This window comes from Dendrobium catenatum, unplaced genomic scaffold (assembly GCF_001605985.2).
Source record: "Dendrobium catenatum unplaced genomic scaffold, ASM160598v2 fragScaff_scaffold_542, whole genome shotgun sequence".
NCBI classification, from domain to species: Eukaryota; Viridiplantae; Streptophyta; class Magnoliopsida; order Asparagales; family Orchidaceae; genus Dendrobium; species Dendrobium catenatum.
The window spans coordinates 3,248,543-3,318,362 of NW_021319004.1; the positions used below are offsets into that span (position 1 = coordinate 3,248,543).

The 69,820-nt window shown below is 33.7% G+C and overlaps 4 protein-coding genes across 4 annotated transcripts in view; 2 read left to right on the forward strand and 2 right to left on the reverse strand.

Moving 5' to 3' along the window:
- The window catches only part of LOC110108249 (calcium-dependent protein kinase 11-like), a 12,987-nt gene extending 4,279 nt beyond the window's left edge, over nucleotides 1–8,708 (reverse strand). The window contains exons 1-4 of the mRNA XM_020838814.2: nucleotides 7,550–8,708; nucleotides 4,465–4,608; nucleotides 4,186–4,338; nucleotides 3,346–3,461 (exon numbers count right to left, since the gene is read on the reverse strand). Of these exons, the coding sequence (XP_020694473.1) occupies nucleotides 3,346–3,461; nucleotides 4,186–4,338; nucleotides 4,465–4,608; nucleotides 7,550–8,411 (1,275 nt within the window). The 5' untranslated portion in view covers nucleotides 8,412–8,708. The remainder of the gene's footprint in view (nucleotides 1–3,345; nucleotides 3,462–4,185; nucleotides 4,339–4,464; nucleotides 4,609–7,549) is intronic.
- A 4,972-nt stretch (nucleotides 8,709–13,680) lies between these two features.
- On the forward strand, nucleotides 13,681–14,527 carry LOC110108524. Its single transcript, XM_020839204.2, has one exon. The coding sequence runs from the start codon at nucleotides 13,776–13,778 to the stop codon at nucleotides 14,280–14,282; it is 507 nt and encodes a 168-aa protein (XP_020694863.1). The 5' UTR covers nucleotides 13,681–13,775; the 3' UTR covers nucleotides 14,283–14,527.
- A 26,759-nt stretch (nucleotides 14,528–41,286) lies between these two features.
- Nucleotides 41,287–60,511, forward strand: LOC110108256 (PHD finger protein ING2). Its single transcript, XM_020838820.2, has 8 exons — nucleotides 41,287–41,415; nucleotides 41,509–41,580; nucleotides 49,126–49,319; nucleotides 55,339–55,402; nucleotides 55,679–55,929; nucleotides 56,023–56,061; nucleotides 57,240–57,376; nucleotides 60,226–60,511. Exons 1-7 carry the CDS (start codon nucleotides 41,370–41,372, stop codon nucleotides 57,339–57,341), a joined length of 768 nt encoding a protein of 255 aa, XP_020694479.1. The 5' UTR covers nucleotides 41,287–41,369; the 3' UTR covers nucleotides 57,342–57,376; nucleotides 60,226–60,511.
- A 1,872-nt stretch (nucleotides 60,512–62,383) lies between these two features.
- LOC110108429 (glucan endo-1,3-beta-glucosidase 8-like) lies at nucleotides 62,384–64,130 on the reverse strand. Its single transcript, XM_020839061.2, has one exon. The coding sequence runs from the start codon at nucleotides 64,128–64,130 to the stop codon at nucleotides 62,550–62,552; it is 1,581 nt and encodes a 526-aa protein (XP_020694720.1). The 3' UTR covers nucleotides 62,384–62,549.
- Between the last annotated feature and the right edge of the window lie 5,690 nt (nucleotides 64,131–69,820).

Genomic DNA, 69,820 nt, shown 5'->3' on the forward strand with positions numbered 1-69,820 from the left:
CAATCTCAACTGGTACATGACTTGATTAGAGATAAAGTTATGAGTAGCCTCGCTATCCACCAAGATCAACACTGGTCGCTCTCTAATCCATCCTCTCACCTTCATGGTGTGATTTAGAGTAAATCTCACTACTGAGTTAAGAGACACTTCTGACACATCAAGATGTAGGTGCTCTCTTCCTGCTTCTGCTTTCTCCTCCAACTCCTCGTTGTCAGTCTCCTCCTCCTCACAAATTATAAGGAACTAGAGTGTGCGGTCCTTGCACCGATGGTCTGGTGCATACTTCTTATCACATCGGAAGCACAAACCCTTCGCTCTCTTGTCCTGCACCTCTGCCTCTGTGAGGCACTTAAAATTGGCCACGGAGTGAACTCCCCCACTCTTCTCCCTAGGTGCCTCCCACTGAAATGACATCGTCTGGATCATCGGTGACTGGGAACTTGGTCCTCTTTAGCTATCTCTGATCATCCGCTATCTAGGCTAGCTCCATCATCTGCCTCAACCCCTTCGGCCTCAACAATTAAAGGTCTAACTATATGTCGAGCTTTAGGCCCTTCATGAAATTTCCCTCCAATACCGCCTCCGAAATTCCCCTTGACTGCCCCAAATGCAACTCAAATCTCTCCCTATAGTCCATGATGGTCCCCTCTTGATTGAAGGCAAATAATTGCTAGTGTAGGTCCCCTTCTTGAATGGCTCAGAAACGCTCTAATAAGCAATCCTTAAACTTTTCCTAAAAGTGGTTTGTATATCTAGCCTCCATCCATTGAAACCAAGCGATGGCTTTCCCCTCCATACATATCCTTACGGTCGTAAGTTTTTCCTCTTCAGTCAACCAATTCATCGCAAAATACCTCTCCACCTGATACACCAACCCATGGGCATCCTCCTCTTTAAATAGCGGCATCTTCAACTTCCTCAACCTAGCATCTCCACTCTAACTTCCTCTCCCTCCAAAGGTTCCCCCTGTACATCGAGGGTGTGAATCTCACCTCTCTTCCATCCTCCTTGCATGACCCAATCCCCATCTCTGATCGTCCACTCCCCTTGCATGAAATGCCTCCCATAGGGGTTGGCCACCATACCACCTCCATCACAAAATTCCCTCATTGTTATCCCCCATCTGAAAACCCTGATTCGCCCCTTATCGAAGCCCTAGGAGGTGGCTCTTGATGAAAGAAACTCTCCTTGTCGAACTCCTCCTGTATGATCTCCTTACCCTTAGATTCAACTAAGAAAATCCCGATCAAATGTTGGTTAGGGTTAGCAACCAGTAGAGTTCTGGATTGAATCTCCATGAGCTTCCTCATCATCTCCTCCAACCCTCCAAATCGGCTCTCCATCTGATTCTCCATGGCTGAAAACCTTTCTTCGATGGTTGAGAAATTGTCCTCCATCAATGCATCCACCTTTGCTTCCATCTCTCCAAAATATCGCTCTGATACCAATTTGAAGAGTCTTGGAAGTAAAAATAGCAAAAAATGCAGGAATATAAATATGGAGGCTGGTTTTTTATTACTTCTTCAATAATAATGAAAGATACAATTGAGTAACTATTCTAGAGGTAGATCAGTTCTCTCACAAACCCTAGCCACCGCTAAGAAACTCACACCAAACCCAAGAAAATAAACTCAGCACCTATCTCCACCTAACCCTAGACAAAAATCCCACTTAAATGTCCTCAAACACAATAAACACAATTAAAACCTTCCTAAATAACGTAAACATAATTAGGAAACATTCCTAAACAATTAAAACCTTCCTAAACAGTATAAAGACAATTATGAAACCTTTCTAAACAGCCCCCCTTGATTCCTCCTCCTTACCTAATGAATAATAGCTCCCCTGGGCCTCAAAAAGGGGGCCGAAATCTCCCCTTCAGTTGCACTTGGTTCCGCCCAACCAAAGGGCTGGTTCAGCTAGTGCTAGGTTGGTCTAGGCTGGCAAGGTGGCCCTCCCTTGGCGTATCATAGACTTGAGATGGAATCGTTTCAAACACGTTGGTATACGTTGGTATGCACTATTAACGCAAGTCTCAAAGTTATTATTTGATGAAAGTGCAAGATATGTATGTTGAGACATGCAAAATGACGTTTGAGTATTTTTCTTAAGTTGTTGATGCTATAGTAGTAGCTTTGATTTTATTTTCAAAAATCTCAATTTTAATTTAATTCCTTTAATCAAGCCTACAATGATGCATACGAGAAAGAAATAATTTCACTAATGATAAGAACCCCTTGTTCTGGTCCAGTTTACCTAGTTTGGTATAGTTTTTTCTAAATTTTCTTCGGTAGGTTGGTTCGGTGATTTGATGGATTGCATCGGTTAGATCACTGGTTTGATGCCTTGGGCCAAGAGCATGATCCTTCTGTTCTCACTATTCCAACTCCATGCTTGACTATATATTTCCGTTGCTCTGATGCGAATCGATTGTAAACCTTTATGCTCGTTGCTCTAGTGTGCAATCATGTAATCATGGTCCTTCAATTTGCGGCCTTATTGTAGGTACTTGCAGCAAAATTCCAGCACAATTTACAAGAAGGTTCCAGGGCAGGGTTATGATATTGGATTACTGAGGCAAGTAAATTTTAATTTTTACTAAATAAAATTCTCCATTTACTCCCAAAATTTGAGTATTAGTTGGATTTAAATTCTTAAAGCACGGTACATATTTTGATTGCCAATTTGCGGGGGAAGCATCTCTTTATGCTGGCAGGAAGGCCTAAATTTCTAAATTTGACAAATTCTTTCCATATTTTTTCTTCTGCAGTTTTTGTAATTCATGTCATTGACTTGCATGTATGATTGGATTTGATTAAAGTTTGGATTGCTAATTGCCTTGTATTTTTTATGACCACGTTGCTTTCATTGATCCTAAATTTCCTAGCTAAATTTCTATTTGACGATAATTAAATTATTGTTTGGGGAATTTTGCAAGTTTTCTGGTTTTCATCATATTTTGTTTAAATTAAAAGATGGTGAATTAAGAATTTTACCTCATGTGTGATTAGGAAACCCTAAATTTAAGAAATCATACATCAACTATGCTACTGTAGTGACTAATGGTGCCTTAGTATGTAGTAGTGTCTAACATTTGCATAGCATGAAAAAAATATTCATTCACTAAAAGAAAAATGCAGGACAGGAAAATTCTGCATGCTCATAGCAAAAAAGGTAAAAACATCCATTGAAATTTTTTTATTCATTAAGAATGTCATGATTATGTATTGGAATGCAAAGCATATAGGTTGTTGTGACCTGCCAAACCAAGATTCTATGGCTGTAGAGCCAAAATACAGTATTGATATTTGATAGTAACTTGTTAGTCTGGATAAGGTAGCTCACCCTAATTGCTATCTTCTTAAGCTTATTTGTTGTTGAAAATTGTTTTAAGCGAGTTAGAACAGCGGAATCAAGAGGCTTATCTGGGGCAACTCCATCAACTTGAGTCCAAGGGTGGCCTGCCAAAAACGAGAAGCAAAACATAAATAAAAATTTCACAATTGAAAATTAATTAGGTCCCTTCATCAATTTTATCTATCAAAAACATTTTTGGGTTGTTTGTTGATCTGAGATGATCTGAGAAATATAATCAAATCGGCAACTTGCCAAAGCTTCAATTAAAACTGGAAAATTCTCTATTATTCCTCTGTTGGACATGGAAACTGCACTTTATTCATGACAGGTAACTTGACAGCGAGGCTGAAAATTCCGAAATATCCAATATATATTAGAAATTTAGTTGTACGATCGTATAACTGTGAATAACATTTTGCTTTTTTCCTCTTACTATTTCAGAAAGCTTAAGAACATTTCTGCTTTTAGAGATAATGGCCTTAAACAACATAATAATGAAAAATGATATGCATGACAAAATCGTTAAACACAGCTACACGGGCTCATCCACCAACGTGAAAACGCACAGATCTTCACTATGAATGCTTCAGTTTGACAAAAAATGAAATGGAGCTTAGAATTTCATGTTTTTGAAGTCCTCACAAGCAATTGTACTATCCTTCAATTACCAATTAAAAAAGGTTTAAGGATTTCTACTATTAGAGTTGATTGCCTGTGACAACATAATTGTCTTAAAAAATGCAAATTCAATCTTAAGGAGCATCGTTAATTAATCAAAAGAGAGATCCACATGCCTTAATTATCTTAAGTATGAAATATAGGCCTTACATAGAACTTCATGGGCAGTTAGACGTTTTTTGACATCCCTCACCAGCATTCTCCTAATTAGATCCTTTGCACTTTCCGAAATTTCAGGCCATGGCTCTGATGAGAAGTCAAGATCGCCTTTCAAAACTTGCTCAAAGATTCCCTGTTCTGTTTCTGCATCGGCCAATAGAAAAAAATCCAAATGAGTTATTAATCTGGAGTGAAGTCATCATAAACAGAAGAATTATACTCAGGAAGAAAGCAATTATGAGGGTTTAGGAATTCAATAAGAACTAATACCATCCCAAAATGGAGGAACACCACTCAATAAAATATAAATCATAACTCCAGCACTCCAGACATCTGATTCTTGTCCATAATGCTTCTGCAACACTTCAGGTGCTACATAGTATGGGCTCCCAACAACATCAGTAAAGGCATCCCCTACAGAAAGAAGGCATCTCATGTTATAGACAATACAAGAAAAAAAGATTATATTCAAATCATTTGTATCAAGTGAAGTAACTGCAACGTGAAGTTAAATGTTAAGGGTACTTAAATATCAACAAGGTCATGAAGTAAACTAAGAGCATTATACCTGGTCATCATAGTATGGTACGCGCATTTTTCACGGCCACAAAACATGTAAGAAACGACATTTTAACACTATATGAATGGCATGTCTGAGATATCAAAGAAAAATAAAAAAACTAATGTAATTTGTAAAGCAGAAGATTGTTCTTTCTCGTCCCTAAGCTATGTCCCAAGGCAAATCTGAATTTTCTTGCTTCTGCTTTTGGAAATGTTGATACTCAAATCCAGACTAAGGATTACAAGAAATTATAATGCACCATTCTAATATATGAAAGAAAGCATATTGATGCTCAAATAAAAAACATATGAAATGGACACGATAGTTTTCATGGCATGTCCAACAAACGTATGGCATGACTTACCATCGCGCATACGTGACAAAATTACTGTTATGAATTAAAATCCAAGATCAACCAACAATGATGGCAAAGTTGTTTTGCATATTTTGAACTGGCCTGTAACGACTAGATGATGGGCACGCTAGAAAATCTATTCAGAGAACTTTAGTGTCATGTACACTAAAATGACAAGTTATACGGCGCCACAACACCTAATACAATTCAAGAAGATCAATAGGTGAAAATCAATGAGGCGTCATTTGTTTTGCTAGTGAGTCTGAGACGCGTGGGGGAATTCCTTTTTCTTCTTTCATCCATCAAATTGTTTGTGAAAGTGTAGGGAAAAAAAAAAATATATATATGAGAGAGAGAGAGAGAGAGAGACATCACCAAAAAATTTCCTTGATCAAATGCAAATCTTGATGAATATCCAAATTAAATTCAAGATCATCTGAACTCTAATTTGGCCAAAATTATAGTCAAATTGAACTTCTTAGTAAGACGAACCCAACAACTCCAAAATCGGTCCAATCCAAGCCCAAATTGGATCAAATATAGAGCTTAAAGAATAACGTGAAGCTTTAGAGCATTATTTGGATGACCAAATGATATCCAAATATAGCATACTCATAATTGAATCGAGCGGCTCGACAAGATGAATCTAACGAGCTCAAGATCATTTAATTCCAACATCATTAAGACAATTAAATGCTAAATGAATGCTCTATGATTGAGGGAATTAATATGAACCGTTTGATGGAGCACTCAAACAATACCATGAACATTCTTCCTATTTACGGAGCATACTACTATCAAAATCTATAAATAAACTCTCACTCTCTACATAAAGGGACTTTTGGGGGCTTGGACTTTGGAGACTTAGACCCTGGGCTAAAGACTCAAGAGTGCTCTGAGACTTAAAGCATCTCGAGCTCCACCTCGACGCCATCGCCGGCGAACCCTCTCCACTAGGCCGCCACTATTGGACCTCTACCCGACCATCACCATCGGACCTCTGCCCGATCATGGACTTCAGACCTTTGTCTAACAGCCATCGTCGAGCCTCCCTCCAACCACCGTCGCTCATAGACTATGGTCCCTTTGACCATTGTTCTCAGTCGAAAATGGTCCCTCCGATCACCATCGCCCATCGACTACAATCCCTCTGACCTCTGTCGCTTGCTAACTACAATCCCTCTGACCTCCGTCGCCCTCCCACTACAGTCCCTACAACTCCCGTCGCCCGACAAATACGGTCCCTCGACCACCATTGCCCGCCGACTACAGTCCTTATGATCTCCATCGCCTACTTACTATGGTCCCTCTTGCCACCATCACCTGGCAACTATGGTCCCTTCAACGCCGGTCTGCTATGATCCATCTGACCTCTATCGCCTGCTGACTATGCTCTCTCGAACCTTTATCACCTAATAATGGTGCTCAAACCTCCCTTGCCCACCAATTGCAGTCTCTTTGACCTTTGTCACCTGACTACTGTCCCTCCACCTTTGTCGCCCATCGATTACAGCCCTTTTGGCCTCCGACCTCTGTTTCCCGCCGACTACGGTCCTAGTGACCTTCTTCACCCTCTCCGACCTTCGTCGCCCTCCGACATCCGTCGCCCTCCGACCTCTATGGCCCACCAACTACGGTCACCCAGACCTTGGCCCTTCGACCTTCATCTTCTGTCAACTACAGTCCCTCCTACCTTCGCCATCCGTCGACTATACGATCCCTTCAACCTCAGTCACCCGATAATGGTCACCTCTCAGTCACCAGATTACGGCCCAACCTCCATCACCCGACTACGATCCTACCAACTAAACAAATAGGCTAACACACTCTTGAGAATATCTCTCATGTCATTGGATTCTCCCAACTCCAACTATGTAATGTGTTATGAGCCAACACCTTCCCCAAAGGAAGGATATCATTTGTAATCAACAACCAACATTAGTGGAATCATTTTAAGTGAATCAGGCCCAGTGGCTTTTCCCCTTTTTAGCAGTTTCTATGTAAAAATTTGTGTGACTTATGAATGTTGTACCCCTTTCTTTTATGTTCTTGTGTGTTAGATCATCGGACAAAGTTAGGACGCTAAACTTTATATCTTTACACCGCGAATATTTCAGCCCACAACATATATAATACCTGAACTCACTCAAACTTAGCTCATTTACACTAATGGATGTAAAAATCGAGTTAGCATAACAAATTAAATCCACATTAAACAACACTAAAAAGGGTTTTTGGGCTTAGTGCGCCATGAGTGCGCGCACGCGTGTGTGAAGTCGTAGGTTCAACTATTCGAATAGCAGCATGAGTGTGTGTGAGCTCATAAGTTCAAATACCTCATGTGTGTTAGTATTATGCTTCAGCATGCAACATCCCCCCCAAAAAATATGGGTTACCGCAGGAGAAGTTTGCCCAAATAAAAAGTCTTTAAAGCATACCAGGCTTAAAAAAGATTGATAGCCCAAAATCAATCATCTTCAGCGGTGACGACTCCATCATGTTGACAAAGAGAAAATTTTCAGGCTTGAGATCCCGGTGCATCACCCCTAACGAATGGCAGGCTTCCACGACCCCAACAATAACCCTAGCAAGCTCTGCCGCAGCTTTCTCCGTGTAATGTCCCTTCTGAATAATCCTATCAAAAAGCTCTCCGCCGGCACACAACTCCATGACAAGATGCACGGCCACAGCATCCTCAAAAGCATCAACAATTGAGATGATATTTGGGTGACCAGACAAGTGGTGCAGGATCTGGATCTCACGGCGGACATCTTCGACATCCTCTGGCGTCAGCAGCTTTCTCTTGGCAATAGACTTGCAAGCGAACTCCTTTCCCGTGGCTTTCTCAATGCAGAGGTAAGTGGTACCGAACTGCCCTTGGCCAAGCTTCCTTCCGATGCTGTATACGTCCTTGAGTTTCCCCGTGCTGCGCTTGAGAACGGAATCCGTCTGGAGACCCGCACTGCGCAATCGTTGAACCAAACTAGGTTTCTTCTTCTCCCTCGATTGTTCTGGGAGTTTGGTTTCCTCCTCCACCGTTGTTGTTGCCTGTGCTGCTTCTGCCCTGGACTTCGACGGCAATTGAGGCGGCGGCGGCGGCTTGATCTCCTCTTCAGGGATTTTGACTGGTTCAGGGGGCTTATGGGCGAATACATCTTTGGACGCCTCGTTGGAAGACGAAGAAGCGGGGACAGGGAGGGATTCGCGTGCTTCATTGAGGCGAGTACGAGAGAATGCGGAAGAGACAGATTGGAAAAAGCCGCGGACGTCGGTGTTCGGACCGACGCAGTTGTTACCCATGCAGAGCCCAAGGCGATCGGGCCCTCAGTTCTTCATCAGTGAACGAGATATTTCTCGGCCTGCGGCATTGCAATCGGAAACCTCAAGAAATGAGATAAACAATGGAGGCGGACAAATGCCGATGGAGCTCGGAAGTGGGAAGGAACTAGGGTTACGGAATTGCTGGCGATCGAGTCGATTGTGCAACGAGAAGCAACGGCAAAAGGGTTGAATCGAGCGAGAGCGGCGCAACAAACTTCTTGCAGCTGACGGAGAATATTCGGATGATGAGTCTGATCGGGACAGCTGATTCGTTTGATGGGGACGGTATAGATTCTTAGCGCGTGCGCGTCCATTTAAGGAAGTGTATAATGTATATATATCAGATATAAATAATCAAATGATGCTCAAGTAGATTTTATAATTTAATATTTTTTTTATAATATAAGTAATTAAAATATTACCCATTCACTTATCACCATTTTTTTAAATCGATTTTTTTTATATTTACAATAGAAAAAGTTCTTTTAAATTATATTGTATTTAATTATTTATCATAAAATAAATTCTAGAACTTTTAATTTATCATTTTTTATTATAATATCTTAACATAATTTTTTTTTGTCATATGAAAGTATAGGAGTATAAATTTTATTTATTTATTTACGCTTCTATTTCAAGGAAAATAAATATTAATAATATAAAAAGGCATAAATTTCCGGAGCACATAGATTTTATATTCCTAAATAGCTAATACTAATATGGTACTTCATTAAATGAAATCATTTGATCAAACATAAATTTCAATATAGTTTTAAAATTAAAATTTTTTTAAATTAAATTAATGGCCATGAATTTCAATTTCATCAAATTTATAGTTGAAGTAAACGCCTCAATGAGATGGTCCTAATTACATCAAAAGTGTTTTGATTAGAATTTAAATGTGTTCAAATCAGACACTTGGAATATAGTTGTAACATTAATTGAATGGACAAATAATCTTTAAATATCTTTGATGAGAGAAATCCAACAAATGTGAGAGCACTCAATTTTGTGATCATTAAGATACTTAAATGCTAACAATATAATTTATAATTGAGAAAATTAATATAGGTAACCTAACGGAGATTTGAATGATAAATTATCATTACACAAATACCATTGTCTAGCCATGATCTCTTGATTATGATTTATAACCACTATCGCCCAATCTTCTTCACCCAATGTTGCCTTCTGATCATCATCATCAATCTTGTTGAATCCATGAATATTCGCGGCGGTAGAGAAATATAAAGTTTAACGTCTTACCTTTGAACGAAGATCCAGCACGCAATAAGATAATAGAGAAGGTGTAACATTCTTAAGAGACCAAAATTTTTACGTGGAAAACTATAAAAAAGGAAAAAATCACGGGGTATGGCCCAGTTTAAATGAATCTATTAGTATTTGTAGTTAATTACAAATTAGGCCCTTCATTGGATGGAAGACATTGGCTTGATGTAAACAAATATACATCATATATAATGTATTACATGGTAGAAATTGGAAGAATCATTATTGATATAATCGTTTGGTCGGAAAGACCATAGTTGACAGACAACAGAGGTTAGAAAGACTGTACTAGGATGTCGGTGGTCAGAAGGATTGTAGTCGGGCGACGGAGGTCGGAAGGCCCGTAATCAACGGAGGAGGTCGAAAGGACCATAATGTGATGCCCCAAAATATAAATTGAAAGAATTATTCTGTTTACTGTTTATTGTTTATTGTTTATGATTTGGAGTTATAATGACTCTAGAAAAAATTTAGCAAAGTCAAAATATGGGCTATTAAAATCTACTCACCTTAAGAAAATATCGTCCCCGACATTTTCCTTAAGGATCTGAGCACAAAAATCAAGATAAATCAAATATTTATAATCAAAAACTCATTGATAAATCATATAGTCATGCAATTCATTATGTCACATATCATTCAATTATGCATGCAAACTAATGCACTTTAATATACCCAATCTACCAAACTCTTAATCAATTTATAAAGCTCTGGTAACAATCAATTCTTCCAACAACTATGCTCTGATACCAATTGTGATGCCCCAGAATCTAAATTGAAAGAATTATTCTATTAATCGTTTACGATTTAGAGTTATAATGACTCCAGGAAAAAATTAGCAAAGTCAAAATATGGACTGTTACATGTAGTCGGCAGGCTAAGGAGGTTGGAAGGACCTTGTTCGCACACGATAGAGGTCAAAAAGATAGTTATATGACGACAGAGGTCAGAATGCTCGTAATCAATGAAGGAGGTCGAAATGACCATAGTTGACAGACGACGGAGGTCAGAAAGACTGTTGTTGGCAGGCGATGAAGGTCGGAAAAATTGTTGTATGGAAGTGGAGGTTGGAAGGATAGTAGTTGATGAAGGAGGTCAGAAGGACCATGGTCAGTTGGCGATGGAGGTCGAAAGTTCGACGATGGGTTGAAGTTCACCTTCAGGCACAAGTTCAACGATGGACGAAAGTCCAGCGTCAGATAGAAGTTCGACGGAAGTCTAGCGATGGGCATAAGTTCAGTGATGGGCGGAAGTCCCACATTTGGTAGAAGTCCGACGAAAGTCCAACGACGGACATAAGTCCGGTGATGGGTGGAAGGTCCAGCATCAGACAAAAGTTCAACGACTCTTAAAAGTCTGATGTCAGTCATAAGTTCGGCGACACGTGAAAGTCCAATGTCAAGTAGAAGTCCGATGAAAGTTCGGGGACTGGCAAAAGTTTAGTGACTGGCGGAAGTCCAACATTTGGTAGAAGTCCGGCGACTGACTGAAGTTCGGCGTTGAGTAGAAGTACGACGAAAGTCCATCAATAGGCATAAATCCGATGTTGGGTAGAAATCCGACAATGGGTGGATGTCTGGTGACGAGTGAAAGTTTAATAAAATAAGACTTCAAATAATCCAAAATTAAATTATGGAAGTTTCAACTTTAAATATTACATCTAAATTTATGTTTGGTCAGATATAATTTTTGATGAGGACTCAATGTTGATATTGTATGCCATTTTTGTTGGTCTTTTATTTATTATGTCATAATTGCTCACTAAATAATAATAAGTGCATTCTTGAATGTTACCATATTATTTTCTTATGAAATGACTACTAATTAACTTCATTGACTCATATTCAGTCACAGATCTTATGAATTTCGGTTTTACATAATACCCACCATCCTTTTATTTATTTATTTATTTTTTTTGTTAAAACTTAGATTTGTTTAAACCCTAAATCATAATAGAAAATAACATCAAACACTTGAATTTTGCAAAAAATAAATAAATAAATAAAAAAAAATAAAAACCCTTGAATTTTGCAAATACATGTTAGATAATCTTCAATTTTTAGCACGCCTAAAATCTATCAAATTTATTTTACAAGATTACTAAGATTTTATTTGTGATAGTTTTTTTATCGCTTTTTAAAAGCAGCTTTTTAGTAAAAAAAAATTGAATTAAAATTTTTTGTACTAAAAAATTGTTTTAGAAAGCAATAAAAAACTATCTCAAACAAGATTAATTATTTTGTGTGGACGTCTAACATCATCCGAAGACTAACCAAAATGCATTATGTCACACTTGTGCTCGTTACCACGGCTCGTTATTGCTCGGTACCGTGGCTCGGTATCACTTACGTGCGCATCTCCGGACGGTGTTCTGCCTCCGATATCCGCACATAATAATTTCACCTCAAGCAAAGCTAAATCCTACCCTAAAAATTATAATTTAAATAAATAATAAGTGTTCTTTAGCTAATTTTCCCTTGCTTTGGGGAAAAAAACTTGTAATTTTTTGAGAATGTTATACTTTGACATGAATTTCTTTCCTCTACATAGAAAATACAAATTTACACTTTTGAGGTAATTGCATAAGAAATTTGTTATTTTTTACTATTATTTTTTAACTTATTTTTAATGAAGCATAAAATTACTGATAACACCCTTAAAAAAATATAGAAAATAAATTGAGACAATGCAATAGCAAAAATTTAATATGAATTAGAAACAAATATCAAATATACTTATTTATAGATGTTCTTTAAGGTAAGACAATTAGTTTGGTTCTAGTAAATGATCTATCAAAAATGGTTCTTAATTGCTTGCCCTTTTTTTTATTATTTTTCATGTTCAGCTCCTATTAATATTTATGTTATAGATATTATGATGGAGATTTTCAATTATTAAATTTAGAGTTTTTTATATTTAGGATTTAATAACTATATCAATATTTGAAGTGGAATTAACGCTGTAGTGGAGTCAAAAAATTTATTCAGTGAGGTCTAAATTCAAATAGTTATGTTTGACGTCTCATTATTGGAGCCAAAATGAGTTGTAAGATTAAATTAAAAATGCAAATAATATGGCCTTTAGAGCTTAAAAGATATAAATATCTGCCACAGGCGGTCTTCGTTTGCAGGCGAGAGAGGAGCGAAAGAGAAAAATGAAAGCGATGCTCGTGGTTGTGAGTCGTGGGCCGTGAAAGAGATGCAAAGGGAAAAACGAAGTAGACCGTTTGGATTGAGGGCTAAAATTACACAAGATTATTTAAATTATTTTTATTTCAACAAATTTAAGTGAATTTCAAATTTAATCATTTTAATATAATTTTAGCTAAAATTTATTCGAGATTCTTTAAAATAAAGTTTCAAATAAAAGTTAAGGATTTCAACTAAAACTTATGTTTTTTTTTTTAATGAGATTTTAATAAAAATATAGAAGAAAATAAAATGTATTGATTACAGAGGACAACACATTTTAAAAAATATATAAATAAATATATATAATGTAATTATATCTATAAAGTTTTACTCTAATAATATATGTATGCAACAAAAGAACAATGAAAAATTAATTACTTGCTTGGTAAGGAAGCCTCCCTTTCCACTTTGCTTGGTCGTGATTGGGTAAAGACCTACATAACGGATTTAGGGTTTAGGGGTCCACGTGTCATGTGTCCTCCCTTGCCGCCCCTCCCTCCGCCCATGAATGAACGGATACAGATTGATCGGATACAGATTTATAATGACAGTCTCCGTGCTTACACAAGTATTAGACCTTTGATTTAGAGAAAATCAAATTCAAATTTAAATACAATTTTGATTTATTCCTAATTTATTATACTTTATACCAAATATAAAAAAAATAAAATCCCTTTTTAATTTTACATCAGTAATAAATACAACTAAACACTCCTTAAATCCCAACAAATCATATTCGTTAAAATCTTGAAACTAAGCAGTCCCTACTAGTTTCTTGTTTTTAAAAGTCCGTGGCGCCTCATCCCGACACGATCCAGGGAGAAGAAAACCCTAATTTCTTCCACGATTCCGTCCGCGAGTCATGGCGGCTTCGTCAGCGGCGGCCACACTTCCTACTTCCTCCACCTCCGTTCCCCCGAATCCTGAAACCCTAAACCAAGCCAATGATCCGTTGCCGTCCACTGACTCCTCCCAACCATCAAACCTACCACAAACGGACGGAAACTCCTCGCATTCAGACTTCCCATCTAATGCCGAGGAAGACCTAGTTGTCATCGATGAAAGTGTATCGATGGAAGAAGACGAAGAAGTGGAGGGCGAGGAGCAGGAGGAGTGCGGGTTTTGCCTTTTCATGAAAGGAGGTGGCTGCAAGGAGCCATTTATCGCATGGGAGAAGTGCGTAGAGGAGGCGGAGAAGACTGGCGAAAATGTGGTGAATAAGTGCATGGATGTTACGTCTCTCCTAAAGAAATGTATGGACGAACACGCCGACTACTACGAGCCCATCCTTAGGGCCGAGAGAGAGATGGCGGATGCCATCTCCGAGGCTGAGACTGAAAAGGAGCTAATTAAGGGAGGAGATGCATAGTTCTTCTTCAAATACTCATACTTGATTTCTGATTCTTCCGAGGTGTACAGGGGATTCCTCCTGTTGTTCTTGTATCTTGTGGCTACCTTTAACACAGTTTTGGATTTCGGCAATAACATGATACTTATGAGGTATTGAATTCTGTAAAAGATATTTTTTGAATAGCATACACATTTTATTGCAGAGATAAATCAGTTCTTTGTTTGATCAAAGTCTTATTCTATAAATTTGTTTTTTAGATTTTATTTTTCACCTGTTTTGGTGCTAAATATTAATGTATTTGGAATCATACTGTCATTTGATTTTTAGCTTCTTGTTATTTATACAGCTGCTGTAATATTGATTTGGATTAGTGATCGGTGACAGCGAAAATAATTTTATGGCAGTCTACATTGGAACACTATGGAAGCTTTTGCTTGATGCGTTCATTCCGAACAATCAAGCAAAAAAAAAAAAGCTCAAAATTAGCTAGGTACTGGAACATGTAACGCTCTTCGTACCGTTGCCCTGTATGAAATTTAGAATTGCCTCAAACAGGGCATGATTTTTCAGTCAATGTTGTTGAATGGAGTTATTCACTTTATTAGTTGGGCCTTAAAATAAAAGTAAAATGCACGTTCAATAAGTGATCATAGCCAATAATTTATTCCAAAATTTAAGTGGATTCTACATTTTAATTTAGATGTAACGTAAATATTAGATTTTTCTTTAGCTTATGATTTTGTAATTGCTAATATCTTATTTAAGAAAAAAAATGAGCATCTCATCACTTATAAGAATGAATATAGTAAAATTCATATTGATTATTTTCTTATAAGAAAAATAGATTGTTTAGATTGCAAAAATTGTAAAGTTATTCCGAGTGAATGTTTATATATCCAACATCGTTTATTTGTTTTGAACTTTAAGATGAAGGAGCAGAACATTAAAAAAAATAAAGTAAAAAGTTGTTCTAGGATTAGATTGGGACATTTAAAGAATATTAACAAAAATATTTTTTTAAGTAAGATATTAAATCTTAAGATTTTGTTTATTCATGAAGAAGCTAATGTTAGGTGGAAAAAAGTAACTAGTGATATTAAAAATGTTGCGAAAGATATGCTTGGAGTATCAAAGGGAAAAGCTTCTAATAGTAAATATAGTTAGTGGTGGAATCAGAATGTGTAAGAAAAGATGAAAAATAGAAAGATTTGTTATAAAAATTGGTTTAGATGTAAATTTTTTTATTATTGAGAAAGATATAAAGAGGCTCGTAAGAAATCTAAGAAAACAATATGCGATACAATGATTTTAGCTTTTAATAATTTATATAGGAAATTAAATACTAAGGAGGGCGAAAGATATATGTATAAGTTAGCCAAACAAAGAGAAAAGTGTAGTAAGGATTTAGTTCAAGTGAAGTATATTAAGGATGAAGATAAAAAAATATTTTTATTAGAGGAGGATATTCAACAAAGGTGAATGAGATACTTTTATGAACTTTTCAATGAAGATTATGAGAATGCTTGTCTCATGGGAGATTATTTTGTGCGGACACTGGACGGGAAGAACCATCGGTTTTGTCTCTGTGAATAGTAAAAGCGTAGTCAAAGCACAGTATTGTTCATCACTGCGCTTTGATTGCACTTTGACTGCGCCTTTACTGTTCACAGAGACAAAACCGGATGGTTCTTCCCGTCCGGTGTCGGCACAAAATAAAAAATCGTTTTACACATGTCCCGGCATAGCATTTGCAGTGAGCAGTGTTAGGCAATTCATGCATTCAACAGGGAAAGAGCAATTCAATGCTGCATACAAAATCCTATAGTAGCCAGAAGGATCTCTTGATAAAGTTTACTGTTTAAAAAACAAGGGCTTCTTTAAGTGGAAGTTATATAGATGGTGATTGGGCTGGAAGCATCATTGACCTAGAATCCACCTTTTGCAACTGCTCTTTTGTTTGAGGAAATTTGGTTACCTTGCGGTGCGAAAAAGTAGAATGTAGTGGTTATTACTGGTGCGAAAACTTAGATCATTGACTCATGAATTTACGAAGCTTTATGGATTAAAATATTAATTAGAGTTAAAAATTTCGAGGACGCCACCACTAAAAGTATATTGTGCTAGCAAGGAAACAAATGAAATTGCTCATAACCTGTGTTCTCCATTGGGAAGCTTAACATGTTAAAGTAACAGTTTGACTATTTAGCAAGCAAGCTGGCCATGGAAGTTCTTCAACTAATTTGAGCAATTTGAGTGGGAGTGTTGGAAAAAAGGGAGAATTTCAGCGGAATCAATTCTCCCATAATCTGGCCTGTCCTTGTGGTGTTATTGCTTATTAGTTCTAACTGAAATTTTGGAGAAATCAATTCTCCTAGTCTGTCCTTGTGCAGCATTGTTATTTGCTAAATCAACCTTCTGTAACTCATATCTGGAAGGAAATAATAAATCAGCCATCTTGAGGCCGTTTCATGCTATTGGAAATTTTGCATATCTTCCTATTAAAGCTACGCTATCTAGAATTCGAAGGCTGAAAGACTCATATTTAGAATCAGAATTTCTACTCAAATATTTCCTTTCTTGTGTATTTCATTTCCCATCAAGTAAAGATGCTGTAAATATTGTTTGTGGTGCATAAAAAATAGCTTTGTTCACTCGTTTTCAGAATTATAGAGAGAAATTAATTTGATTGTAATCTCACGTCTAGAACGTTCCCTTTGGGATTTCCGCAACCATAGATCTAAATAGAAAATATTGAGCTTCCTGCAAATTCAGTGTTCAAAAGGTATTTCTTCAATGAGATGTGTGAAGGTTTCTTATAACTAGTTGTGTTTCCCAAGTGTTCAAATGGAAATGTTGGAGTCAAAATGACTGTGTTGCAGCTCATAACTAAATCTAGGTAACCGGCCTTTAGAATTTTCAAATGTAACGCTCAATTTTGAAGTTACAACCGTCAAACGCGATGGTTTCATATTTTCATTGCAGGCCATCTTTAGAAAGTAGATGCTTGTCCTTCAGAATTCTACTTAACATCCAATCCTAAGTTTGATACTAAACTTTAGAGCTGCTATTGTGTGCAGAATAAACGAAGAAAAAGTAACCCTAAAACTGTGTTTTATGCATGTTTTATGCATGTGATTCAATCTCTCAATAGCATCAAACCTAATTTCTTCTTAACAGGTCTATGACTAAATGCTTGTTCTAGTTTAATGGATATGGTGTTAATATTGACAAGCTAGTGACATGGAGGTTCAAGTGATACTTATGAAAAGTGTTGATTTTTGAGATTTATCAAAGATAAATTAATATATATGAGAATTGATATAAATTTGAAGTAGGGTGAGAGGAAATGATTGTGTTTGCATACAGAAGAAATGAATGGATGTGAGTAGTTTAATGAATTTGAAGTACAGTGGGAAGAAATGTTGTGTTGTAATTTTCTCCTCCTAAGAGTAGAATGGGCATTCTCCTCAGCATTTACCATTTCATAAATTATTAAAACTCAAGATCATATGATTCATATCATTGATTGTGATTATATGTGTGCAGGACTTTTGTCCACCTAGAAGGAAAATGACTAATTGTCCTCATAAGTTTTTTTTTTTTTTTCATCCATTGCCTTTTATATAATATTCAAACTCAAGATTAGATCATTCATTGTGATCTATAACATAAAAGTTATATATGGATCAAGTTTCATCAATTTTGCTGATGATTTCACCTATTAAAATCATTTAATATTTGTATGATATCATTAAGAACCCATGTATTTAACTTAAACCCTTTGAAAGTCTTTAATTTTATAACCATAATGTAATCACAGCCATACATTGTTAAATTTTTGTTGCATCCAATTGAATGATATGAGTTATTTCTTAAAAACAATTGACAATTACAAAAATATAATTTTGTTTCCTAGATATTCATGTAATCATATAACAAAGTCAATGTTCACACTTTTGTAAAATTTATATGGAATAGGTAACAATGTACGAATTCAAGTTTTATGTTTCTATCATTATGTGTCGTGTTTTATATTGTGACATTATTAGTGTAGCATCCTATTTTAAACTAGACCAATATCACTTACCTTCATTTATGGGCACAATCTTATATTGATTGAAATGCCTTATAGCTAAGATAAGGAAATCTTACAAAGTCAATTAAGGATGTAAAGTTGAGGCCCTCTAAAAATAAGTCATCTTTAATCGTGAAATTATATCAAGCACAAGCGAGACATCAATTATATATATATATATGGGTGCAATTCAACTTTTAACTTCACGCGTTCAATGGTTGATTTATTAACAAGTATACAACTTTAGTAGAATTCAAGTTGTATGGTTGAAGTGGAGGAATGCTTTGGATTTGTTGTGTGATGGAAAAGTGTACCACTCAATCTTAAGGGAATATTTTATAAGATGGTGGTGAGACCTGCAATATTTTATTGCGCGAAATGTTGGCCATTAAAAGATGAGCATAATATTAAGTTAAGTGTTGCTGAGATGTGGATGCTCAGGTGGATGAGTGGACTTACTCTTACAGATAGAATACAAAATGAGAATAACCGGGAAAAGGTTGGAGTAGTTCCAGTGACATATAAGATTAGAGAGAGTCTCCTTAGATGGTTTGATCATGTAAGACGTTGGCCTTCCGATGACCATGTTAGGAGAGTAGATGTATTAGATGTGGCTTATGTTAAAAAAAGTAGAGGTAAACCTAAAAAGACTTGGTTAAAAAATATTAGAAATGACATTTCTTTATTAGATTTAAATGATTATTTGACTCTTAATAAGACACAATGGAGAAAAAGGATTCATGTAGCCAACCATACGTAGTGGGATAAAAGATTGATGTTATTGTTGTATGCAACTTTCACTATCAATGATGCTTAGAGTTTTTCATCATGTTTATATTATATATATTGTTGAATGCGATGCATGTTGAAATTATATATATATTGTTGTATGCTTAGAGTTTTTCAAACATATATATATATATATTGAAGCAAGAATAAGGGTAAAAATTGACCACATGAATAACCATGCATCGCATTCATATAAAGAGACTCGCCCTTGCCCTTGGAAGTAACCATGCATCACATTCATATCAATAAACTTGCGCACAAGAATTGAGTAGAATTTTTGAAAACATAGGAGAGGATTTCTAAATTTTCTTATTCTATCTGGGACAGGAGAGTTATAATATTTATACGAGAGATATAATCCAGCTAGTAGGACTAGAATAGAAGGACAAAGCAGGAATGAATTAAATATAATCAATTACAATAACTATGAAATGAATGTAAAATTTAAATTTCACTCCACACTACGAATGGTGTGATTTCTGGGAGGCTGCGGAGTGGCTGTGGGCAGCTTGAGTGCAGGTTGGCATATGCATGGAGATTCACTTCATGGCCACGTGGCAGGGAATCACATGGATGCTAGTTGGCAACCGGTGGATGGCTGGTTTGAATTCTTGGATATGAGTTAAGAAGCTTAGTTTTGGATTTCCACAACAATTTTATGTCTGTATATAGTTTTTCATAATTTTTACATATTTTACGAGTCCTATTTATAACCCACAAAGATTTCAAAATAATAAACATCACAACATCTTTCAAAATCTATTCAAGCACAATAAATTTCAAAACATTATTAATGAATTCCTGTAGTATAATTCCTTATGTAGAAATCCCATCTCTTGATAATACCAGTTCTCGGGTGCATAACAGAACCAAGGCAAGTAACCAACGTAGGGGTAAGTGTTGTTGGAAAGCACACCGATTCCAGTTGGCTATTGTACAACTATTGGAGTACAGGGACGGTAGCGTAGGCAGCACATCATAAAGGCGAAAACATCTTAAGGATAACAACAACAACAACAATATCAAGCATTTATCTTACTTTGCGGGATCAGCTATATGAATCCTTTTTCTCCATGTGCTCTATTAAAAGTTAAATTATCATTTAAATCCAATAAATAAATATCATTTCTAATATTTTCTAACCAAGTCTTTTTAGGTCTATCTCTACCTTTGTTAACATAAGTCAAATTAATACATCTACTTTCTTAATCGGATCTTCAGAAGGCTGTTGTTTTATGTGACCAAACCATCTAAGGCAACTCACTCTAATCTTATCTTGGATTGGAGCTACTCCAATCTTTTCACATATTTGCTCAACACTTAATATTATGCTTCTCTTTTAATGGGCAACATTCTACACCATAAAGCATTACAGGTCTAACCACCATCTTATAGAATTTTTCCTTATTTTTGAGAGAAACTTTTCTATCACACAACAAGTCCAATGCATTCCTCCACTTCAAACATCCAACTTGAATTCTACTAATAATATCCCCATCTATTTCACCAACACTCTGAACAATAAACCCAAAATATATAAATTTGTACTCTTATTAATGACTTGATCACCCAAAGTCACAATCCCCCACAAGAACTATTATTACTAGAATTAAACTCCATATATTCAGTTTTAGATCTACATAAACGAAATACTTTAGACTCTAAATTGACCTCCATAATTCAAGTTTACCTTCAACTCCTTTTCTAGTCTTATCAACAAGAAGAATATCATTAGCAAAAAGCATACACCAAGGTACAACCTCTTGCAAATGTCTTGTGAGAACATCCATGACTAAAGCAAAAGGATATGACTTAATGTTGATCCTTGATGTAATCCAATTGAAATAGGAAAATACTTGGTCAAACCACCTTTTGTTTGAACACAAGTAACAACTCCTGCATACATATCCTTAATGACTTGAATATAAGCATTATTGACCCCTTTCTTATCTAGAACTCTCCACAGCACTTCTCTTGGAACTGTATCATATGCTTTCTCTAGAACTCTCCATAGCACTCCTTATTCTCTTTGTACTTCTCCATCAAACCTCTCCATAAATGTATAGATTCCATAGTTGAACTACCCGTCATGAATCCAAATTGATTTTGAGAAACATTAGTATCATGTTGCAAGCACCGTAGCAGTTCGGATATAGACCGAATTCGTAACTTATGCTCCATAACTCTCCCATAGCTTTAAAGTATGATACATTAACTTAATTCCTTTATAATTCGTACAATCTTGTGCATAACCTTTATTCTTAAAAATAGAAATCAACACACTCATTCTCCATTCATCTGACATCATTTTAGTCTTCAAAATAACATTAAAAAGTTTAATAAACTAAGAAATTCGTTCATCTCCTAAGCATTTTCATACCTCTACTAGAATATCATCAGGTCCAACAGCTTTTCCCCACTTCATTTTCTTTAAAGCCTCTCTAACTTCTTTTTTACTAATACACTGATAAATATAAAATCTTTATTTTCATTTAGGGTGCTAAGGTCACTGAAATCAATCGTATTCTCACAATCTTCATTGAAAAGTTTAGAAAAATATCTCATCTATCTTTGTTGAATGTTCTCGTCTAATAAAAGCACTTTTTGATCTTCATTCTTAATGCACTACACTTGAACTAAATTCTTACTACTATTATCTTTATGTTTGGCTATCTTTTATATATATATATATATATATATATATATATATGACCCGGAATCGACGCGGAAATGCTCTGCCCATTTCTGTTGCCCGGCATGCCCGCCCCTGCCCGTGAAATGACCCGCACGTGCCGCATGCGCGTCTAGTCGCAGTTGAGCCAGTCTGCCCGCGACCGCGCGGCCAGTCGCGTGCCTCGTGCGCGTCGAGTCTCAAGTTCGCCTCCTTCGAGGCTGTCGCCGTGCTTCCGCTGCGCTGTTGCTGCCGCACCACCGGTCCGCCGCGCTTTTGCTACCGCACCGCCGGTCCGCCGCATTGTTGTTGCCGCACCGCCATCGCTGCTGTTGCCGCACCGCCGCCGCCGCTGTTGCCGCACCGCCGCCGCTGCTGTTGCCAATCGGGCAATCGTTGTCTTGCCGCCACCGCTTCAGGCTTCAGCCAAACGCGCAAATCCGTGTCGGGTTGACCCGGACCCGAATCGGGTTGGGTTCGAGTCCAGAAACTTGACTCGTTTTTAAAACGGGTCGGGTTTGGGTTGACCCGAATAGTGCCGGGTCAGTTCCGGGTTCGACCCGAACCCGACCCGTTGACCCGAATTGACACCCCTACTAATTTTTATAACAAATATTTTTATTTTTTTAATCTTTTCTTGCACATTTTGATAACAACAGGAATAAAAGATAGGAACAATAATATCAAAACAGGGTAACAGTCACTTAAACAACAGGATCATTGGACTGAACAAGGACTAGGAGTAAGGGAAGTATCCTTCTTGCTCTTCCGATGATAACAAATGTAGAATTTATTGACTTAGAATTCAATGAGCTGAGTTGAAACCTTGTGATAAGAACTGCCTTAAAAAAATACTCGTAACACTAGAGAATAGATTTCATTCATGTTGTAGTAACATCATTGGAATGTTTTGCAAAAAATAAACCAAAATAAAATAAAATAGTAAAATACAATGATAAAACCCTTAGGCGTCAATAGGACACTTTTAGACTTTTATTGGAGAGAGCATGTGTAATAGGAAAGATTATTCTGTGCAGACTTCAAAAGTAGCTCTACATCTGGATACCAATCAGAATGAGCCCCGTCAGCGATACCGAGGGGCGGTACCGAGCCTTGGTACTGTGGTACCGAGCCGCGGGCTTAGATATCCAGATGGGATTCAACTTCCACACTTATATTCATCATTTTGTCTCTCTTATTACTCGATTAGTATGACACTTTTATCTGCACCAATAACACTCTCAAAAGCGTGTTCTCATAATATTTATTCCATCAACTGAGATAAGATAATCAAGTCTCTAAATTTTTTCTGCTCATGATACATGTTATTAGACCAACAAATGACCATGGTATCACTTCAAACTACTATTCTAAGCTCGTCCAGGCTTTGTAACCAAGCCAAACCCAAAAGGAAATAATGGGTCAGAATGCTTATCACCAGCGTTCATTGGCAAATGTTTCACAGACTTGAACAAGTTCTGGGAGCCACATCCTGCCCTTGCTCCCCGCAACCAAGTAGCCACAAGGACTTCCATAACTGGAACATATGGCGTGATGACTACAGGCTGATAGGAAATACTTGAGATCGCAAGTAACCCTAAGATAATACTTGAGTAAGCAAATCTAATCGAAATGGGTGGAAAAACAGTACACAAACTGCTGTTTTCAGCTGTTACAGCAGCCAACCACGGGAAAAATAGAGGACTTCTGAGGAAAACCGAGAATCTGGAGCAAACAGTGATCAAATCTGCTGTACACGGCAGGACAACAGCGGATTACAGCAGTAAACAGAGAATTCTTACGAGAAATCTGAAGGAAAAACCAAGAAAAGAACTTGTATTTCACTAGTAGACAATGAAACAACAAATGATACAATATTCTTCAATTTGAGAGGAAGAATAACTCTCCAAAATTTCTAGCCAAGAAGACTAGAGCCTACGCCTTCAAGAAGATCCCAAATTCTCATTTAAATTTAAGATGAAACCCTAATTCTAACAGTCACCATTAATTAAAGACAAAGGAGAATTATATATTTCCTAAATATCCTAATTCAAAAATTTCCCTCAAAACAAGCATTAATCAAGGTGTAGAGCCCAAAGGAGTGGCCGGCCCCCCTCTCTCCCCTTACTTGAGCTGGCAGTGGTAAACCCAAACCGGTCCACTAGGGACCGGTTAGCTGCCGACCCATCCTAGGCCAGCTGAACACAGGCCTGCTGGAGATGTTGATGGCAGCACACTTAATAGCTTCACAAACAGTCTGAATGGTGGTTGAACCAGGTTCTGGAATTGTGTGGCTGAGTTGCGCCAGCAATTTCACCAAAAGGGTCTCCTGCAAAAAGGCTAATCAAGTTGAAGAAACTGAGATGTTTATTTATGGTAAAGAAGTGAACGAGCAATCACAGAAAAAAAAAATGATCTGATTAAATTTCTTAGATCGACTCCATTGCAAATAAAAATTAACCAAGGATGATACTGTGATGGTGTTTAACAAAGGTATTTGGTATAAAGGTAAATGTGAAGAAAGGCATGTGCACATAATTTAATATATGAAAGTTAACGAAAATATTACTTCACACTTCAAAGTTTGTAGATAACAGTTGGCGAGTACTTTAAATGCAGCTTGTTCTCGTCAAGTGCACATCATGAGCTATGTTTGATTATTAGCTGTTTATCTTGAGAGATTATTACGTGCGGAGTCTGGATGGGAGAACCGTTCGTATTTTGTAAGTGTATGCAATAAAAGCACAGTTATTGTGCTCACTGTGTTTTTATTGCGCACACTCACAGAATTCGAACATAGCTCTAGTTCGGACTCCGCACGTAATAATCTCTCGTTCTTCAAAGGTTTAGGCATCATTATTTTGATCCGATTGAAGTGCAAACAAATCTTCTTATAAACCCTTCAATTTTGAACTATTCAAATCACTAGATTTTAGACACTTTATTATAGAAAAGATAGAATTAATGTGTTAATAGAATAATGAGAGAAATGACAAAATTTTGAGTATAAATAATGAGAAGAGGAATATAATTAAGTTTCTTTTAAAGAATTTCTTACAACATTGTACTTAAATGTTTATATTTTACTATTTTAAGTATGTTTTATATTAACATTTTAAATATATCTATATTAATATTTATATGTTTTATTTATAAGGTTCAACTCATGAGGTTTTTATGAAGTTAGGCCTGAGTGATTGAGTCAACTCTTAATATTCTTGTGATCAAATAAGAATTTTGACTTGATTTTTGGATAATAATCAGTCAAATATTTAGGCTATAATATTTGGAATTGTTTTTGGGATCAATTTGACACTGATTTTTCATGCTTAAAGTTGAAAGGAGCATGCCAATGAGATCCATCCAACAACATCAAGAGCATCTAAATTTGAACCAAAAGAGCTAGGGACATACACTCATAAGCATATTTGAAGTTTTTTTTAGAGCATTTGAAGCTTTAAGGAACTTCTATTTTGTTTGCTTTTAATCTAAGTGAGCGTCTCCACAAGACAATTCAATTAATTAGGGTCATACACTCATAAGCATATAGTCGAACATATTGGAGCTTTTAGTGGAAAGAATTTTTGGAGTTAGAGAATTCCATAACTTTGGCAATTATTTGGAACTCTAATCAGTCATCTTTAGGATTTTATCTATCTAGATTTCTTCTTTGCCTTCTTAGTCATTTGATAGTTCCTTTGGATTGAAGGAAAATCATATTATTAAACTTTTAGCACCAGGCTTTTGACCTCAACATCCATCCTTGTTGTCAACTAATGTCGACAACTATCATTCCTTGTCGCTGATTGATGACAATAACCATCATCACCTATCTTATTATGCATGTTATTAACCAATTTTGACAACCATCATATTCCTCAACTAGTATTAATGTTCTTCATTACTCATTCTCTTACACCAACATTGTCAATTAATGCCAAGGTCCATTATCCACCAATTGACACCACCATCTTCGTATTTTTGCCACAACCATAAAAAATGATAACCCATATAGTTTAGACCTTGCATATTTTTCTTCAACTATGGAGAGGGATAGATTATTGTAATCTTCAATTTATATAATCGAGATGATTCAATTTATATGTAAATTTTTTTATAATTGGGAAAGATATAAAGAGGCTCATAGGGAATCTAAGAAAGCAACATGCGATACAATGATTTTAGCTTTTAATAATTTATATAGTAAATTAAATACTAAGGAGGGCGAAAGATATGTGTATAAGTTAGCCAAATAAAGAGAAAAGTGTAGTAAGGATTTAGTTCAAAGTGAAGTGTATTGAGGATGAAAATAAAAAAAATATTTTTATTAGAGAAGGATATTCAACAAAGGTGAATGAGATATTTTTCTAAACTTTTCAATGAAGATTATGAGAATGCTCGTCTCATGGGAGATTATTTTGTGCAGACACCGGACGGGAAGTACCATCGGTTTTGTCTCTGTGAACAGTAAAAGCGTAGTCAAAGCGCAGCATTGTTCATCAATGTGCTTTGATTGCACTTTAACTGCGCTTTTACTATTCACAGAGACAAAACCAGATGGTTCTTCCCATCCGGTGTCCACACAAAATAAAATATCGTCTTACAAATGTCCCGACATAGCATTTGCAGTGAGCAGTGTTAGGTAATTCATGCATTCAGCAGGGCAAGAGCAATTGAAAGCTGCATAGAAATCCTATAGTAGCCAGAAGGATCTCTTGATAAAGTTTACTGTTTAAAAAACAAGGGCTTCTTTAAGTGGAAGTTATATAGACGGTGATTGGGCAGGAAGCATCATTTACCTAGAATCCACCTTTTGCAACTGCTCTTTTGTTTGAGGAAATTTGGTTACCTTGTGGTGCGAAAAAGTAGAATGTAGTGGTTATTACTAGTGCGAAAACTTAGATCATTGGCTCATGAATTTACGAAGCTTTGTGGATTAAAATATTAATTAGAGTTAAAAATTTCAAGGACGCCACCACTAAAAGTATATTGTGCTAGCAAGGAAACAAATGAAATTGCTCATAACCCTGTGTTCTCCATTGGGAAGCTTAACATGTGAAAGTCGGCAATAATTTTACTAAAGAGAAGGTTGAGAAGTGGGCTGGTTTATGTCTTATTTACCCACAAATGTTCTTACAAAGGAGCAACAGAAGTAACAGTTTGACTATTTAGCAAGCAAGCTGACCATGGAAGTCCTTCAACTAATTTGAGCAATTTGAGTGGGAGTGTTGGAACAAAGGGAGAATTTCAGTGGAATCAATTCTCCCATAATCTGGCCTGTCCTTGTGGTGTTATTGCTATATTAGCGCTAGCTGAAATATTGGGGGAATCAATTTACCTAGTCTGTCCTTGTGCAGCATTGCTATGTGCTAAATCAACCTGATGTAACCCGTATCTGGAAGGAAATAAATCAGCCATCTTGAGACCGTTTCATGCTATTGGAAATTGTGCACATCTTCTTATTAAAGCTATGCTATCTAGAATTCGAAGGCTGAAAGGCTCATATTTAGAATCAGAATTTCTACTCAAATATTTCCTTTCTTGTATATTTCATTTCCCATTCAAGTAAAGGTGCTGTAAATATTATTTATGGTGCACAAAAAATAGCTTTATTCTCTCGTTTTCAGAATTATAGAGAGAAATGAATTTGATTGTAATCTCACGTCTAGAACGTTCCCTTTGGGATATCAGCAACCATAGATCTAAATAGAAAATATTGAGCTTCCTGCTAATTCAGTGTTCAAAAGGTATTTCTTCAATGAGATATTTGAAGGTTTCTTATACCTAGTTGTGTTTCCCAAGTGTTCAAATGGAAATGTTGGAGTCAAAATGAATGTGTTGCAGCTTATAACTAAATCTATGTAATTGGCCTTTAGAATTTTCAAATGCAACGCTCAATTTTGAAGTTTAACTGTCAAACCTGATGGTTTCATTGCAGGCTGTCTTTAGAAACTAGATGCTTGTCCTTCAGAATTCTCAACTAAACATCCAATCCTAAGTTTGATACAAAACTTTAGAACTGCTATTGTGCGCAGAATAAACGAAGAAAAAGTAACCTTAAAACTGTGTTTTATGCATTTGATTCCATCTCTCAATAGCATCAAGCCTAATTTCTTCTTAACAGGTCTATGACTAAATGAATGTTCTAGTTTAATGGATATGGTGTTAATATTGACAAGCCAGTGACATGGAGGTTCAATTGATACTTATGATAAGTGTTGATTTTTTAGATTTATCAAACATAAATGAATATATATGAGAATTGATATAAATTTGAAGTAGGGTGAGAGGAAATGATTGTTTATGCATGCAGAAGAAATGAATGGATGTGAGAAGTTTATGAATTTGAAGTACAGTGGGAAGAAATGTTATGTTGTAATTTTCTCCTTCTAAGAGCAGCATGGATATTCTCCTCAGCATATACCATTTCATAAATTATTAAAACTCATGATCATATGATTCATATCATTGATTGTGATTATATGTGTGCAGGACTTTTCTCCACCTATAATGAAAATGGCTAATTGTCCTCATAAGTTTTTTTTTTCATCCATCGCCTTTTATATAATATTCAAACTCAATATATGATCATTCATTGTGATCTATAATATAAAAAAGTTATATATGGATCAAGTTTCATCAATTTTGCTAATGATTTCACCTATTAAAATCATCTAATATATGTATGATATCATTAAGAGCCCATGTAGTTTTATAACCATAATGTAATCAAAGCCATACATTGTTAAATTTTGTTGCATCCAATTGAATGATATGAGTCATTTCTAAAAAAACAATTGACAATTACAAAAATATAATTATGTTTCCTTAATATTCATGTAATCATATAACGAAGTCAATGTTCAAACCTTTGTAAGATTTATATGGAGTAGGTAACAATGTACAAATTCAAGTTTTATGTTTCTATCATTATTTGTCGTGTTTTATATTGTGACATTATTAGTGTAGCATCCTATTTTAAACTAGACCGATATCACTTGCCTTCATTTTTATGGGTACAATCTTATATTGATTGAAATGCTTTATAGCTAAGATAAGGAAATCTTACCAAGTGAATTAAGGATGTAAAGTTGAGGCCCTCTAAAAAGAAGTCATCTTTTATCGTGAAATTTTACCAAGCACAAGTGAGACATCAATTAAATATATACATGGGTGCAATTCAAATTTTAACTTAATGTGTTCAATGGCTGATTTATTAACAAGTATACAACTTTAACAGAATTTGAGTTGTATGGTTGAAGTGGAGGAATGCTTTGGGTTTGTTGTGTGATAGAAAGTACTACTCCATCTTAAGGGAAAATTTTATAAGATGGTGGTGAGACCTGTAATGCTTTATGGCGCAGAATGTTGGCCATTAAAAGATAAGCATAATATTTAGTTAAGTGTTGTTGAGGAATGGATGCTCAGGTGGATGGGTGGATTTACTCTTAGAGATAGGATACAAAACAAGTATATCCGGGAAAAGGTTGGAGTAGTTCTAGTGACATATAAGATTAGAGAGAGTTGCCTTAGATGGTTTGATCATGTAAGAACTAAGACGTTAGCCTTCCGATGACCTTGTTAGGAGAGTAGATGTATTAGATTTGGCCTATGTTAAGAAAAGTAGAGCTAGACCTAAAAAGACTTAGTTAGAAAATATTAGAAATGATCTTTATTTATTAGATTTAAATGAGAATTTGACTCTTAATAGGACACAATGGAGAAAAAGGATTCATGTAGCCGACCTCACGTAGTGGGATAAAAGGTTGAAAATGATATGTCACATGGCATTCAAAGAGTTCTCAAGTGGAGCATCTCGGGACAATTAAGTTTCTTACTGAAAGAACTTTGTGACTGAGTGACTGATGGTATTTGACAAAATTTCAGTCTATACAATTAAACAACGAAACAAATTGAAGCAAGAATAAGGGTAGAAATTGACCAAATGAACAACCATGCACCGCATTCATAGAAAGAGACTCGCTCTTGGAAGTAGCCATTCGTACTTGTGAAGCACTTGAAGAATACACATCAATAAACCGGCAAACAAGAATTGAGAAAAAAAATAGAATTTTTGAAAACATAGGAGAGGATTTCTAAATTTTCTTATTCTATCAGGGAGGAGAGGTATAATATTTATACGAGAGATATAATCCAGCTAGTAGGACTAGATTAGAAGGACAAAGCAGAACTGAATTAAATATAATCAATTACGATAACTAATGTAGAATTTAAATTTCACTCCACACTACGAAATAGAGGTTGTGGATGGTGTGATTGCTGGGAGGCTGCGGACTGGCTGTGGGCACCTTGAGTGCAGGTTGGCATATGCATGGAGATTCACGTCATGGCCACGTGGCAGGGAATCACATGGATGCTAGCTGGCAACCGGTGGATGGCTGGTTTGAATGCATGGATATGAATTAAGGAGCTTATTTTTGGATTTCCACAACAATTTTATGTCTGTATATAGTTTTTCATAATTTATAGCCCACAAAGATTTCAAAATAATAAACATCAGAAAATCTGTCAAAATCTATTCAAGCACAATAAATTTCAAAACATCATTAATGAATTCTTGTAGTAGAAATCCTTATGTTGAAATCCCATCTCTTGATTATACCAGTTCTTGGGTGCATAAGAGAGCCAAGGCAAGTTACCAACGTAGGGGTAAGTGTTGTTGGAAACCACACCGATTCCAGTTGGCTATTGTGCAACTTTGGAGTACATAGACGTTATCGTAGGCAGCACATCATAGGAAAGGCGAAAACACCTTAGCATGAAATAAAATCAGAACAAGGATAACAACAACAAAAATATCATCATCAAGTTTTTATCCTACTATGTGGGATAGTCCGCATAAATCTATTTTCTTCATTGTATCATAATAAAAGTTAAATTCTCATTTAAATCTAATATAGAAATGTCATTTCTAATATTTTCTAACCAAATCTTTTTAGATCTACCTTTACTTTTCTTAAAATAAGTCAAATATAATACATCTACTTTCCTAACCGGGTCATCGGAAGGCCGCCATTTAATGTGACCAAACCATCTAAGACAACTCTCTCTAATCTTATCTTGCATTGGAGCTACTCCAACCTTTTCACGTATATGGTCATTTTGTATCCAGTCTCTAAGAGTAAAACCACTCATCCGCCTGAGCATTCTCATCTCTGCAACATTTAACTTAGTATTATGCTTCTCTTTTAATTGCCGACATTCCACACCATAAATCATTACAGGTCTAACCACCATTATATAGAATTTTCTCTCAAGTTTGAGAGGGACTTTTCTATTATGCAACAAGCCTGATGCATTCATCCACTTCAACCATCCAACTTGAATTCTACTAATAATATCCCCATCTATTTCACCATCACTCTGGACAATAGACCAAAAATATCTAAAATGTGTACTATTATTAATGACTTGATCACCCAAAGTCACAATCCCCTACAAGAACTATTATTACTAAAATTACATTCCATATATTCAACTTTGGATCTACTCAAATGAATTCCTCTAGACTCAATGGTTGACCTCCATAATTCAAGTTTAACTTCAACTCCCATTCTAGTCTTATCAACACGAAGAATATCATCAACAAAAAGCATACACCAGGGTACAACTTCTTGCAAATGTCTAGTTAGAACTTCCATAACTAAAGGAAAATGATACGGGCTTAAGGTTGATCCTTGATGTAATCCAATTGAAATAGGAAAATACTTGGTCAAACCACCTTGTGTTTGAACACAAGTAACAACTCCTGCATTCATATCCTTAATGACTTGAATATAAGCATTATTGATCTCTTTCTTATCTTGAACGCTCCATAGCACTTCTCTTGGAATTGTATCATGTGCTTTCTCTAAATCAATAAATATCATATGTAAATCCTGCTTATTCTATCTATACTTCTCCATCAAACCTCTCTATAAATGTATAGATTCCATAGTTGACCTACCCGACATGAATCCAAATTGATTTTGAGAAACATTAGTATCACGTCGCAACCTATGATCCTTAACTCTCCCCCATAGTTTTAAAGTATGACACATTAACTTAATACCTTTTATAATTCACACAATCTTGTGCATCATCTTTATTCTTAAAAATAGAAATCAACAATCTCATTTTTCATTCATCTGACATCGTTTTAGTCTTCAAAATAACATTAAAAAGTTTAGTAAGCTAAGAAATTCCTTCATCTCCTAAGCATTTTCACACATCTACTGGATATCATCATGTCCAACAGCTTTTCCCCACTTTATTTTCTTTAAAGTCTCTCTAACTTCTGTTTTACTAATGCATATATAAAAAAAGTCTTTATTTTCATTTAGGGTGCTAAGGTCAATGGAGTCAATCATATTCTCATAATCTTCATTGAAATGTTTAGAATAATATCTCATCTACCTTTGTTGAATGCTCTCTTCCAATAAAAACACATTTTGATCTTCATTTTTAATGCACTTCGCTTGAACTAAATTCTTACTACTCTTATCTCTATGTTTGGCTACCTTATACATATATCTTTTGCGATTCTTGGTATCTAATCTATTATATAAATCATTAAAAACTAAAATCTTTGCATCGCATATTACTTTCTTAGACTCCTTACTGGCCTTTTTATATCTTTCCCAATCATCAAAATTTTTTCATCTAGATCAATTTTTATAATAAATATTCTTATTTTTTTATATTCTCTTGTACATTTTGATAACAACGGGATGCAAAAATAGGAACAATAATACCAAAACAGGGTAACAATCGCTTAAACAGCAGGATCATTGGACTGAACAAGGACTAGGAGGAAGGGAAGTATCCTTCTTGCTCTTCCGATGATAACAAATGTAGAATTTATTGATTTAGAATTCAATGTGCTGAGATAAAACCTTGTGATAAGAACTACCTTAAAAAAATACTCCTAATACTCGAGAATAGATTTCATTCATGTTGGAGTAACATCATTGGAATGTTTTACACAAAATAAACCAAAAGAAAATAAAATAGTAAAATACAATGATAAAATCCATAGGCGTCAAGAGGACACTTTTAGACTTTTATTGGAGAGATAGCATGTGTGTGATAGGGCAAATTATTCTGTGTGGACATCGAACGCCGTCCATAGTCCAATGAAAATGCGTCACGTCATCCCCTACTCGGTACCATGGTTCGGTATTGGATGACGTGGCTACACCCGATTCGCCTTTGGACAGTAAGTTGTATCGGGTGTCCGCACAGAATAATCTCTCATGTCATAGGAACATCCATCATTTTGTCTCCACAACTTTCTCACGCTTTTATTCATCTTCATGTATTTCTTATTGCTCGATTAGTAACACACTGTTTTCTGCACCGATAACACTCTCAACAGCGTGTTCTCATAAAATTTATTCCATCAACTGAGATAAGATAATCAAGTCTCTACATTCTTTCTGCTCATGATACATGATATTAGACCAACATATAACCATGGTATCACTTCAAACTACTATTCAACGCTCTTCCAGGCTTTGTAACCAAGCCAAGCCCAAATGGAAATAATGGGTCAGAATGCTTATCACCAGCTTTCAATGGCAACTGTCTCACAGACTTGAACAAGTTCTGGGAGCCACATCCTGCCCTTTGCTCCCCGCAACCAAGTGGCCACAAGGACATCCATAACTGGAACATATGGCTTGATGACTACAGGCCTGCTGGAGATGATGATGACAGCACACTTAACAACTTCACAAACAGTCTGAATGGCTTCGTTTGTGATAGCTTTCATATTGCTTTTTTAAACAGTTTTTAGTACAAAATTTTCAAATTTAAGAATTTTTTGTGTTAAAAAGCTGTTTTAGAAAGCAAGAAGAAAACCGTCCCAAACGAAGCCTGAGTTGTGCCATCAATTTCACCAAACAAAGTAAAAGTCTGGGTTTTCAGATTACGCAACCTTGACGGCAGATCAACTGTTGATTTAATGGCGTCAAGAGCTGTGGAGTTGACAAGGCTGGTGAGATGAACTGATTGTAGTCGAAAGGAACCATCACCAGCAAAAAGGCTTACACCGAGCAGGTTAAAGAAACTGAGATGTTTATGGTAAATAAGTGAAGGAGCAATCACAGAAAAAAAATTGATACGATTAAATTTCTTAGATTGCCTCCATTGCAAATAAAAATTAATCAAGGATGATACTGTGATGGTGTTTAAATGAGGTATTTGGTATAAAGGTAATTTGAAGAAAGGCATGTGTAAATAGAACAGCTAGTGAGAACTTTAAATGCAGCTTGCTCTTGTCAAGTGCACAGCATGAGCTATGTTTTATTATTAGCTGTTCTTCACGAGAGATTATAACGTGTTGGGTTCGGATAAGAGAATTGTTTGGATTCTGTGAGTGTGAGCAAAAAAAATATAGTTACTGTATACACTACATTTTTACTATGCACACTTACAGAATTCAGACATAGTTTCGATCCGGATTCTGCACGTAATAATCTCTCGTTCTTCACTGATTTAGGCATCATTATTTTGACCTGATTGAAGTGCAAACAAATCTTCTGATAAACCCTTTAATTTTGAACTATTATGATCAGAGTTATTTATTTTAGAAGAGATAGAATTGTGTTAATATTATTATGAGAAAAAAATTTGGAGTATAAATAACCGGAAGAGGAATATAATTAAGTTTTTTTTAAAGAATTTCTTACAACATTGTACTTAAATGTTTATATTTTACTATTTTAAGTATGTTTTATATTAACATTTTAAATATGTCTATATTAATATTTATATGTTTTATTTATAAGGTTCAACTCATGAGGTTTTTATGAAGTTAGGCCTGAGTGATTGAGTCAACTTTTAATATTCTTGTGATCAAATAAGAATTTTGACTTGATTTTTGGATAATAATCAGTCAAATATTTAGGCTATAATATTTGGAATTGTTTTTGGGATCAATTTGACACTGATTTTTCATGCTTATAGTTGAAAGGAGCATGCCAATGAGATCCATCTAACAACATCAAGAGCATCTAAATTTGAACCAAAAGAGCTAGGGACATACACTCATAAGCATATTTGAAGTTTTTTCGAGAGCATTTGAAGCTTTAAGGAACTTCTATTTTGTTTGCTTTTAATCTAAGTGAGCGTCTCCACAAGACATTTCAATTAATTAGGGTCATACACTCACAAGCATATAGTCGAACATATTGGGAGCTTTTAGTGGAAAGAATTTTTGGAGTTAGAGAATTCCATAACTTTGGCAATTATTTGGAACTCTAATCAGTCATCTTTGGGATTTTATCTATCTAGATTTCTTCTTTGCCTTCTTAGTCATCTGATAGTTCCTTTGGATTGAAGGAAAATCATATTATTAAACTTTTAGCACCAAACTTTTGACCTTAACATCCATCCTTGTTGTCAACTAATGTCGACAACTATCATTCCTTGTCGCTGATTGATGACAATAATCATCATCACCTATCTTATTATGCATGTTATTAACCAATTTTGACAACCATCATATTCCTCAACTGGTATTAATGTTCGTCATTACTCATTCTCTTACACCAACATTGTCAATTAATGCCAAGGTCCATTATCCACCAATTGACACCACCATCTTCGTATTTTTGCCACAACCATAAAAAATGATAACCCATATAGTTTAGACCTTGCATATTTTTCTTCAACTATGGAGAGGGATAGATTATTGTAATCTTCAATTTATATAATCGAGATGATTCAATTGAGTTAGACCTTGTAATTTTATCCTCCAAGGTTTCCAAATAGAAAAATTTTATGACTCAAATATGATAAACTCTCCTTATGTAATATTCAAAATTCACAAATGTCTCAAAAGAAATCTCAACCATACACATGGGCTAATTCATTTTGGCCAAGACAATTTTAGATGTGCGATAATACTCTCAAGAATATTTTTAGGTAGTCTCTCAAGAACTCTCTCATATAGAATTCCTCTATATAGTTCATTATTCATCTAGGCTCATATGTACTTAATGAGCACATTTCAAAGATATTTATTACTATTTTCAATAACCTCAGGCATTTAATCAAGGGTTTTATGTAGCATTCATTACATCATATCAGAAATTTGGCAGACATCAAGTAATTTAGCAATATTTAATGCATATGTCATGGAACATTAGCTCTTTGATGTTCCTCAATCCTTCATTCAATTTTATCATTTAATTCAAACAAGAATGTTGTCCTTTAGTATATTCATTACATCATTTTGGTCAACTAATCATAAGGATCCTTTATGTCACAACCCAAAATTATACAACCCTTTTATCATATGGGTCATATCATGCTAGATGCATGATAAATAATACCCAATATATAATTAGAAGGAATTATTTTCTCTTTTTTTTTTCTTATATACTAATAACATTCATAATACAGAGCCTCTAATAACATTAAAATACAATAGTTAAAATTATCTTCAATCAATTTAGTCCATATGACTATATAACTACATAATCAAAATATTCATTTACACTAGTCATGGTACACTGATCGATGTCCATCATTATACAATATCAATATGATTGCAAAAATGATAACTAATGAAATGCATACCTATAAATGAGAATCCATCAATTCCATCTCTACTCAACTTGTTTTTTTTTTTAATTCCTATCATAAAATTTACATATGTAGAATAAACATCAAATGCTTGTTAGGTTATCCAAAACCTACCAAAGTCTTTAATTTACCAAAAGATAGTAAATGATAGCTTATTTTATTACCAAGATAGAAATAATACATGTTATAATTATAGAACTTTAATAATCCTACTCACAATAGTAATACGAATACAATGTCTAAACATGTCATTTTTATTATTATATCATGCTTAATGTCAACATAGACATTTAATATAAATACATGTGTCAGATTAAAATCAACATATAACTGAAATAGAATACATTACATCAATTTTTCTCGGGCCTTTATACCACTTGAATATTTCACAAGTATCATATCAGTCCTAAAAATTTCACATATACAGTAACAAGTCTTTATACCTCCCAAATAATTCATGCAATAGCGCAAACTCTTAATATCGAGATATTGTCTGCTTTAGCCTAATGGACTCGCAATTTTGTCACGTTAGTGTAACTTTTTAGAAGTTCACTCATCTCAATATTGTTGTTTCCTAATGAAATTCCAACCATTATACCAAAACACGCTTTAATTTTTAAGAGTTTAACTTCTTTTCACTTAAGGGATTTCACAATTCACATGCACAATATCAAAACCTTATGCCTCATAAGTATTTTGCATGTGCAATATTAATCCCAAATGCTTCACCTATATGATATTAGGCCCTTATACCAGCCAAGTACTTAACATGTACAATAGGTCTTTATACCTACCAAGTATTTCATATGTACAATATTAGTCCCTTATACCTCCAAAGTATTTCACATGTACACATAATTAGAGGTGTAAATGAATCGAGCTGGCTCGTGAGCCGGCTCGAACTCAACTCGCTAACAAGCTCATGAGTCTAATTTTAATTTCAAGCCAAGAGCTCAAGCTCGATTATTAAATGAGCTCGAGTTCGAGATTGATTAAGCTCGGCTCGTAGGCTTTTAAGTCGGTTTAAATAAATTAAATATTATAAAAAATATTTTTTCAAGTGAAATATATATTAAAAGCAATTATTCAAATTTTATATGTTTAATAACAACATTTAAAATTATACAATAGATTTTAAAAGAAAGTTATTTCACCATGCATTAATTTATGATTCTGTTAAAAAAAAAGGTTTTGATAGTTTTTTCAGAAAAAAAGCTGAACAAGTTTCTTCTTCCCCGATATCCACTTCTTCTTTCCTGATATCCAACTATAAAACCGTACAACACTTGGGTTCGTGACTTCATTCGGCAAAGCAGAAATCCCACCGCGACTGTACATCAAGTCGAGCCTGAGAATGAATGCTGAGTTGAGTTCGAGCTCGTTCTCTAGGCCCGACTCGAGCTCGAGCTCAAGCTCGAGTTAGAGCTGTTTATTTGAGTGATGAGTCGAGCTCGAGTTTGTTGTGACTCGAGCTTGACTAGATTCATTTACACCCTTACATGTAATTCATAATAACATGTAAATCACATAATAATTCTTGCATAAATGCTTTATAAGACATCAATACCATTGAATTATCATTTTGTTGAACTATAGTAATTTACATTTGCATGTAATAATATATAAACAGTAAATCTTACAAGATTTATTAATATACTCAACTACACATGCATGAATTATAAACATGGCTACATATAGTATTTATAGCTTGGTAATGGTGCTCTCAATATTTTATTTGCATTCTTATCAAAATATCATCAAAATACTTTAAATATCTCACAAACAAAAATATCTAGCAAAAATAAAAAATAATTATATCCATATATATAGAATCACTAGAACAACAACATACTAAAATTTATGGGATTAAAACTTCTTGTACTTCGATATATTTTAATTTTTGTGAAGTTTTTCTAAATTAGATAAAAAAATTTACAAGTCACAAAAATATTAAAAAAGAAGGTAGGATAAATGTAACCTATCTCGAGCTAAACAATTTTTCCAACTTGCTCGATGAATTAAAACGATCCTAAGTCCAATGAAATTGAATTTCGCTCTTTAAAATTTATCTTTTCCTCTCTCATTCTCTCTTTCGTTGTTCTCTCATGATTTTTAGAAATGAGATAAAATGATATGCAATAGTGGATTTGGATATTCATAGAAAAATTATTTTTCTTAGGGCGATGATGTCCACTACTATGGTGGTGGCAGCATCCCTAAGGGACTATCACTATTCCAAAAAATATAGAACATTGCGCCATAGCTCCCTATATGATTGTGCTACAATGCTTCCAAGAGACACTTTCCACTTATGAATTCATGAAAACATAGAGAGGACCGTAGTGTCACATGACAATGTCACAACGCTACAAACAAGACAACGTCATAGCGCTCTCAAAGGTCCACTTCCACTTATCAAAAATTTCTCCCAATTCAAATCATGAATTCTATCTAGGCTAAACTAGACATAAAAATAGTCCTACTAATTTATAGAAATTAATAAATGCTAAATAAGCATGTTAATCTTATCAAGTCCAAATTAGGTCACTATGGGAAATTCAATTTATGTTGAAGCGGTTAATAACACGATCTTCTTTTGGGATATATCATATTGGCTATACATTTTCTCTTATCTAAATCTAGAAAAAAACATATGGAGGATCAACCTTAGTCCCTATCAATCTCACTATTTTAATCTCTCTCTCTCTCTCTCTCTAATAATGTTTTTCCCATCTTGTGAAGTTTGCTATGCAATTCTTATCCTCCCTTATTGTACTATAATCTTCTCATATATTGCATATTTCTCTCGTATATCTCAATAATTGATCTAAGCCACTCAACTAAACCACTATAAATCTTATATTCATCTCCCTTAGTGAGTTTTTTTTTCCTTTCTTAGCCCCCTAGTAGAGTAAACCATACATGATTCTTTCTAAATCCTCAAACTCTTAAGGTGTTTGCTCTTTTCGTATCATGAATAAATGAGCTTCCATCATTCACATCCTTGGAGTCATCTATGGGAATTCAATTATTAAATTAGAAGAAAAAGAGCTTTGATAAAAAAATAATATAGATGATTCTCAATCTGAATATCCTATGCAATCTAACATAACACATTTAGAACACCACTTGGGAGAAACCCTTTATTAGTGATGCCTTTTTCACTATGGAATAATTAGAGGTATGATCATAAGACATTCATTAGTAGTTGTTTGAAATCACATACCAAGCAAATGCCACTTATACATTTAAATCTACTCTGATTGCTCACTTACTAAACAAGTGCATGGTGATACAATCCATGATTCTCCTCATCATTCGAGAAGTTTTGTGCATAAATATTCTTTGAGCATGCTCAAAATAGTGGAAAAAGTTACTCAATTAAAATTTAAAGTTCCACAAATCAATGTACGTAAAGGTATTAATGAATCTTTTGATAATCTAGACATTTTTTTAGATTTATTTGTCCTCATAAAATTATTAGACACATCATGTCTTATTTCTTCCACCACTTTCAAAGATTTTCCCAAAGGTAGTTCAATTATTTATTAACTTTTAATATGAGTTCTTAAGGAATTCTCTTATTTATTTTTGTTCTAATTTCTTGCATCAAAGAGATCATTAAAGATCTCGTAATCCTTAAATTTGATCAAATAAAAGGAAGGTGAAAGACAATGAGAGTGAATTTAATAGAATTGATAAAGCTTCTTATGATCAATGTAGATAAGTTCCTAGCCAAATTCAATTCCATTCTAAGTCTACAACCCAAAAATATTCAAATTCAATTCCATTCTACTTTGATATATCCCCCCACCCTATAATCAATCAAAATTATCAATTATGACAATAATTCAAAATAGTGTACCAATAGCTAATGGTATACTAATTTTGCTATCAATTTTGGAGACACCTATTCTTACTAGCAATAGAAAGGTGACTTCAATAGCTTGATCCAAACTTTATGTCTTTAAAATCCTCTTTCACAAGCTTAAACAAACATGACCATTGCTTAATAATAAATGAACTATCATTGATAAACCATAGACCATCACATTTATCATTCTCAAAATCTTTATGTCTTAAGAATTAAATCAGAAGTCATTGATAAAAATATCAAAAGTACATTTGAGTTTTTACAATCTATTAACCATTGACATAAGACTACTATATAAAGGCGGCTTGCCAATATCACAATTCACCAGAGCTATAATCCAAGGCTTAGCTCTTTCATCCACTTAGTCGTCTTAGAATATAACCTTTTCATCCAAGTAACAAATATTTAAGAAAGTAAGCCTTTTAGATTTAGGCTTCGTTCAGGACGATTTTATTATTGCTTCCTTAAGCAGCTTTTTATTTCAAAAATTAAAATTTTGTACTAAAAATATGCTTTAAAAAACAGTGAGAAAGTATTCCCAAACGAAACATAAAAGAATAAGAAGTAACTAAGAGTAGGAGACTAGGACTAGCAAAGGGGCAAAAAATTGTATTGATTTTTTATTATTATTATTTTTAGACTTTTGAGTCGATCAAAGACAAATAGACATCACATACTTGAGCTTTAAACCCAATATATCTTTTTTACCTATGAAAAAATAAAGGAAAACATAAAAACAAATCTAATATTTTTTTTTGTTCTTCACGCAGAGACTTATGCCCCGGATCATTAGATAAGAGCAAAAAAAAAAAAAGAAACAAAAAAATATTACTATTGTGTAAATAAATAATTTTAAAAAAGCATTATAAATCTCCAACATAAGATCAATTTTTTTTAAAATAATATATCACCTATTTTACCACACACTGCATAGAATATACTATGACATAAAGCCAACGGATGAAGTTGTGCTATATAGTAATAAATAAAAGAAACATTTTTAATAATAAAGAATTATTTTTTATAATTACGGTTCTTAGCTTAACTAACAAAACGAGACTCTTCGTACTGGAGTAAAGCGAAGAAACCCTAAAGCGCGAAGATATGGCGATTGCGAGAACGGGCGTTTTCGTCGACGATTATTTGGAGTGTAAGGATTACTTCCTGTTAGTTAGAAGTTTACCGTTCATATGCTTTTAGCCTTGTTTGTGTTCATTTTTCTTTTGTGCTCTTGGTGTGGAAGATTCGAGCACGTTGGCGGCGGAGCTCCGAAGGCTTCTCTCCACCATGAGAGAACTCGACGAAAGAGCCCAAGGTATGTGAGCGTTTGCCATTTTTCACATTTCCTTGCAGTTCTTGGTTGTTTTTGTATGTTTAGGCTCTACATTTGTTGTTCTTTGCTACAATTTGCTGAGAAATGAGACGAGTCCAATTTAATTCTCTGGTCCAAATGTATATAGCATTCATTGCTTCATGTTATCTATGGATTCTCTTTTTTATTGTTAAATTGTTAATGTTTAATTTGGCATCTTTGAGGAAACTTAGTTTAACATTTTCTTAGTTTTCATCTGTTAATGCTTGCACAGTTACATGCGACTACATTTGTCCAATTGTTAAAGGAAATCTAGTTATTTGTGCGTGAATTTTTCGTTTTTGTAGCAGTAGTGCGTGTCTGTGGATTTTGTTTTTTCTTCTACACTATAGAAATGGTCTCATGCTAAGCTAGCAAAAATAAGGGGACAAAAATTGTAAGAAAGTAGCATTAAAGGTTTAATTATAGATCTTTTTAATTAAACTGGAATGAGTGGGTGTAGGTTGTCGACACTCCAATGGACACTCCAATTGATAAGAACATAAAGCTTATAGAAGACAAGAATGAAGAGCTTGATGATGTCAGTTGGTGCCAAAAGTTATTGGGATAGTTAATTTGTTTATCCCACACACGACCTAAAATAGCCTCTGTTGTAAGCCTAGTAATCCAATTTATGCATTCACTACAAAGGAATATCTAGATGCCATATGCATAATCTTGAGGTGTTTAAAAAGTTACTCTGAAAAATAGTGTATAGAAATTAAATAAGTTGAATATTAAGAATAATAAAGAAATGATAAGCCATTGAACTCTTAACTTTAATTTTATGAAATTGAATGATCCATAAATAGCTGTCTAGTTTATGATATTAAAAAAATAATAAACATAAACTGTCTAGTACAACATCAAGGTTTAAGATTCAATTATTAACTATTTACTAAAAAGAATAATATGATTAGCTTCTTCATTATATATTTATATTTGGCCTTCAATATCATAACCATTAAATAACATTGCTTTTCATTTTGGTTCATCATGAGAAAAATTTGCAATCTCCAAAATTTCCCATATTATCGAGGGACCAAAAGCTATCTCTTGCAACATCCCTCATCTTGTTATTACCTTATATATATATATATAAGACGAATATTTGTATGCATATAAACTAAATTTTCATCCTATTGTGAAGTAATTTTGTTTCTTTTTATTATTGGATGAATGAGTATGTGCTTTAATTTCTTTCACAAGAAGAGGAGGACATTTCGCCAAGTTTTATGATTATTGCTTGAAGTAGAGGTGCTGAAACTCCATGAATCAACCATCATGTCTTTGAATCCATCCTCCACTCATCACACAGATTCTTGATTTCTAAAATCCTTTAAATGTTAAAAGAATTTAGCTATCTCTACATTCAACATTTGTCTCTCCTCCTCATTAGGAAAATAATGTTTCAAGCATGCCTTTCTAATATTTGAACTTTCTAAAATTTTAAAATAAATTTTCAAGCGTGCCCTTCTAATATTTGAACTTTCTAAAATTTTTTATGGGAAAACATGTTGAGGATCCTCTTGAAGTTATTTTTTGTTTGAATATCTTTTTAAGAGTATAAATAAAATAAAATGAGATAATTATCATTTGACGAAATGAGATTTTATTATAAAGAATATATTAAAATTTACCTTAGATTTAATGAATGAGCCAAATAATATAAAGGCGCACTAGCGGAGGCATGTGGCCCCCTTGGCTTGGTGATTTTTTTTTTAACTTTTTTGGTAATTTTTTCTATTTATTTTTTGAGAAGGTTAAGAGCAGAGACTTCAGAGGAAGAAGGAATAGATTGCGGTACCTTAGGGATTTTTCGCAATTATTTGGTTTATTGGAATGGAGAAATAGGGGGTAGGGGAGGAGTTCGATTAATTAATATAGAACGGAGTGACAGGCAGAACATGAGGACCATTAAAGAGTCGGAGGATGCAGCTTGATGGATTCTTTAAGGTGTTTGGGTTGGTAATCTTATTAAAATACGGTGTTTCTATTCAACGGTTAGTATTTTTGAGAAAAAAAAATTAATTGTATATTGATTCTTGATTTAATTTGATAAGAGTAAAATTTATAATTATTAATTTATTTTATGATGAATTAAATATATAATTATTTCATTAAAATATGTATTATATTTATTTTCAAGTAATTTAAAAATTATAAAACTATGCTTAAATTTTACTTAGAATAATGTTATTCATTTCTTTTCTTTATATGCATATGCATTTTTTTATAAACTTAAAAAAAAAACAAAAATTATTTAATTAAAATATAAATTAGACATTTTTCATTAAAAGTTATTTTTGATATGTGTGTTTTACCAAAGAAAAAAATTGATTATATGGGCATTTTCTCTTATAGGAGATCTCGACAAAAAAGAAGAACACAAAAAGTCACTAAGTTAGAGTTACACTCTTGTCTGGATCAGAGTTGTAACTACTTGAGTGTTAATACAATCACTTAAATGTATTAATTAAAAACATGCTTATAAATAAAAGCTTAATCCTAAGGAACATAATGTGAAAAAAAAGTAAAAAAATGACAAAATAATGATACATATGACCATGTAGTCGTCAGATTTTTCAGATATAGATCTCATTATATTAAATAGCCAACTTGAGATTTATCATTGATATGAAATATAGTGATGCATTCAACAATTTAAGAGGAATTGGAGAATTTGCACAAAAAATGGTTGAGACAATGAAAAATGATATTTACCCTTTGCTGTTCTTACTTAGAAAGCTTGTTTTGATATTGTCAATTGCTACAACAACGGTCCAATGAGCATTCTTCGCTATGAAAATTGTAAATAATTGTTTGCACAATCTTATGAGAGACTCCTGGATGAATGATTGTTTGATTATTTATATTGAAAAATATTTTTAATAGTATTGATAATGAAGTGATTGTATAACGATTTCAAAATATGAAGACTCGGAGGGAGAAATTATAGGTGTTATGTAAGAAGAATATGAATAGCATGTGCTCTTGATTGCAAGTTTTTATTATGTAGTTTATCTTTTTTTTTTTATAGAAGTCTAACAAAAAAGTTTTTAAAACCACTGATGCCGGTCTCAAACTCGGTTAAAAAGGTTAGTAATATTTTTCGTATTCATAACTTGTGCCCCCACATGAAAAAAATCTTGGCTCCGCCACTGTAGAGGCATGTTACTTTTACTCTACTTATCCTCCAAAATAATGTAAATAACACTCCAAAAATATGAGTTTTCATCATTTGACTTTTTTATATGCTTAAATATTGCTTCTTTAACTTTAGACAACATTGTATCTCATATCTCATAAATTAAGTGCAACAAGACATTTCTATGATTGTAACTCTAAGCAACTCATAAATAGTTTGAGAAAAAGATAGAATATCAAAATTATCCCAACATAAATCATCAAGTATTTTTCTTTCATATATCTTGCCTTTTCAACATCATACACACGATAACATGATCATTTCTTACTAATTACTATTGATTGAAGTGCATTTTTAGTCTATTTGAATCTTCTCAATATCACGACAACTGAAGTGAAATGAGTTTCAGCTACAACAAGCATTTTCAAAGTTAAGGTATCATTGAAGATAAAAAGTCTTATCGAGCGATTCATTATGAAATTTCTAATCAAAATAGCATTTCCAGCAACCATTCTGATCTAATGATATTCATTGTAAGTGATTTCGTTTGCCTCAATTTTTTGAACTTGTATAATTATTCTTTAAAACAAGATTGAGGGTATGCATAACTTATGGCATTCAAAACATGTGAGGATATATTTGCTCAACAAATAATCTTGTTGCCCTACAAATTAGAGCATTATTAGTAATAACTTTAAGAATTTCTGAAGAGCTAACCATCATGATCACTCCTACAATCAAATTAAAAATAAATAACATATGTTTATATTGCCCTTCAGAATTTATAACTTTAATAAACATTAGGTAGTTCTCTGATAATGCTATAAAATTGATATGTAATATTTTTAATGATTAATTCAACTATCACACACCAAACTCACTCCTTTTTTCTTCTATACTCCTTTTGTAAGTTCAAGCAACTTAATCAATATTGGACCTTTCCCACTCCCTTTGTAATAATTTTAATCTCATTGCATTGTACCTTTATGGCACATAACCTACAAGACTGTTATTACAAGCAAAAGTAAATGTATACTTCTAATGAGGGATTATAGGGGAGGCCATTTGAGAAAAAACATCATTGCAATTTTACCATTTAAATGTCTTCCTCAAATGACTATCTGCAATACCTTTTTTTCTTAAACTTTTTTTCCATCCTAAATGAATATATACTGACATTGATATCATCAGTTCGAATAGAAGAAAAAGTAGAACGACAAACCATATGTATTAGGCAATTGTATTTCTTTTGGATGATTCATTTTAATCTTTTACTCAACTTTGTTGAGGTGCGTTTGCATTTTGTTCAACAGTAAAACACTTATTTTAGGGCAAATTCTAATTCCATGAGTAATTTCTTTGATAAATGTGTTTTCACTCTATAATATGAGCCTTTGTAAGTGACACTATAATAATTGCATTAAAATACAATATTTTCTCCACTTCAAAAGATTTTCCCAGTATAGTTACATGATTCCATACAGATTTATTGTCTTCAATATTAGGCTCTACTGAACAATCACCAATTTCAAATTAACCATTGCTAGAGTAGTAGAGCTTATTATGTTTTTATTGAACATTTCAAAATTAACATAAAATCCTAAATTTAAATTATTATACCATTGAAAATTTAAAAACCTAAATTTGTGTGTGAAGAAGAACATGTGAAATCCAAGAAGCAAGGATTGAAAACTACAATTACTTTTTGTCATTCTAATTTTCCTCTCACCTTTGTCTTGCCTCTCATTATTTTGTCTCTTTGGCGGAACTAAATTTTCAAGCAAAAGGATAAATATTTCTTATAATATTTTTAATATGAAAATAATAAAAAGAAGTTCTTAATTTGGGGAGAAATATATGTTACCATCAATGCACAGTGGACTATGAGAGAAATGCATCCTGGTTTTGAAACCTTAGTTGCAAGTTTTAGCACTGAGAGGAGAGATGATAATGTTGTCGAGAATCGAACTTTGATGTCATGTATTGGACGTCGAGCATGGATGTCAAGAGGGCATTGTTCATCAAAGTTGAGATGATTTTGGACATCTTCATCAAGATATGAAGATGTCAATACAATGCAGGGGCGTGATTGTGGGTTTAGAAATTACTGGTGTTGGGCATGGACTTCGAGGCACTGTTGGATGTTGCTGTCGAGCGTTGAAGTTAAACCTTAGTTTCAAGTCACAAAGGAAATATTCAAGGTGATGCTGGTGAGTGTTTCATTGCAGTTATGGAGAAATAGTTGAAATAGTTTTTATTTTTTAGTTAATAAAAAAAATTACGGAATAATCAATTATATTTAAAAATATTAAAAATATTTATTACATGAGTGTCCAAAATTTTATATTATTTTAACCGAACACATCTCGGTGTGTTTGACGCTTGTCAGACACGCATAGGACACTTGTTTGTGTCCAGCACATGTTAGAGATTGCATATCCTTTAAGAAAGCGTTTCAGTGCATCATAATTGAAAATGAAAAATCATTAAAGATTTGATTGCTGAAGTCCTCATAGCATGATAACAAGGGAATGAAGGTACTGGAGCTTAATAGGGGGTAGTGATCAACAAAAAAACCTATAGGGGGGGAGAATAGAAGTCTCATGATGACATTGTTAAAGAAAAGCTAGGGGAAGATGGATATCTCTTGGGAGGAAATCCTTGAAGGCCCAATAGCAAGGAGCTAGCATTAGTAGAAATCAAATTTGAGCTTTGTGTGTTTTATCATTGTCAGTAAAAGAATAGATGAAATTTTATGGGATTAGTAAATGTAGGGGCATGTTGTGTGATAAAAAAGTCTCCCTCAAATTTAAGGGAAAATTCTATAAGATGGTGGTTAGACCTGCAATGCTTTATGGTGCTGAATGTTGGCCATTAAAATAGAAGCATAATATTAAGTTAAGTGTTGTAGAGATGAGGATGCTCAGGTGGATGAGTGGCTTTACTCTTAGAGACAAGATATGAAATGAGCAAATACGTGAAAAGCTTGGAGTAGCTCCAGTGAAATATAAGATTAGAGAGAGTCTCCTTAGATGGTTTGGTCACATAAAATGACAGCCTTCTGATGACCATGTTAGGAAAGTAGATGTATTATATTTGACTTATGTTAAGAAAGTAATGGTAGACCTAAAAAGACTTGGTTAGAGAATATTAGAAATAATCTTTCGTTATTAGATTTAAATAAGAATTTAACTCTTAGCATGACACAATGGAGAAAAATGATTCATGTAGCCGACCTCACATAGTGGGATAAAGACTTGATGTTGTTGTTGGTGTTGTTGTTGTTGTAGTAGTAAATGTAGGGGCTATTTGGTTGCAAGTATTTAGAAATCCTGAGAGTTCTAAATACAATTTAAAAGAAATTCAATAGAACAGTTTTGTGTTTGGTTGGACTATAAATGGATTTAAATTTAAAAAAAAAACAAATCTTAACCATGACTTGTTTGTGTGCTAGCGACCATGGTGGTTGCGGTTTCGTTGGAGGTTATATAGTTTGATATCGTCCCTGTGAGGATAGCGGTCGTGGAGGACATGGAGGGAAGAGGTCGACGTCTTCGGTGGTCATGGAAGTTGGTGCCATTTTGGCGAGGATGGAGATCAAAATAGTCGTTGGTGGAGAGGATGTTGGTGTTGTTCGTGTTGTGGGTGCATGGTATCTCCATGGAGATGTTTACTTGCATCATTGCATGGTGTATTCAGAATTCGTCCAAATTAATTGAATTCTATATACACCAAAAATAAACTAATGGGAGAATTCCAAATCCCTTAATAACATACTTTGAATTTGCTTCTCTATTAACCAGATACCTGAAATTTTAAGATTTCATTTAATTTACTCTACACTCCTAATACTTAGTAACTAAACAATCCCTTTTCCTTCTTGGAATCGAGCTGAATAAAATACCTCATGTAGCACTCAACCTGAAGTTATTTACACGATGCATTTTAAAAATATTATTTTTAATGATTTTCTGGTGTTATGGTATTCTTTTATGACAGGTATAGATCCTCATATTTCTTGGGTTGATCTCGCTAAGTGTTGTACTTAGTTGGAACTGACAAATGATGATGTTGCTGTACTTATGGCATACTTTTTTCTTGTAGAATATTAGAAGGATATCATCATTTTCAGTTGTGATATTATTTTTAAAGGTTTTCGCAACACTATTATGTAATTCTGGATAGAAACTTTCAGTAAGAGAACTCTGATCTGAACCAGTAATTTATTCACATGTTTAAATTACCTTTTATAACTTTTAGCAAGAGAACTCTGATCTGAACCAGTAATTTATTCACATGTTTAAATTACCTTTTATTTGCTTCTGCTTATCATTAACATATTTACTTTTCTCTTATTGAAGGTATTATTAGCCAATCAAGAGATCAAACAAGATACTACATCGGAATGCATGCTCAAAGCTCAAAGAAAACAAGTTATGATGAAGATGATGATTCAGAACTTGAAAAATTAAAAAAAGAGATCGAGGCTAACCAAGAAAATGCACTGAGCCTCTGTACTGAGAAGGTGGTGCTTGCGAAACAAGCTTATGATCTCGTAAGGACTTCCTCTTTATTTCAAATAGAGCAATTTTTCCAAGAACAGGTGTAGAGAGGTAGGTATGTTCAATTGTTTTACCATTTGTTTGAATACTTGCAGTTTTTTTTTTCTTTAAGTTATTGAAGAACTTGCTATGGTTAAAGTACAAGTAATTATCATATACCTTAGATGATTATGCTATTTTATGTTGAAGTGTTGTTTTTATTCTGTTCAAGTTGGTTGGTGACTTATTGGTGCCTCTTTTTTTTAAAATTGTTACTAGCTACATGTCATGATTATTCGATAAGTTTTACGCTAGCCGTCGACTACTTAACGCAACCATCTACTTTTCTCATCGAGGACTTGGGACATGACAACGACAGTGTTAAAATTTGCGAGAGTTTGTATCCAGGCGTATGCTTTTTGCTGATGATATTCTTCTTGTTGATAAGACTAGAGAGGGAGTTGAAGGTAAACTTGAATTATGGTAATCAACCTTAAGAGTCTAAAGGCTTTCATTTGAGTATATCTAAAACTGAATATATGGAGCGTAATTTTGGTAATAATAGTTCTTATGGGAAGATTATGACTTTGGGTGATCAAGTCATTAATAAGAGTACATGTTTTAGATATCTTGGATATACTGTTCAGAATGATGGTGAAATAGATGGGGATATTATTAGTAGAATTCAAGTTGGATGGTTGAAGTGAAGGAATGCATCGAGCTTGTGGTGTGATAGAAAAGTTCCCCTCAAACTTAAGAGAAAATTATATAGGATGGTGGTTAGACCTGCAATGCTTTATGGTGCAGAATGTTGGCCATTAAAAGAGAAGTATAGTATAAAGTTAAGTGTTGCAGAGATGAGGATGCTCTGGTGGATGAGTGGTTTTACTCTTAAAGACATGATACGAAATGAACATATACGTGAAAAGGTTGGAGCAGCTTTAGTGGAAGATAAGATTAGAGAGAATCACCTTAGATGGTTTAGTCACATAAAACGACAGCCTTCCGATGACCCAGTTAGGAAAGTAGATGTATTAGATTTGACTTATGTTAAGATTGGTAGAGATAGACCTAAAAAGATTTGGTTAGAAAATATTAGAAATGACATTTATTTATTAGATTTAAATGAGAATTTAACTATTAATAGGGCACAATGGAGAAAAAGGATTCATGTATTCGACCCCACAGTGGGATAAAGGCCTGATGTTTTTAACTATCTACTTTAATTATTCATATGCTTTGCACTAAGAGTTTTTATTCACAGCTTCAATTCTCAATATATTTTTTACTTCATGTTTCATTAAGCTGAAACCACCGACTTTCATGGAAAAAGCTTATTTGATCTTTATTATTTGTTTGCCTGCTTAAAATAATTTTTCTCATGTTTACTCTTTATATTTGACAAAATTATTAGACATTTTGGCTTTTTTTTTTTGCTTCTTATTCTTATTCTATTTCCAATGTTGGATAGTTTTCTCAGCATTATATAGAATAATGAGGATTTAGATATGGATATTCTTTGGTAAAATTAAGGTTGCTATTGAATTGGAGAACTGACACACAAGTATCGTATAATAAGAGACTATCATCAAAACCTAATCGTAAATTTTATAAAATTATAATTAGTCCCACTATGCTCTATAGATTTCATGGTTGGGAGTAATGAAGTCATTGATTGCGACATCAAGGATTCTAGAATGAGAATATTAAAATGGATGTGTAGCAAAATTAAATTTGATAAATTGAGGAATGAGTATATTAGGGAGATTGTGGCGGTAGCGTCGATTGAAAATAAGTTGATTCTAGAAAATGTGCCCAGTAGACTAGTAAATAAAATTAGCGTCAAAGGATTTGAGGGGAAAAGTTGTAGATCTAAGATAGCATGTTAGAAGTATCTAAAATGATTTTGTACGAAATAGCTTTTACAAATAATATATCACTCAACAAGAATGAATAAAAACGAGGATTTATGAAGCTGTCCCAAATAGTAGGGTATGGCTACTGATGCGATTTAGATTCTTGCTGTACAAATACTTTGCTCTGTACAATGTGACAAAATCGCAAGTTGCTATTTATACAAGCAAATTGTGTACTGATTTGCTTTTTTTTACCTCATACCAGATTTTCTTTAGCACATATCCTTTGAGCGTTTGAGGTACTTTTGGAGGGCCTTGAGTAATATACAACACTACAATTATAGATAATCAAATGAAATTTTAGCCCAAGCTTTATCAGTTTATGCTTATTAGAGATTGATATAAGCCCTTAGCCATCTGTTTTTTCCGTTAACATTTAAAGAGAAAAAGCTCCACTTGTATGCGTTCAATTTTTAGATAGGATGAATCTGCCAGCTGAAGTTTTGATATTTTGTTTCAGATGCAATTGATTTTAATGAGGCCTAAAATAACTGTGTTTTGTGCATGTCGAGGCATTTCATTTTCTTGTTTGTTCCTTGGCATTACTTTAAAGAAATCAATCATAATCTTCCTTATCCTAATGGTTTAGGGCTACTTTATGAATTATAATCTCCATTCATTCATGCTAGTGTTGAGTGGCTCATTAAATCTACTTGCAAATTTTGCATAGCCTTTGTCCATGCTTTTAGTGGTTTACCCTTTTCCTTTCAAACCCTTCCACATTATCTGTATTTGTTCATCTTATTGGTGCATCTGCCCTCAGTTTTATATGTAAAAACTAATTGAGCCTATTTTCTAGTATCTTATCTCATGGTGCTATTCCTGTAGTCTCATAGTATAATTTTTTCTCCATTTATCATTAATAGCTTTACCGTTCATTCTTTAGCTCTATCATATTTACTACACTCAACCTAGTTATCAATAATTTATTATCATTCAATAAAAGTAATCATTATACTTTATTTAAAAAAAAATATTTTCTAGAATTTAGTGGTTTGTATGTGTATAAAAGCATTGAAGAGGCCAATTGATGACTTTGCAATGATTTTTTTTATAATTTCGTTACGATGCAAGTAAGTTTTATAAAATTATAATTAGACCAAATATGTTGTATGAGTGTTGGACATTAAAAAAAGTTATAATATCGAGTCGAGAGTGGATAAAATGAGAATGTTAAGATAGATTTATGGCAAAATTAGGATACATTCATGAATGATTATATTAAAGGAATGATTATAGCGACTCTATTGAATATTGAAAAATGAGTTATAGTAGTTGCTCCCATTTTTTGTGTTGGTAAAATTAATATTAGAGGATTAGGAAGGCATATAGGTAGACCTAGGATGACATCAATAGAAAATTTTCAAAATACTTGGGAAAGATCAGGTTCAACACTTTAGGAAACATCAGTAGGAATAAATGAAAAATGATGATCCACAAACTCGACCTCTAATAATGATGAATCTAAAAAACACTAGAATTGCAAACTAAAGATTTCTTTTCCTTAAAACATAGACAAACACAGATAGAACAAACTACACTATTATATCCCACAATAACTTAAACAAAAACAACCACATCTTACAAATTCAAATAAAAGGGCACAACACCTTACAACTTTAAAAAAAAAGGACACAACAACACCATACGACTAATCAAAGCTTCGAGAAGAAAGATACATGTGGAATGAGAACCATGGAGAGAAGAAGAAGATAGAAGCCCTAGACGAAGTTTTAGAAGATAGGGAGGTAGAGGAAAAATAGCTCGCAAGGTATATAAACCCACAAGTTTCACTTTCCAAATATTCTTCACAATTCACTCTTGACTAATAAAGTTTATGTATTACAAACATATAATAATGCTTAATCTACCCAAAGCTAAAAAAATTGTTACTTTATAAGCCTATAAATGTGCAAATTGTTTTTATTGTGTTTATTTATTGTTTTGAATGAATGGAGGATTCATAAAGTCTGCTCCAAATCATTAGAATGAGGCTAATAGTGAAGATGACTCCTCTAGCGTAAACTAATTGGTCCTTTTTATATACTATACATTGCCAATGTTGGATATATGTATTTTTAATTATCTTAGCTTATCATACTATTCTTGTCTCCGTTATTCATGTTTACTAATTATTCATTTTCTGTACATTCAAAATTGCTCAATTTAGTATTGCTCAATTTAGTAGGTTTTATTTGTGTTATAAACTGCTAAAACCTATATGTTGAATTACTAGAAATTATGACCTAGAGTCCATTGTAACTATGATGTTGATATGCTTCTTGATCCATATCAAGAATAGGGATAAACCAGAAATTATTCATTCCATGAGTCTATCATTACAATAAGATTGGTATTTATACTACTTGGATAGACCAAGTTTACAATATAAAATCGGTTTACCCAACCAACCTTAAAAGAAAGACTATATTACTGCTTTAAGACATGTGGAACCATTTGTCATTTATTCTCCTTTATTCATGGTTTACTAATAATTTGTTTTTCAAATTGCTGGATATTTGTAGGTTTTATTTATGTTATATATTGTTAAAACCGTATTTTGTTTGTACTGAAAATTACAACCTAAGAGTTCATTGTAAATATGATGTTTGATAGCTATATTCCATATGAGAAAAAGATTATAATGACCTTTAGACTATTTATGGGGAGCCATTTTAGCTCCAAACTATCTAATATGTTCAATTTAGTCCATTCAAACTTCAAATATGATCTTTGACTATCGAATATAATCCAGAACAATCATTCTATTGGATTTCTTTGGAACATATTTGAAGAGTCGGTGGATCAAATTGAATACTCAAGATAGTTAGAATTAAAATGACCCTAGCCAAATAGTCAATTGACCATTTTGATATTTTTCTCTATTCCATAATGATATCAATCTCAAAGTCCCGCAATCATAGAAAATGTAGAATGTTTGCATTACAATGATCAATTGAAAGGTTAATGTCTATTTGAATTTAGCTAATTATAGTTTCTTCTATTATTTTGAATTTTAACAGTAATTTGTATATGCATGCCTACTATGTTACCTTGTCATAAAAGTTTGATTTGTACTTGGATCCCTGGCTTGTTGTTGCCAAGAAGATTACTTGTGGCTGATCTCTTGTTTATTGCTTATGTCTTTTAAGATTTTTTTTCTTTTTTTTTTGTCATTTATGTAGATTTCTTAGGTACAAACTCATTTTTTTGAAAATTCTGATTTCTGTGGGTCATCTGTGAACTCTATTCATTTTTTCTTGGATTTATGACATGAATTATGCTGCATTTTTGCAATTTGTGGAAGGGATTTCTCCAATTATTTTGTGATTATGCATACGGTCTTATTCTTGCACAAAATTCAATGGAGTTGCTGAATAAATTTTAAATTGGATGTAAAATTTTCCTTCTAGTCTCAGGATTTAGTTCCTTCATCAAGTGAGAGACTTAAATTTTGGGAGAGGTTTGATGGATTAAATTAGAGAAATGTGATACTCTAGGGCTAAATTGGCCTATGAATAGTTGAGGATTATTTTGAACTTTTCTCCATTTTTTCTCGGTTTTATAATTGATTATTCACATGGATTAGGCAGCACATATGTGATCAGTGAAAGAGAATTATCAATTCATTCTATGATAAGGTGTCTGAGGTATGCACAAAACTCAATGCCATGGATAAATAAAATTTCAAATTGGATGTTCATTTTCTTCATCATTCTAGATTCAATTTCTTGATTAGGTAAGATACTTCGAAAATTTTAGAACTTGTTATATCCTTATATAAATGTGAGGGTTGCACTTCTGATGAGTTCTTTTATATTTGCATTTTCTTTTCCTTCTTTTCCTCCTTTTATGATTTTGTTATAGGTCTAAAAGTGTATTTGTGTTTATTAGATTTGATAAACTCTTTCTATTGAATTCATCTGATTTGATTTATATTATGCTATTTGCTTTCGTCAATGTAGCCCATTAGGTCTTTTGTATCACTTGTGTCCTTCGAAAATTGTCTGTTGCGTGATTTTTCTCTTCTCTTGTCAGATCTGCATTAGAAACTTTAGGATCTCCTATGTCGCCTATTTAGTGTTTTCATAACTTTCATGTTTGCTTTTTTATGAAGTTAGAGAGCCATGTGAAAAGACTCGATGAGGACTTGAATCAGTTTGCTGAAGATTTAAAGCAAGGTATGATGCAAGTCCTAATTGTCATCCATGTGGTCTTTCGGGTTGATGATTTTTGCTGCAACTCAAGTTGATGCTAATTAACTGTTAAATGATTTTATTTTCTCAAGACTTTAGTGCTGATTAATTCAAAGAATTGCGTGGTGTAGAGTATTAGTAGTAGTAGTTTTTTTTTCACATTAAAGAATTCTTTCTGTCAATTAATTGATGCATTTTGACAAATATTGATGTTTTAGTTCATAAGTTGATTTGTATGCTTGGACTTCACTTCTAAAACAGAGGGAAAAATACCACTAGATGAACCAGCAATCCTTCCACCTTTACCTATGGTTGGCAGGGAGGAGAAACGCAAGGGGGGGTATATAACACCTCAATCAAAGAGGTTTAGAGGAAGGGATTGGGACAGAGAGAGAGAGATGGATCTTGAGCTGATGCCTCCTCCGGGAAGTCATAAAAAATCTGTTATTGCGGCTTCTGACTTTGATCAATCCATTGATCCTAATGAACCAACTTATTGTGTTTGTCACCAGGTTTTCAAATTGTCTTTTCATGTTTACATATTCAATTTTGTAATCCTTATAGTTCTGGTTATTATGGCTTTGTCTGTGTTTCTCTTTCTGCAGGTGTCTTTTGGAGACATGATCGCATGTGATAATGAGAATGTGCGTTTCTGCTTTTTTTCTGTAGTTTACTCTGCTAATTTTCTTCTCAAATTTTTTTTTTTTCATTTTTAAGCATTGTCCATTCTAATCCCCTGTCCTGTTTTACCTATATTTGCTTCCTGATTTATAATTGGCCCTGAACTTCCTTGATATATTAATAGATATGGAACATCGGAAAGGGCAACTCTTTATTTGAGATTTCAGTAAACAACTGTATTTGTGTATCTTATTCGTGTTTGTTATATCCTCTGTTCTACATGGACAACAAATCTAAGTTTATTTTTCACATACAGTAGATGCTATTCCAATTGTTTCATATAATCATTTCTCAAACTACCTTTCTAACCTTGACGTATTTCCATTTTAGTCTTATTATATTATCATTTTGCCAATCTAAATTTTGTTTCTTTGAATTTGTTTATTGCTCAACAATAAAATAGATATAACATTGTTAAATTGATCGATTTTATTTATTTTTGGTAAAATTTAGCTTTTAAATCTCTATGATATTCTAATATCAAATAGAATTTTTTGCAGCATTTCTTCATTTTAATCACCTAGTTTCAATTTGATGAGTTATGTTTTCATCTATGTCTCATTCTTATGTATAATGAATCAAAGTTACTTAAAATGTTTCATGTGTAGGCATCATTTGATCGTCTAGTAATACTGACTCATAATTCTTAATTTCACCCCATGAAAAGTGCATATGAAATATTTAATATTTGTCATACCAAACTTGGGTTCCTTATAGACATTTTATGAGTGTTCTAACATCTATTTGTTTTAGTAGAGGTCTCATGTAGTAGAATTATATCATATTTATAAAATGTTCATTAGGACATCTCTACAAATCTATATGAGCATATTTTATCCGCATCTTATATCATATTAAACAAGATAAGAACTTAATAATGATCCTTGATTGATCTAATACTACTTGTGATTCACGGATGGAGATCCTCTCATAGAATCACTAAGCAAATCGTGCTTGGATAGAATTTGTTAGTTTTCAAGAGAGCAATCTCCCGTAGTAGACGCAACACTAAGCCTAATGAGGCTATATTGTGTCAACATAGTGGCCCGTTCAGAACTGTGCGGGCAAATGCCAATCTTTTTGTACATTTGAATTGAACTTAATTTGTCTGCCTAATTTTTCTTGCATGTTTTATTGGCAGTGCGAGGGAGGCGAATGGTTTCACTATTCATGTGTAGGCCTGACGCCGGAGACTAGATTCAAAGGGAAATGGTTTTGTCCAACATGCAGGCAGCAACCGTGATCTGATTTGTGGTACTTGCTTGCTCAACTAGCCAGGTTTGAAATATTGTTTGTTTATCATATTGTTAGATTAGAACTATTGTAAGCTATAATTAAAACTCTCTTCATTTGTGATATGTGTGCATATCAGCATGGCTTGAAATTTCTTTCTCAGTGTTATTTTATTTCCTAGAAACCTAAATTCATATGAAACTTTCGATCTACCATTGCTGCAAACTATTCCTCAAAAAGGTATTGGCATCCAATTCCTTGATCATATATATATAAGCAATAAAACTAAAATTTTATTAATATTGGGAAAAATATACACAAAAGGTTGAACTTATCACCAAACACTATGATAAGCTATCTACATATCTTCAATTTAACATTTCAACTGAAAAATCAATCCTCAGTTTAAAAAAAACGAAAACTACAAGAATAGATAAAAAAGATAAGTGGCTAATTATTGACTAATACACTAAGGCTATAGAAAAGAACAAAAAAATAGTAACGAATGGTCTAAGACTATTATTTGAAAGAGCCTCCAACCAACCATTACAAATGAATCAAGCTCAGTTAGCCACCTTGATCAAAATAGGGTAAGATAAATCCAGGCGACAAAATCTGAAGGAAAACAACAGCCAATCCAACATCTGTTTCCAAAGCGGCGAAAGAATCAACAATTCAATAATAGTAATCTAGCCAACAATAATGCCTCCCGTGAATGAATAAAAGACCTTGTACAACAAAAATAAACAAGTTAAAAATGAAGTATACGACAATCAACATATTAAACCTACAGATTCATCTGAATATCATAGAAACGGTCACCTTCATGAATTATGACTATAAGAATCACCAAGTTCAGTACAATACAGATTTCTATTCATAATTGAGAGCACAACACGATCCTAGCTGCTTAAATAAACATCCAACAAAACAACCATACCATTATCAACGCAACAGAAAGCCTTTGTATTATAAAAAGTAGATAATAAAACTTGATTTATGAGAAATGTGGTAAAGCTAAAGCTCAGATAAGGTTAAAAAACTGCCTTAAATTATGAGAGCATCTACTACTAAAGGAAACTACTCCAGGAAGAAGTTAATAATTCTAATGGTATATACTATGTTGCACCGATACGGATATGGTGACACGGATACAACATGATACGGATACGTGACACGCCAATTCTTAAAAATATAGGATATGGATACGGCGTGGATACAACATTATAATATATAAATCATACATAAAAATTAAGAAAGTAATCAAAGCGTAATATTTGAAATGACAAAAAAAATTGAAAGCAACATTATTTGTAGCATTGTATCTTATAATATCAAAATAAAAGTAAGCATTAAATATTTAAATGTCTATTACAAAAATAAAAACAAAAATATAAATTATCCAGCACATCAAGTTTCAACTATTCAATAGAAGGATTGATAGGATTAGCTTTTTCAGTGGTTTGTCTTTGAATTTCTATATCATCTTCAATAAATATCATAGCTTCCAATTTAGGCTCATCAAGTGAAAGATTGTATAGAGTCCTGCCATTCGCTATCAACAACAACCTGAGGATAGTGTCAGAAAACTAGTTCTGCTTATAAGCACTACAAGATATGAATTTATACCCAACGACACAGAAGAGCACTAGGTTAGGTATAAAATGGCAAGCACTCTAAAAAGATTCAGTCATATGACTCTTATTATCATAGCTATCTTAGCAACACCAAAGCCAAAAAACAAAACAGATTAGAACAAACTCAGGCAAAGCAAAGGCTTTGAATAAACATAAAATTATCCATCTCCCTTAAAATAAGGCAAACCCATTTTATAAACATGAATTAAATCCTTAAGATGATTAGGAATATTAAGCCCAACTAAATTCATAATAGTATTCAAATTAGCACCAAAATTAACTAACCAACTACTTAGCACATGAATTACCTTCTCTTTAGATATGAGAAATCAAATATTGCAAAGAGTCAAGGAATTGAGAAGTACATTTGAGTGTATAAAAGGATGTGGCATTCTCTCTCACTTTTTTTTTTTGCTATTTTATATGCTTAATGACCAAAAGAGCACCCATTTGAATCCAAAATTAAGAAGCCATGTTAATAGCCGTGATTTCTGCTAAAAAAACAAAAGGTATTTAAGTGGGTAGCAAAAGCAAGAATAATGCTATCAAGATAGCCTCTAAATATGCTTCCATCTACCTGCCAAGTTATTTTGGATCATACAGTATGTATTAACTTTAATGATGCTAAAATTAGGGTTAATCCAAAAAATAATATTTTCTTCATGAAATTGTTGAAACTTAACAGGTTATAAAAACCCTGATTTGCTTAGAAGGAATCAAATGCATATCATAATGTTTTAATCATAAGAAACTCTAATATGATATGATTCATTTTAACTCCTTGATGCTTCGCCGTATTGCTTCCTTCCATAAAAATCACACAATAAAAATAGGAATAAGGAATTTAATGTACCCGCTAATAGAACTACCAGAATAAAAGCAACAAAAAAGAATTAATAAAACCAACAAAAAAAAATAATGACGGAATATTTTTCTTGCTTTAAAACTTAAATGAAAAGATTGTAGACGACTCAAATAAAGGGTGGTTCTAGTAGACATTGGCAGCTTAATGTGGTTTCAATGGCTAAGGTTTCGTTTGGGATGACTTTCTTACTGCTTCTTAAAGTAGCTTTCTAGCAAAAAAAATAAAATTTTTGCACTAGAAAGCTGTTTTAAGCAGCAGTAAGAAAGTCATCTCAAGCATACCTAAATATAATGACAATTTAGTTGGATCGTAAGATAATCATTCTAATGCTAATATTGATTGATTATAGTGATAGAATGTTCTTTAATGATGCAGTGTTTTGCAACATATAGGTACATTATGCTTTCTATTAAGGGGGCACCCCTCTGGCTCTATCCAAAGACATTTTGGTGGGATATTGATGAAGTATTTATCAACTCTGTAATGCAGTAGTTTATGAAATTTTGAAGAAGAAACAGCTTTGAGATACCATAAAATGGTATGTGTTATTAACGATAAGAAGAAGTTCTTCAGGTGTTGGATTGATGTATAGTTCACGTAATATGCAATGTACTGTAAATAAGCTCGCTGTACAAATGTTTCCATGCATTACTTGAAGGGTTTTGATTTGTTTGCATATAGGAAGGATATTCTCTTATCACCATGAAAATGGAGAAGCCATTGTGGATAAGGTGCCCTACGTACATTACTTGAAGGGTTTGGTTTGTTTGCGGCAGTTTTCTTATAACTTTCGCTAAATTGTACAAAAAAGTTATAAGAAAGCTGTCCCAAATGAAGCCTTGGACTTCGTTTTGGACGATTTTTTTTTTTTTTTTATGAAGTAATTTTTTAGTACAATTTTGTTTTTAATTTAAGAAATTTTTATATTAAAAAGTTGCTTTTAAAAGCAGTAAAAAAGTCGTCCCAAACGAAGTTTTAATCTAAAATTTGAATGGGTGTATATTCAATTACAAATGTGAAAGAATTCAGGATCTAATAGTTTAGGGTGAAAATTCTTCGCAGGTTATTTGAACATTAAAAAAATCAATCATGTTTGAGCTATTAAAAATACAGTGTTAATTACAATAAAAGATGTAAGATGCCATTCAAGTTGAATTGATTTTGATTAATGTAAAAATTATTTATCTTCCTTCTTGTAAATTCATATATAAAATACATCTTCGTTTAAATAAATTCGTTTTTATTTAAATAACTAAGGATCTATTTGAGATAATTTTATTATTTTTTCATACTGCTTTTATTTGACTACTTTATTACTCTTTTCTTGCTGCTTTCAAAAAATTCTTGTGATAAGAAGCTATTTTTTATTACTAGTTTATGTATGTTACTTTTTAAAAACCAATTGTTTGATTATATATATAATATACAGGTTTTATTTGCAATAATATTCTTATTTCTTTATTGCTTCATAAAGTAATTTTTTAATAGAATTTTTTTTTTAAATAAGAATTTTTTTAATTAAGAAGACTTTGTTTTTTAAAAAAGTTTTTTTTAGGACAAAAACTTTTTGAACGAGAAAGTTGCCTTAGAAGTACTAAGAGTTGTTTTAAATGAAATCGAAATGTTTGAAAAATAAATACTTTAAAAGTAGTAGTAAAAAAGAATGCTTATACGGCTCATCTTGGTCTTTTGATTTAGGATTTTGACTATCAATTAAAAAATTTTAGATGTGAAGCTTGTTAATGTGATATGTTTGATTTTGCCTTAATGATTCGAATGTCTCAAAAAAAAAAAAAAATCAAATAAAAACCTCAAAATAATTTTCAAAAAAAGATTTTTTTTTTTTTCATAAAAGCTTCACGACTACATTTATAAGACGCTATCGCTATTTGGAACTTTTATTTCGTCTGGTCACAGGACATAGCTCTACGTTCGGCCGCCAATAGAATCACGCCACGCGTTCTCACTATTTACCGCGCTGCCCGACAACCCGACCCTGAACGGACCCAGGATGGCTCGGTATTTCTCGATTTTGCTAGGTATTGCTCGGTATTACTCGGTATTGCTAGGTATTGATCGATTTTGCTTGGCAATTACCAATACCGAGCAAATACCGAGCAATACCGAGTTTTTCTAAAAAACTCGGTACAACTCGGTATTTATAGCAAATACCGAGTTTTTTTTAGAAAAACTCGGTACAACTCGGTATTACTCGGTATTTGTCTTCACATAGCGGTATTTCTCATTATTGTCAAGCAATACCGAGCAAATACCGAGTAATACCTCGCAATACGCGAACATAGCATTCCTGGGTTCCGGTCCGAGTCAAGTCGTCGGTCCGCGTGATAAAGAGTAAGAGCATGTGACGACATATTATTGGCAGCTGAATATAGCTCTACGTCCGGTCAGAAGACACAATAATTGTTCCGCTATTTGACCCTCAGCTCCTCTTCAAAACCATATATGCACAAAAAAATACCACATACATTTCTCCTCTTATATAATATAAATAATTTATCGGCAGAAAATCTGCAATCGAACAACATCAGCTCTTAATAAATATAAATAAAAAATAAAAAAATAAAAATAAAAATAACAATACCGGTCATCTCCCTTTTGTTTCTTTCCTTGGGAATATCTGCCAGACCACAGGCACAAACCACAGAACAAACAAACTCCCAAACCAAAAAAAAATCCTTTCCAACTCCATTCTTAGCTAATCTAACAAAAATCCAGCCAAAACAAACGCCATTATCACTGATCCAACCTTCCACATGCTTCTCCTCCTACCCTCAGAAGCTTCATTTCCAACATGAGCATGTTTACCATGTACCTTCGCCGGAGAATCCTCATCCTGCTCCACCGGGGCCGGCGCCGGCGCCTCCACTTCACCAAGATTATACGCCTTGATCCCAATCTCAAACTTACAGCTCCCTCTGCTATAATCCTTGGTCGTCTCCTTCGCCAACCCATCAAAAACACACGTCCCAGTCCCCTGTCCAAGCGCCTGAAAATACGAATTGAAGACATACGAAGCCTGCATTTCCAAATCCATTCCAGAGCAAGATGAACCGTAACTTAACGGCATACAATCAGCACCATGACCGCAAGCGTAATCCATATTCGCACTCACTCTGCTTTCATTCTTCGCCTGCTTCGCCTCTTTGTTCAAAACGCACCATTTCTTCGCCAAGTAATTAACTTCCACCGCCGCGACAGCCGCTTTTCCGGCCACTCCGCCGCCCGATAAGTCCACCGGAAACTTCGGCTTTCCGTCGGTTGAAAAAATGCCCCAGCTTCTTTCAAAAGGCCCCGGAAGTATGCTCTTTGCTTCTTCATCGAATAGCCCGAAGAGATAAACTTCTATATCCTCCTTAGGCCGCTGCGGCGTCCCGGTTTTTTTTGCTATCTTTTGCGTTATTCCTTTGTAGAATCTCTCGGCTATCGATACGTTGGCGTGTAAATCGCCGTCGGTCGGCCAACCAACTTCGCCGACGATGATCGGAACGTCGCCGCAGCCCTCCGATTTCAGCGCGGCGAGCAGCGTGTCGTAATTCGCATCGAAGACGTTCGTGTAGATTAAATCTCCATCAACGACTGGCTTCGCCTTTCCGTCGAAGAAGGCGAAGTCGGAGGGGAAATTGGCGTCTATATAAAGGCTGAAAAATGGGTAAATGTTGACGGTAAAAGGCGCGCCGGTTTGATTATAGTATTTGACAATGTCGGACATAAGACCGGCGACATCATCGCGCCATTTTCCGGCGGAGGGAACAGGATTATACCACGGCGAGTAGTAGATGTCGGCATTGATCGGAATCGTGGCTTTGATTTCCTCGCCCAGTCCGGCTTCGTCGAGAGCCTTTTGAATGTTTTTGAGGGCGGGCAAAGTTACATTTGTGAATCGGTCTTTGTAGTCTTTGAGAAAAGGTTCGTTCCCGACGGCCACGTATTTGATGTTGACCTTCGAATGAGTGCGGTAATGGGTGACGTTAGCGTTCACCCAAGCTTTGGCGGTGGCGTAGTCGTTCATGGCGGCAAGGAGGAGATTGTTGACGGCGATCATGACCTGGATGTCGGTGTTGGAGAGAGTTTCCATGGTGTAGGGGTCAACGTCAAAAAGCTTGACTCTTTTGATGCCGTTGTCGTGGAGAAGACGAGCGACGGTTTTGGGAGGGAGGCGGTGGTAGGTGATGGTGCCCCAGTTGACGCCGAGAGAGGCGTTGCCGGAGAGAAAGAAGGTAGCCGCCGCGAGGAGGGCCGTCGCCCAAAAGACGACGACTTGGCGGGGGCTAGCCATTGTTGGGTTTGTACGTTCGCTTATTTTGTGTCGAAGAGGAATTTATTCTAATGTTTTATACATATAAAGGGGGAGGGAGAAGGAATGGCTATACGGTTTCGACGGCGAGGGAGGAAGAGAGAGAGAGGAGGTTTGTTGGAAGAACAGAGTATAATGTACGTTTATAGGATGGAAAATACTTGTGGAGAGGAGAGAATTGCTCTGAGGAGGGAGTTAGAGAGAAGGAACTCAGTGTTTTTTTTGGACATTTAGGTCAATTAGGACGGACTCGTACACCTATTATATATATAAGTTTTAAATTCAAGATCTTTTAGTTGATAACTAAGACTTCGTTTGGGACAGCTTTCTTATTGTTCTAAAAACTCTGTTTTAAGAAACAATAAAAAAGTCAGTCCAAATGAAGCCTAAAGCTCTTAACCAACATATCAAAGTGAGGTGCGTCATGAGGGGTTATTAGATGTGCAATTTTTTTTCTATCTATATATTTAAAATCTAAGATTCATTATTTAGTCACATAGGACTCATTTCCTTAATTTAAAAAATGTCAATTTTTTTCTTTAAGTTTAGTTATGATCAATGGTCCTTAAGAGAGATTATTACGTACGGAATCCGGACGGAGAGAACAATTTGGTTTTGTGATTGTGAACCGTAAAAGCACAGTTACTGTTCACCACTGAGATTTTATTTAATTGATCAATTACTTTATTTATATATTGTAAAAATAATTTTTAATGTGTTTATTAATGATAAATGATATGATATAAATTATTTATAAAGGCAAATATATAACATAGATTTAGCATATCACTTATAAGTATAAATTATATTTAAAATATAATATAAATTAAAAAAAAATCTTATGTGAATTAAATTTATATTAAATGTGTTTAAATTTAAAATTATCAAAGATATTATATGTATATGAATTTTATTTATTACATTATTATTATATCATTTAAATTTAACTAAATTATTTTTATATTAATGACATCCACTTTTTCTTTATATTCGATGTCTTATCCGATTTTTATCATCTTAAAAAAATTATATTATGTATTTCTTAGCTTGCATATATGTAAAATAATAATCCTAACCATAATAATATAAAACGTTTATATGATTGGATTAAATGGGAAGTGAAAAACTCGTCCAACCCCACCGGGTTTAGGTGGGTTGGTGGGCGTGCTTGGATGGGAACATCCCATCCCAAGTTCAAATCCCCTCTCATACGGCACGACTCCTTAAGTGGAGAGAAGTAAATTTTTATTTTTAAAAAAGATAAATATTTATTTAAAATATAATTTTTTTGTAAAAAAGATAAATTTAAAATAATAATAATACATATTGAATAAAAGCACATAAAATTTTTTATTCTAAATTATTTATTAAAAATAAAAAAATTATTTACATTTAAGATTTTAATAAAAAAAATAAAAAAAAATTTATGATGTACCTCCTCTCCAACACAACACCAAAAAGAGTTTTGAATTTTTTTATTTATCTCTCCTATTTTATTTCTCTATGTCCACGTTCAATTTATTCCCTTTAGTTTATTTCTCTCTCTTACTTTCTCTCTCCAAAATTTTTTTATTTTATTTTTTTTAAGTTGAGCAAGTCGCCCCGTCAATGGGCGACTTTGCCTATTTCTAAATTTATGTTTTTTGGTGGTTTAATACCTAATTAAATTAATAGTGATAACTGTTTTAAAAATTTACCCTAGACTAGCCGAGGGACAAGTGGACACCGCCAAACGTGTCACAATATGACATGACAGCGGGCCGATACCCCCGTTCCAAAAAAAAAAAAACTCGTCCAAAAGAATGTTTTTGGTGACGAGGGCACGGGTGGTTGGAGATATTTGTAGTTTTTAATTTTTATTTTATTTTCCAAAAAAAAAATTATTTTATGTCACAGCAAAAAAAAATGCCTGTAAACTAGTTAATGGTGGGGTTTAGTTGGAGAGATCTAAAAATTTTAAATATTTGATTTGCTAAAAAAATAAATGTTCATTTTTTAAGGAATTTGAAATTTATTCTTAATTCATTTTTTTTATTTTAAAATATTCTAAATATGATGATTTTAGAATACACCACAACTTGTTCTTAGCGAGCACCTGTCATGACATCTTCTTCTCATTCGCAATCCCTGACCCTTCCAATCTTTGCTCCGAACAAGCTCTCCACTAGGAGTGTCAATATATGATACGACCCGTGAATTCAACATCAAAATTTTAGGTTTCAGTTGACCCGTTTAACATACGGGTCATGTTCGGGTTTAATTTTTCAACCTGATTGAAATATTGGGTGGGTTTGAGTCAACCCACCTGAGAATCCGAGCGCAACCTGTTCGTCGCCCGCTTGTTCAATCCGTTGGTCACATCTCGTCCGTCATAGTCGCACTCGTCACACTACCTATGCTCGCGCTAGCACTATTGATCATTGCGTGCCCCTACACTTGCCCACTCGTACTTGCTCGTCTTCCACACTCAGCCAAATTAGCGTGTTGGGTCAAGAATTTTAACCCACTTAGACAAATGGGTCGGACGTATTAAGAGTGAATCAGTTTAAAATTTGAGCCGAACCTAACCCAAAAAATATATTTTGACACCCCCTACTCTGCACACAATCTCATATCCTCCTTCACACTCACTAATCCGCACAATGTTTCCGCTAAAAAGCTCCTATCGTGATTTCTTAATTTCCTTCACAAGCAGCCAATATTAATTCGAGTTCATAATATATAAGCATAGAAAGCCAACTAATATTTGATCTTCACGCGTATAATTAAATTTTTTAATTGAAATTTAATTTGATCATAAATATTTATGGCCTTTATACATTAAATAATTAGGTTTAGATCTAAAAGCTCGATAAATATATTAAATAAGTCCAGCAAAATTAGAAGTGTTTTAGGACCTTTTTATAATTATATTTATTCCGAGGTTTTTTAGATTTTGATTCAAATGTTGTATTTTATCGAGCTTTGGAGTCATTAAAGACTTCTAATTTTGCTTTATATTTTTTATAAAATAAAAAAAAATAAAAATAATAGAAGTAGGAGTGGGCTTATAAAACTTTAGTAAATTACATGTTTGATTCAGCAGTGGTTCAAATCTATGCTATACATCTTTGATTTTGTTTAAATAGTATCTAATTTAAATGCCAAAATTTTCACTATTTTCTAAAATTTGCTTAAAAAGTTATTTCTTCAAAAGACTGAGAAAATAGCTTTTGATTATAAAAAATAATGAAACTGCTAAACTCTCAATCTTATTAAATGTGTAGCATTATATATGCCATAATCAACCTTTATTAATAACAAGTTAATGAGGTACCTTCAAAGTACCATATTAGGTAACATTAAGCCATAAATAATCATTTTCTTCTTCCTCAAACAAGAACTATAAGGGAGCTAGATTAATTTTCACAAAATTTTGTACGATCGATCCTTAAATAAAACGGATCAGGGATCAGGACATATACCACCATTATTTACGGGGTTACTGGTGCACCCTGAAGCCTCCGAGGGAGTCGTCGGGCCTTTAGGAAGCGACTCTAAGAATAAACTCCAGTCCTCAGACCACCAATCCCGAGGCACAATCGGCCTCGCCGCCATCGCCGGAAATTGAGCGTAAATGTTAGAGACTAGCAAGACCATGAGCAAAATCCTTGCTGGAAATCTTTCATAGCTAGCATGACCCATGCCTTGAGGAGAAATTGTAAAGCCAATTAATTCTTATATTCCTAGTTTTTCTATGAGCTATATATATACATATATAAAATAAATTTGAGTAGTAAATATTTTTCTTATAATGTAGTGGTCAATTTGGATTTCAAATTAATTTTCTTGACCCAAGACTTGGTCCACAACAATTACCCTTTTTGCAAGTTAACACAAAGAGATAATCACAGCCGTTGATTGTTCAAGAATTAGAGAGAAATTGCTGCGTGGATGATACATGTGGACGTTAAAATTCGTGCTAATTAATCAACGGTCAGCAATGCTTCCTATTAATTCACCTTGGACTATTATATTCAGGGTCAAGTTTAGAAGTTTGGAAGTGTTGAAGGAAATTAATTGAGAGATGTTTAGGGCAGTAGATGGCCACGCAGCTGAATAGGTCTAAGGCTTATAAACTTTTTTTTTTTAATTAAAAATAATATATTTTAATAAATCTACTATTTAATTATATGTATTTAAAAAAATATATTTATTTTAAATTTGACTCCAAATGATCCCTTATATTTCATTAATAAGACACATTAATCTACTGGTTCGAAGCTTTGGCTGCCAACTAAGGCTTCTTTTGGGACAGCTTTTTTATTATTTTTTAAAACAACTCTCTAGTATAACAAAAAAAAAATTATACAAGAAAGCTACTTTTAAGTAGCAGTAAGAAAGCCATCCAAAACGAAGCCTTGGGACGGCTTTTTTATTGCTTTCTAAAACGGAGTTTTAGTACAAAAATTAAAAAAATTGTATTAAAACTCCGTTTTAAAAAGCAATAAAAAGCCCTCCCAAACGAAGCCTAAAGCTTAGTTTGGGTGGGACAGCTTTCTTACTACTTTCTAAAATAGATTTTTAATGCAAAAATTTTTTTAACTATAATTTTGTGTACTAGAAAGCAACAAGAAAGCCTTCCCAAACGAATTCAAAGAGATTTTGGATTTGAAGTTTGCATATTTGATGTGTGTGTGCATTTATCTTAATTGGCCAAAATGTCCTAAAAATATTTTATTAATAAGTGAATGCAAAATCATGATTTTCAAAAACTTGGTTTTTAAATAAATCACATTTTTATGAGGGTAGTTAATAATTAAGAATTTTCTATGCAAAGAATAAGGAATTAGTTTAGAATTCATATTGACAAGTCTTACGTATAATGTTCAAACACAAAAAAAAAAAAAAAATTAAAAAAAAAATTTGGTACTCATATCTTTTTTTTTTCAATTTTTTTTATTTTTTTTATTTTTTTTATTTTTTATTTTTTTCCTACTCATATCTCAAATAAATAAAGGCATGCTTTGCTAACAGTCAACTGAAAAATATTCACTTAAGACTTTGTTTAGATAAGTTTTTGTTGATAATGAATTTGATAAAAAAAAATTATAGTTTAATTATTGTGGTTTATAAAAAAAAAAAAAGAAATAAGAGTAATTAAGTTTTGTAAAAATTTGGTATGCTTTTTCTTTGCCAAGCTAACTATGCCAAATGTTAATTACTTACTAATTTAAGTGAAAAAATATATCCCATAAATTATGATTAATAATTTATAGTAAATTCTAGCGTCATTTATGATTCGTTTGGAATGGCTGAAGCTTTTTATAAAGTTGATTATAAAGTTGTTATAGAAAAAAATAACTTTTAAAAGCTCTTGTATAAAGCACCTTTTTAGCCCAAAAATTTATTGAAAGTATATTTATTACTGTATAAGAGAATTCATAGTTCTTATTGTCAACATTGACATCCATCATAGCCATCACAGCTTTTTTTTTTTCCTAAAATGTATAACGACCCAAGATCCGTGTAGTGAAAGGATTCATCTGATCGATCATTCATTTTTTTTTTCTTTTTCTTTATCCGTTATTCGTATCAATATATACATACAGAGCCAGAGATAATTACATTACAAAAAGAAACAGCAGCGGATACTAATTCACATATAATACAACAGAGTACAGACAACCACT

What these genes read in the sequence shown, in the direction of transcription:
- LOC110108429 (XM_020839061.2), bottom strand. Translation starts at nt 64,130, where the DNA reads ATGGCTAGCCCCCGCCAAGTCGTCGTCTTTTGGGCGACGGCCCTCCTC.
- LOC110108524 (XM_020839204.2), top strand. Translation starts at nt 13,776, where the DNA reads ATGGCGGCTTCGTCAGCGGCGGCCACACTTCCTACTTCCTCCACCTCC.
- LOC110108256 (XM_020838820.2), top strand. Translation starts at nt 41,370, where the DNA reads ATGGCGATTGCGAGAACGGGCGTTTTCGTCGACGATTATTTGGAGT. An exon ending in TGCTGAAGATTTAAAGCAAG is followed by an intron (nt 55,403 to 55,678) that starts GTATGATGCAAG and finishes CTTCTAAAACAG; the next exon opens with AGGGAAAAATACCACTAGAT. An exon ending in CTTATTGTGTTTGTCACCAG is followed by an intron (nt 55,930 to 56,022) that starts GTTTTCAAATTG and finishes CTCTTTCTGCAG; the next exon opens with GTGTCTTTTGGAGACATGAT.